This window comes from Manis pentadactyla, chromosome 2 (genome assembly GCF_030020395.1).
Source record: "Manis pentadactyla isolate mManPen7 chromosome 2, mManPen7.hap1, whole genome shotgun sequence".
Classification (NCBI taxonomy): domain Eukaryota; kingdom Metazoa; phylum Chordata; class Mammalia; order Pholidota; family Manidae; genus Manis; species Manis pentadactyla.
The window spans coordinates 79198430-79270518 of NC_080020.1; the positions used below are offsets into that span (position 1 = coordinate 79198430).

Genomic DNA, 72089 nt, shown 5'->3' on the forward strand with positions numbered 1-72089 from the left:
TCATGATTAAATAATAAGGTAAGATATTCGCAAAGCACAGAAGATTAAAGTAAATTGCCTTAAACAGAGAGGTTGTTTTTTTTTTACATATTACATACTTTCCAGATTTTCAACTCTTGCCTAGACAAGTTTAATGTCCACTAGGACCCAGGAGGTTCACAGATTGCATTCTCATTTGGTATGGCTATCATCCTGGGTTGTTTTCCAACCACCTAGTCAAGATTCATTATCTATTATAAACAGTTACTTTTACTTTGTTATTTGCTACATGCATTCAGCTCCAAGAAAATAACTATTTTATATACCTTTTAACCAATGAAGCCTAATAAAGTGCTCTGCACATAGCAACAATATAGACACACAGTTTATTGTATGGCTGCATTAGACAAATGAAGTAGATTTTACTTCCTATTTCAAAATTCAGAGAAAGAGGAGTACTAAAAGGCCTAAGACCAAACACTGGCCATTACCCTGAGTATAAAGAATATTCTATTATTCGACTTAAAAAAAATTAAAATTTCAAATTAAGTACCAATGCGAAGAACATGACCAAGTAAGTAACAAATGCATTCAGAAACATACACATCTACAAAGAATACTTGAAAATGTGCCTCCAAAGGCACATAATTCCAACTTTTATTAACAAAGACTTTATGAAAACAAGTCCAAAGCTATCCCATCATGGGAAGAGTCCTCCACCATTTGGTTATTTTAAAGTAAGTTCACAAAAATGAAAAAAAATGTTCAGTATTCATACACTGTGAGCTACTTATATTACAAAATACATACTATATAAAGGAAACATAAGTTTGATATGCAGTTGTCTTTATCTTTTACCATTTCAATCACAGATTACATGTTGCCATTTTATTTGACATCTGCAAATTTTATGTTATTTATGAAGTAGCTACTTCCAGAAGACTGATATTCTCCTCCATATTGTGTCTTTGTCTAGTATTACTGGTGTAACTCAGTAGGACTATATGACCAAAATGACTAAAATTCTGAGTCTCTCCTAGCCTGAGATCTCAGGTCCTGAGTTACAACCTAGCTTGGTCTTCAAGTTAATATGCTCCATAGTATTTTTCTTAAAATAGGGCTATTCAGTGTAGTTTCTTTTTCTGGAGATATACAGTGTTTCTTGATACAAAAACATATATAATCAACATAAGAATTTTTTAAATCATTAATTACATTTTATAAACTTAAATGCAGAACTAAAATATGCCCTTTTTGTGACACAATATACTTTTATTTTGCTGTTTGAAGAGGAAAGTTCTGTAACAGTTTCAAATGCACAGAATTGAACTTACCTTAATAACCTGTTATAAAGAATAACTACCATATAAAGAATTTAAATATGCAAAAGTATTTAGTTCATTACAATTTATATTTAATACATTAGTGTCAATGAAAATATGCAGACTTGCCAAGAAATTTCTAAGGTTTAAAGGAGAGGTAAAAAAAAAAACCTATTTCAGGCATCTTTTATTGCTACATAATGACTACTTCAAGGGTCATCTGGCCTGTTGTCAGTCACTCTTAGAAGTGGTAAATACAGTGGTATACTTCAGAAGGATAGGAGGAAAAATAATGCAGTGCAATACAAAAATATTACCTATTTATTAATTATTAAAGATTTATAAAACACATACCAAATCACATGTTCTTGCTATAAAAACAATATACTTACAGAAGCACAAATCCTGAAGCACCCACAATTATTTTAAGAATAACCATTTAATCAAGAAAAAGATATATATATATATAATAATTTGAGAAGAAAAAAGGCAAAATTCTTATTTTAATCCACACAATGAGTTGATATAATCATGGAGGTAGGTCTCCACTCCAATTATACAAATAAGTTATCTGCCTTGTTCAAAGAATTATGTAGGTCTAAGATCTGGAAACTATACCACTGAAATACATTTCTTAACAGACTTAGAAATCAATAATCTAACTGGCATATACACAAAACAGCTATTTCCCTTGTAAGGTTACATCTGAAAAGGGCCTTCATTTAAATTGTTCTTGACATAAAGAGGTATACCTAAGTGCAGATACTTTGGCATAGCATTTAAATAATATACAATAAATGCTACAAATTTCTTAAAGACAGAAGAAATCTTTGTCTTTTTAGTACTTGTATTAAGTGTAAAGCTTCAAAAACTGTAGATCTCTTAAATTTTTAGAGATTTAAATATTGTGCTAATGATTTAAAAAGATCATTCCTGCCTAAAAAGCAAAGCTTACATGTTTCAAGCATCAAACATATTTACTCTTAGTGTTTGTGGCATTTCACTTTTAGTGCTGGAGTTAGTTTTAACAAGTCAGTTTGTCAACATACAGTATGACACACATCCTTTCACTAAAAAAGATTTTCTATAATGAAAAATACTAATTCTATTTCAAATGGTAAACTCATGGAGTTGGAGGTCCCACCATGGATCACAGGAATCAGAGCACTATCAAGATCATTTAGATAATGCTGAGGAAGAAGTTGGCCTTCAGATCCCGCCTGAAATTCAACCTGGAAAAAAAAATCTTGGTAAGTCAACCCTAGAAAGTAACCAGTCTTGTTTTTAGCTCAGCACATGAATATACAATAAACTATTTAAAAATATAATTCACTTTAAGCATGTTAAGAAAATACTTGATATTTTATTCATAAAATGTTTTATATTCTATTTATTTTACTCATCTACTACATAAATTACACTTGTATCTCCCACAGATATAAAAACAAAAAAAACTGTCACTACTTAATACTTTAGGTTTCTCAGCAAACACACAAACACATTGGAGGACCAAGGTTTTGAATAATTACCAACATGACTTAAATAAAGTCATGACTTCAATATTATTGTTGCAATAATACTGAATATTTGAATTTAATGTCACTGGTGAAAATTACATTTTAATACATCTGACTAAAAAATTAACAGTACTTACTCAACAATTATCAGATGCTTCTCTGAAAAAGGAATTTTTAACAGTGAGATGAAAATATCAGTTCTTTCCAGTAAGAACTATGAGTAGAACACATCCTGGCGGAAGCAAACCTTCAGCATATGAACAAGTTCATGTTTAGAGTAAACATTCTAAATCTGTTACATTGGATGTTGGAAATAAATATCCATTCGTCACCTATCAAACTGACGAAGTTCAAAAGTTTGATCACATACTGCTTTGGTAAAGATGTGGGGGAAAGAACTCACAAACTGTGATAGAAATATAAATTGGTATAACCTCTATTTGAGATTGTATGGTAATATCTATTAAGCATATACTTATATCTGGCAATTCTACTTCTAGGAATGTTTCTTACATACTCATGCAAAAGCAAAATATTGTGGATAACCTAAATGTCAATCCATTTGCCAAACACAGATAAGAACTAGTTAAATAACTTATGATACATTTCTATAATCAATTACTAATGTAGCATATATACAACTAACACTTATGCAACTGTTAAAAATATATAGTAATACAAAATATTTCTAAGATATATGAAGTTAAAGAAGTAAGGTTTAAAAAACATAAAGGGGAGTATCAAAAGGACACAGATACTTATTTGCTTGTACATGCAAAAAAAATCACAAATTGTGATTGCCTGACCAGGAAGGAAGGATGAGGGGGGAGTATGCAGGTAGAGGTATGGAGATAAAGGTAAAGGTTTGGGAGTCAAGGGTAGGAAAAATAGGAAGATCTTTCCAGGGCTAGTACCTTACACAACTCTACTGGGAACCACTTACATTGTAGCCTGGAGTTAGTACCTCCAGGGACTACCAATCACACAGACTACAATATAAATGCTCCTCTCTGGAAATGTTCAGTGAAGTGGTCCTGTTATAGATGCACTTGTGAAATAACAGAAAATATGTATCGGTCTCTTCCCCTGGTTTCTGGCACAGAACTCCTGAAACCCTTGAAATTTCCTAAGTAGTAAGAGTGCTAAGAATATCTCTTGTTCTATTTGTCTCTGACCTGACCCAGGGCTCCTAAAACCCTTGTAAATTCCTACATGATAAGAGCACTAGGAACATCTTTTGTTCTACTGAGATGACTCTGGGTCAGCTCCTGGTTGGAGGCTAGTCACAAGGCCAGCCATGATTAGAAGCTTCAAATTTTCAGCCCTGCTCATTGTCCAGAGAGGGGAGAGGGGCTAGAAATGGTGTTAACAATTGGCCATGCCTATATGAGGAAGTCTCCATAAAATCCAATAGTAAAGGGTTCAGAGAATTTTCAGGATGGTAAATACATCCACATTGGGAGGCTGATTAACTCCAATTCCACAGGGGCAGAAGCTCCTGCATTCTGGAGTCCCTCAGACCTTGACTGATGTATCACTTCATCTGGTTGTCCATCTGTATATCCTTAATAAACTGATGGACATAAGTAAGTGTTTAGCTAAGTTCTGAGAATCACTCTAGCAAATTATTCTAACCCATGGAGGGGGTAAATGGAAGTGCAGGAGATACCTAGGCATGCTATTGGCATCTGAAATGGGAAGCAATCTTGTAGGACTGAGCCCTTAACCTGTGGGATCTAATGTTATTTCTGGATAGACAGTGTCAGAATTGAGTTGAATTTTTGGATGCCCTGCTGTTGTCTAAGAACTACTTGTTATGGGGGAAAACCTCCACACTTATGGAGACCAGAAAGTCAGAACTGAAGTGTTTTGTATGAGTAGTACAGGAGACTCATAAGAAGAAAACAGGAAGAACAGGGATTTTCCCTACATAGGAAGGAAAAAAATGAAGCTTTTCCTTTTTTAACACTTTTAGAATTATGTAATTATAATCATGTGAATATAGAATCTAGTCAGAATAATACATTAAAAAACCTGCTTATCAAGCAGGATTGTTGTGGATCAGGAGTCAGCAAACTATGGCCTGTGGACCAATCTGGCCCACCAGCTGTGTTTCATTGTAACACAGCTGAGCCATAAGTGTACATACTGTCTATCCATGGCTGCTTTTATGAAAGATATCATACAGCCCACAGTTTCTAAAACATTTACTGTCTGGCCTTTTACCATAAAAAGTTTGCTGACCTCTGTCATAGAAAGTAAAGGAGATAATGTACATGAAGTATGTAGCACACACTGATTTTCAACAAATTATAGTTCTCTTCATTCCTCCCAAAATAAAAGGTTAAAGAAAAAACTTAAAATTATTTTAATATATGGTACATTCATTAAAAAAATACAGCACAATAACATGCCTCACCATATCCATGTCAATGGAAACCCTGAGGCCAATTTTATTCATCCCATTACTCTTTAGAGTTTGCAGGTGAGGGCACAGTGCAGCACTACAAGCTATGGCTATTTCTTTTGCAAACTGATAACGAGTTGCTGAAATAGATAAATCCTGGTCCTTTAGAAAGTAGAACACCTGAAATGTAATTAGGAAACAAGTCATGATTAAGATAAGAAGTAGTTTTAAAAATGCAACAATACTAATTTCAACTAAACTTTCTAATCAAATTGCAATGTTAGTGCCAAGAAAATCACTAGTTAAGAGCAATGAGAATGACTTATTTTTGCCCAAAGTTAACCTGTAGCACAAAAGCCTTGTTACAGAAAAAAAAAGCCTCAGGTTACAGAAGGATACTCCTGAGTCCACCTTGTATGATAACCATTGTATATAGATATCTTAATGAAGTTAAGATGAAACACAGAAACAGTGTTCTTTAATTTTTACATCCTCTATAGTTTCTATTGTGTTCAATTCATATAATCACAAATAGATAAGACATGAATAACTGACTGCCTGAACCAGAAAGCAGAGGAGAGGGATATGGAGGTAGTTAAGGGGTTGGCAGTCTATAGTTTCATAACCTCTTATTTTTAAAAAGTTAGAACATACAAAAATAACTTTCATATGTGAATGCTGATTACAAACTGATGTCTATACAATTATTTTTTATAAAATAAGAAAAAATGAAAATAATATGGTTGAATAACACATTACTGTACAAAGACGGCGATGCTGCCAAAACTTAACTGTGAGCTGTCAGGCAGCACCACTATACAGTAGCCTGATACAGTACTTTGGAAATCTAAATCAGGTGTATAAAGGCAATCTGGGGTGGAAATAATGTGTGTGTGTGTCAAGGTATAATGTAAAAAATGTAATAAGATACACTGTGAAATCTCCAAGTTAAAAGAACAGAAAGCATGTTCAGACAAAGCATGTAAAAGGAAGGAATCTTTTCTCAGTTACCTCAGTACACTTTACAATCTTCTCATCAGTTTCAAAATCTGCTTCCAGTTTCATTTTTTCACTTTGAATTCCTTGTAATGATGTTCCATCCACTGAACTAGTAACACTATGGAAAAAAAACATCACACGATAGAATTATTAGTAACAAAGTACTTTCTATGAAATGAATTATTAGATTTGAACAAATGGAATAAGGAAAAAAATTATGAAAGCTATAAATTTAAAATAGCAGTAAGAAATCTCAATTACATACAAAATAATTAAAACTGTAGTTCATATTAATTTACCAAGATCTCTTGATTGTGTAGCAAATTGTATGTACTTTTTCATATGCCTAATTCACACCTGAGGTTTAAAGTATCTTAAATAGTCTCCTAACAGAAAAGCTATCTCATGAATTTCAAAAACTCAGGAATCCTCTATCATTAGCCTTCTTTTTCCTTCTTTACTCCAGAACCCTTAGCTAATCTCAAAAAAAGTGAGAAAATGGATAATTGAATGTAAGGAATGGCAGTAACATTCTGTAAGGCCTCCAATGTACATATTATTTAATTCAGTATTTAGAGGGAATCAAAATAATACAGAATGAACATCCAAAGGGAATCCTTTACTTACTTGACAAAAAGAGGTACCATAAAACAAAAAAAATACCTTGCCTTTCTCAGCCCAGGCATCAAGTCCACACAATGCACATTTTATCATTGGCCCCCTACCACACTGAAAATCTTTAACAGTTTACTGCATCCTGGCCAAGAAAACTACAAGAGGTGAGTTAGATACACCTTTGAGGAAACAGACTACATTCATTAATTAGAGTATAAGCATTTAAATTAATGGTATAATTCAGTATTTATTCATAAAATATTTAATTTTGTTAACAAGATGTCTTCAATCCTTCCTCCTCCATCAAATCAATTACATTTTAGAAACAAAAAATTCCTACCCTTGGTTTCCTTTTTCTTCAGAATCCACCCAGCAGATATCCACATATTCTCTTAGGTCTACAGCATCAACCTTTCCACATGTAATTTTAAAGTCTTTTTGTTCTCGTAGAGCTAGCCGCAAGCCATCCATAGTCTCTGGAGTTATTTGTACCATTAAGCCATCTAAAAATGAGAGTTATGTTTCACATTTCTTATGCTAAGTATCAATTTATATGTCTAAGCCATAAAATCTGCTATCAAAACAGGTTCTGTGCAAAGTAAGTTTTAAATCATCTGCTGAATCACCTTAATGGCTGTTTGCCACTAGCAAATAAAAATATTTCACAAAGGATTTTTTTTCTAACTAATAAATAAAGGGAAAATTTCTGCTTCTAGCTATGATGTAATAACTGATACCAAACTGCCCTTTCTGATGCCAACCAACCAACCATAAAACTAGACAAAATGTATGAGGCAACTGTTTTCAGGTACTGGACAACAAGAAGTGCAATACTGTGATCCCTAAAGGAAAACTCAGAAGGTGAGCCCACAATCGCCTAGGCTCTCTGCTTGGGGGACTTGTAAAACTCATAATGGACCTATTGGGCTCACAAGTTAGAGTTAAGAGTTTGGAGAAGTCTGGAATCTTTAAGACACTCAAGAAGGGGGCACCAGAAAACTCTGTGTAAGGGTCTCTTTGAGTCCTTGTACTAGAACTGGGGACACAACACATTAATAGAATTGGACTTGATGAGGTCTAACAGAGAACAGTTGTCACAGGGTTGGGAACAGAACAGAGACAATAGAAGTCGAGCAATGTTGGGGATATTGATAGTCTGGGCCAACCAAAGTAGAGAGATCTTATTAGCACCTCATTAACTTGAACTGTAGCAAAGCCAAACAAAGCCCTTACAAAAATCTGTAGGCAAAACAGATTTGGAGAATGAACCCTGCAGTTTGTAAACACTTTTGGACTCCACAGACCTATCTATTAACAAAGTGAAAAAGAATACATAAGCTCATTAGTCATGAAAATGTCTGCTTATACATAAATAAGCTTTCTTCTGCAAAAGCTAATAGATCTAAAGTTTCTACAGCATATCAACAATGACAAGTACATAATCAAAAATTACCAGGCAGAAACAGGAAAATGTGAGCTCCAATATAACTGAAACCAATCATAAGATGGCCAAGACACTGGATTAAACAAACACTTAAAAAAATATTCTAAAATATATTCGAAAACCTAAAGAAAAAAACATTCAAAGAATAAAAAGAAAATATGGGTTAAATGAATAAACAGATAAAAAGAATCTTAACAAAGAAATAGAAAATGGAAAGACCAAAAGGAAATTCTAGAACCAACAGGTGTAATCTAACTGAAAATTGAAACCTCAAAATCAATTACATTTTAGTAACAAAAAATTCCTACCCTTGGTTTTCATTTTCTACTCAATCTTCCCAGCAGATATAAGAATGTAAAAAGTAACCTTTTTAGAACTGTGGAAATGAGCTAAAAGCTTGCAGCAATCTGGGCAGTACTTATTCAAGAAAAATGGCTGGTCTTGATAGGAACATTAATAGTAGATTAAAAAGAGCAAAAGAAAGAATCAACATGAAGAAAAGTTAATAAAAATTATCCAGTTTGAAAACCAGAAGAAAAAAAAAAAAAGGAGCATCAAAGACCATAGGATAGTATAAAACAGTCTATAAAAGATAAATAGCTATAGGTAGCTCCCAGGAGAAAACTGGCATGTCAAAAACAAAAAAGAGTGGTAAGAAATTCCCCAAATTTGATGAAAAATATTGATGCATAGCCAAGAAGCTCAATAAATGTCATCAGGATAAACACAAAGAAAACAATATTGAGGCACATTGCAGTAAAACTGGTAAAAATCAAAGATAAAGAGGGTATCTTGAAAACGGACTGAGGAAAAGGGTATGTTAAGTACAGGATAACAAAATTGTTACTGACTTTTCACTAGAAATAATGGAGACCAATGACAAATGAAATGATATCCTTAAAGAAAATAAAAATTTTCAAAGCAGAATGCTGTATCTAGCAAAATATCCTTCAAATAAGAAAACAAAATAAGGACAGGTTTGGATAAATGAAAGCCAGCCAACTTGTATTACAAAAAATGCTAATGACTCCTGGTGTCTGCTCCAACATGTAAAGAGCATGGAAATTGTCACTCCCATCCTCAAAACAAGAAAAAAACTAAACTGAAAATGAATAACTCTTAGATCTATCAGAGAATTGAGATCACAGGGCAAACTGCTCCCCTGAAAAGTGGAGCAAAATCAAAACCTACCATAAAAAAAATAACAAAAGAAAACATTAAAAAACTTGAAGATACATGGTAAGAAATAAGAAAAATTGAGTATCTCACATTCCATCATCAGAATGACAGATACATGTAAGATTGAATTATAAAGCTCACTTATACTTAAAAGGTGTTATTGACAAACATCAATCTAGACAAGAGCATTTACAAGCACTGCTTCCACTGGGAGTCCTCACCAATAAACAAGAAAAATAAATAAAAGGCATGATGACTATAAAGAAAGAAGCGAAATTACCATCCTTAGTGATAGTATACTTAGCTACATAGAAACTAAAAGAATCTATAGGTAAATTTTAAATAATAAGAGTTGGACCTGCTTAAAGATGACAATAAAGAAATCAATGGATTTCCATATGCCAGCAACAAACAGATAAAAAATTTAATTAAGAATGATAGCATTTGCTTCGGAAATAGAATCTGTAAGGTACAGGAATAAATCAAGAAAAGAACACAAGACCTATACAAAAACTATAAAATTTTACTGAAAGACATTAAACATTACCCAAGTAAATTTAAGGCAGCCCATATACAATAAAACCTGACAAGCTGATTCTAAAATTAATACAGAAAATCAAAGGGCTTACACTGGCCAGGGCATATCTAGAGGTATAAGGCATATGTGTGGCAGCAGAGATAGAAGAATTTCCTATAAAGCCACGTAACTGAGATTAATACAGAGGATAACATTAGTGAAATGCAAAGAACCTCTGAAAATACTCTCCAGAAAAAAGAACAAGGAAACTGATCAAAAATGTCACAAGCAACTTTTTCACAACTCCAGAGATTAACCAAAGGCTTGCAGCAATCTACGAGCATTTATTCAAGAAAAATGGCTGGATCCTGAGAAGTACAGCAAGGTTTGTGTCATTTTAACCTCCCTATTCTCATACTCTCCTCTCCAGCTCAGTGGAGAGCCTTAAGTACCAATAGACTGCTATTATGGTAAAAACCAGCAACCTGGTAGCCACGGGAGAGGGTAAAAGGGGGCTAAGAGCTTCTTCAAAGCCTCATTACCAAGAATTGTCAGTTTTTGACTTGTCAGGTGGTTCCCTAGAAGAGTCCACTTACAATGCTGTCTGTCTTTGAGATGACTCTAAGCTTTCCCTTGTTCAGTCTTTTCTCAGAGAGCACTTGTCAAAAACAATTAGCAGCCAGTGGTTAACACATCACAGCTGCCAATGCAGCAGTTAACAGCAGAAGCAAAGAACAGACCAACCAAACACTTAAAAGAAAAGCTGGAGATGAGACGTCTACAGGGCTTTGAAAAGCTCCAACATATTTCTGGGAATTTAGAAGGCCATACATAAGTGCAATACGTGTGTGAAGGAAAGACTTGAGAAGGCCCTAAACTGTCACCTCAGACTGACCTTTAGGCTCTGCACAAACAGGAAATGAAGGCTAACGCCAAGTTGTCATGCTTGAGGTAGACACAAATTTTGGTCATGTTCTAATTCTTACACTGTGTGATGATTTCACCTAAATTTGTGGTATTAAGCTTTGTAATTTATATGTTTTTTTTTAAGTATCAGATATATTTTTAAAAGGAAATGGAAAATACCTTTTATTAACACAATATTAAAGATGAAGCTCATACCTTCAACTATGCTGGATTTAGCAAGAAATCCTGAGGATGTTTTTAGAGCCCCATTAAATACCACAAAACTTGCACCAGTCACTGAATAAAAAAAGAAATAAAGTAAAATTGTTTATGTTGTAATCTGCCCTTTATGCTATATATTTGTTAAATGATAATGTGGAGTATAGCACATTTTTAAGTACTTGATAAATGCCATGCCTATACGACTTACCTTAGAAAGCTAATAAAAACAAACTAACCAAAATTAAGATAAAATACTCCATAAAGATTATTTAATGTTTGTATCCAATACTGATGGCCATTGTACTATTTTACATGGTTTTGTCTATGTCAGTGAGGGTGTGAAAATCAAATTTCACTACTGATGAAAGTATAAATCAGAACAATCTCTTCATAGAGAAGAACAATTTCATTATTACCTATTAAAATTACAAATACACTTATCCTTTGACACATCAATTCTATTTCTAGGAATTAATGGCACATACAAAAGTTATTCATAATACATTTTTATAAACAGCCAATGATTGGCAACAACTATGTTCATTAATAAGAAAGTTACATGATACACACATATAAAGTTGTAAGTTATGTGGAATGTGAGAGTTCACTCTATATTAACATAGAATAATCTCCAAGGTGTGTTAACAAAGAAAAAACAAGGTGCAGAATGGAACAAATGCTATGTGTTTAAAAAAGTGGAAGGAAGATGTGTGTGTGTATGTTTGGTTTAATATACACATAAGCAAAAATGCTTCTCTTAGGATATATAAAAAACTGTTAACACTGATTTGGTTGCCTGTTGGGAGGTGAAGAGAATAACTTAGGAGTCAAGGAGGGGAAGAGAGTAACTTAAGGTTCAGGAAGGAAAGGGGATTTACACTGTACATATTTATACCTTTTGAATTCTACAGCACATATATAGCTAGGCCACAAATAAATATTAAATAGTTGCTAAATTTTAATAACAAAAAATGTCAATGACATTAAGTAAAATAAGTACAATATAAAGATTATACAGCACAAAATCATCTATTTATCATATACTAATAAGAAAAAAATGTATTAAAATGTCAACAATAGCCATTATCTTGACACTTTTATACCTTTCCTTTTTAAAACATTTTTCAAACTTACTACAAATGAGTTTACATTATTTTTATAATTAGAGGAAATAATTTTATTAATAGCCAGCATGTCAGACTATTTTAATTGTCATTATATTATTTTATAATAATGTATCAATTTTATGGATTACTTGCTTCCACTTAACTTACCTCTACTGCAAGGATTTGGTAATCACAGCAGCACTGAGGCCATTCAGCCAGAACTGAGAGAAATGTCACTCATATATGCTACCTACTCCACCATTTTCATCATTTTTATACCTCTAGCTATTTACAGTTTTACAAATCATTCTTTATCTTTATCCACCCTGTGCTCCCCAAACTAAGAGAAGTTGTAGCAGAGAGCAGAAAATGGTGAAAAACACCCCATTCCAAGGAAAAATTACTGAAAATAAGCCTCCTATCATATGGGATACAGCAACCCTGAAGATATCAAAATAAATATAGTATACCAAGTCTAAACCTAATGTAGCCCAAGAGAAAAACACAAATTGGAAGCAATTTTTTAATCTATTTGTCTAACTAAGATTTTAATGCATGCTGTTTTATTATCATCAATTCAGCTAGTAAATAAGTAAAATATACATATTTCCCCTTTGAAAGGAATTCTATTTATCAAGATACTTTTACGGGTCAACATTAGGAAACAATACTTACCTTTTCTAGGATGGCCCCTAGCACTGTTGGCTTGTGTCCGATAAACACCATCACTCTGTATACAGACTAAATGAGAATCTGCTTCTGTACTAAAACTAGCTCCAATACTAATAACATGCTCATTAGAAGAATTTATTACTTTCATTACCTGGAAAAAAACATTTTTTAGAAACACTTTTAACATCATGCCTTTATTTGTTACAATAATTCAAACAGTTAAAATTTCTGACCAAATAAAACAGTGAGAAAAAATGAACAAATAGAATTAAACAAATCCCTTGTTAGCAAACAAATCTAAAATATCAAAAGTAGTATTTTTTGCCATTTTATATTAGATAGTTCAATTCAAAACAAATTTAACACAAGCAAACCTAATGTTCAGTAATTATCTTCAAAATTTAAATAAGGTAATTTAACTTACATCACTGTATTTTTTCCGAGGTATTTTTATGCAGCTTTTCCCCATTTCCATATGAATCAGGAGCTGATCAACGTTATGCAAGGTATACTGGTAATTTCGAAGGTCCTACATAAAATAATGAGATCTCCATAAACTTTAAAACACTACCCAGAAGCATTTACCCATTCATTAAATCCTTTTTAAAGAGTATAACTATCAAAATGCCATCCAGAAAGCAGTACCAACTTAGTAAATGAACTAATCCTTCCAACTAAAACTACTCCACAGTTTTAGTATCATTCTCAAGAAGAATTCTGTAGTATTTGGGGGTGATTTCTTTCTAGTTACTGATCTTCCAAGACAGAATAGGTCTTCGAACTGAACATGTACTAATAAAAGCAAGTCAGCTGAAATAATTTTTCTATGGTAAGAGGTAACCATAAAATTATAGAAATTAGAGGTGGAAGGGAACCTAAGATGATCTAATCCAACCCTTCCTATTACAAATGAGGAAACTTAGGCCACAATTTGCTCAAAGTCACCAAACTGATATTACTAACACTTTTACTAGAGCTTCAACTGTGTAGACCTAACATTAACTAAATGTGTAAGCACTGCAGCAGAATGAATCAAAAGGCAATGAGAATCAGGTACACAAAATTAGATGTGTTCTAAAAAGCAATTTATCAAATAAATCCCATTAATGCTAAATGAATTAGGATTTATTATAAATGAACTTTCATTATACCAACTATGCCAAGTTAAAACAAGAAAATATATTGTGTAAAAGATTTGCTAAATTTTTTAAGTAAAATTAACACAATAAAATAGTTCAATTACTCACAACAAGTAAGTTCATAATAGTGTGTCCTATTTCTCCAAAAAGAGGTTTTCGGCCTCTGACACTTATTAGAGGAGCAGGATATGCTATAGATAAGAAAGGAAAACTGGTTACTGCCCACAAAAATTCAAAGAATTCTTGAGTCTATTACCTTTATTTCTCCTTTTCTCAAACATTATGGACAATACCACCTAATCAGTTCTTTGGGGAAAGTGAGGGACATCATTAAAGCAGATTGTCTATCTACTAGATGCTACAATTATACTGGAACTTTACATACATTATGTTAATTAAACCCTATAACAACCAAATAAGGCAAGTATATCTATCCCTACTTTACAAATGGGAAAGAAGAGACAAAGAGATCAATAACACACACCATACTTCCAAGTTCCTGTCTAAAGAGTCACAGGCACCAATTTGGTAAATTTGGTACCAGTATTTACCAAAGTTAATAACTGGTAAAACAGATCTGAAACTAGCCTTGGCTGATTCCAAAGTATTTAATCTTTTCATTATACATGTTGTTTCCACAAAATTAAGATGTTTGGAAAATTATAATAATTGGCTAGACTATAAAGTTCTGAAAGTTTAAAGAGAAATGTGAAGAATTAATGATTTTAAGGCATTTATAGTTAATGTCCAATTGTGCTAATTTATAGATGAGAGTAATTTTTATAGTTCTTGGGTCAGCATGATAAAAGAAACATGTAGAGTCAAAGAAGCCAATGCAGAGAAGGGACATGGAGTGTGTCACCAACTATTTTTGTCTTTCCTTTAGGGCACTATAAATGTTGCACACCAAAATGGAAAAGACACCTTGCTGGCAATACAGCAGGGCTTCTGGAAGGAGAGGAGGATGAAAAGAGGTAGGTAAGACTATTTCTATGATTATGAAAAGCAGATACATTTTTAACCTTCCGTTCTCAGCTTAGGTCATAAGGAAACAAACCTCTCTAATACATACCATACAAATAGATTTCCTTAAAATTCTAACAAGACAAACCTGACATCTATTTTAAAAACAAGTCAGAGTGACACATCTTTCCTATTACAAACATATTTTTTACCTTTAAAAAGAATAACTAAGTTATTTGGAGGACAGAGGGTGTAGACTGGAAACAAACATGAAAGTGATAAATTATATGATCAAGGTAAATGCTAACTTTCTACTTCATTTTTATGAATGAGCGAGCATCTTCTGCAACTATAGAGGTAATTTCATTTAAAACTATTTTCAAAAGGTTAAAGCTTAAAATGTCAGAGTTACAAAGGAACCTCCTAAATCATCTAATCCAACATTTCATGATATTCTAAACAAAGGGTCTCAACAAAGCAGCATAGATAATCTCCACTGAAAATTATTAATTTCAGACAGTTATTTTCAGTCTTTTTAATGGGCCTCTAAATTCTACCATTAACTTTTCCATGCATACATTATCACTAAACAAAATGAACACATATACACAAATACACACACCACACTTCCAAGTTCTTGTCTAAAGAGTCACATGCACCAATAATGTCAAAGCATCAGTCTATCTAAAATCCAGCAGAACATAACTCAGAAAACATCTGAGGCAAGTTAACTTCTATATTACAGGTTTCCCCTGCTATACAAAAGTTTGCTTCACATACACTTCATTTTTACAAAAGACCTACATTAGTACCTGTTTTTGGCAACCGAAAGAAATCCAAACAGGACTTTTGCTTTTTTTAAGAAATGGTAATTGTTTCCTTTCTTTATGCCATTTCAGCTTATAGAAGTTTTTTGGTTCACTCAATATAAAACCTGAAAGTTATGTTTTGTCACTTTTTACACAATTTAATAATAACGCATATTTAAATCCTAAATGGTAAGGATTTCCCCCAAGTCACAGTTTGCTAAGTTTACCAGAGGGATTTAAATGTATATCTCCTTGACACTGCATCTGTCCAGTTTGAAACAGTAACGGTAACTTTTATAACTTCCCTACATTTAATCTTCCCCTACAAAAATACCTATTCACTTATCTTAAATCAAATGCCTATAATTTCATTAGATGTGATATACTTCACATACAATACATAAATTATTTCTTGAGAAAAGAGATAAAGGGTGAGGTTCAGAAGAGTTTCACACTAGAAATGATTTTGACTTAGAAATAACCATATAAATGAACCTAGACCATTATTTTAAAATCCCTTCTGTTTGGCTTTATGATGTACACAAACTGAGGGGGGAAATAACTTACTTTTACCTCTATCTTAATACAGAGGCAACATAACAAAACGAACTCCCTACAGTACATACTTTTAAGAAAACTTTTCAAGGTTTTCTATGTTTTGTTCTGAAATTTAAAAAAAAAGTTTTTAAGGTAAGCTAATAATTACGAACATCTAGAAACCTCATGACATACCAAGGTTGTCTAGACTAATTTGGTAGTAGAAGAGGGTTGTTTTTTAAGTTGAAAAGCACATGGAATTGAGGAGCAAAAGATGGTGGTGAGAGAAGTGAGGTAGAAACATCCTCCCAAAGCCACATATAACACAAAAATACAGCAAATACAAATAATCATGAAAGGGAGACCTAAAGACTGCAGAACAGACTGCCTAAATCTGGGGGAAGAGAAGACCTCACAAAAAAGGGTTAAGTAGCAAAGCTGTGAACCTCCAGGACCCAAGCCTTCTCCTCACCCCAGCTCACAGTAGGGAGGAAGATTAACACAGCAGGGAGGCAGTAGAACACCAGTACTGCTAAACACTCAGCCATGGAGATCTGCTCTGGGAGCACAAACCCACATTACATGTTGCTCTGGAGATTAGTGGGGTTGGAAAGCAAAGACAGGCAGAATACACCAAGAGACTGAGATACCAGCTGCTTGTGGAGAACAGGTACACACAACTGGCCTCTCTGGGACAAAAGAAAGGCAGGCCCTTTGTAAGACTTCCCAACAGTGAGAGAGGTGATAAAGGGGCAAGGATTATACAGAGCTTGTTGCTGAGGAGTAAGGAAAGGTGGACAAAATCATCTGGGCACACTCAGCCCAGCAGGTTGGGAACGTTCAGGAGCTTAAGATGCTCCATCCCCCTGGCTGGAACACAGCTCTAAGGCACGCCACCACTATAATATGCAGCCTGTCACTCCTTCTTTCTGCCAGGCAGTAGTCCACACATCTCCTGCCCCCACCATTGAGCCAGACCAGCTGGAGGGTGGCCCCACCTATGGCAGCTACAGGGGCATAACACAGAGGCTACTTACTCCCTGAGTGCTCAACCCACTGGCCCCACCAATGGAGGCAGGCACTATAGTTAGGAAGCAGGAAACAGCTCCTGTTACCCCCACCATCGCTCCAGGTGCTGGGAAGCTCCAGAGAACAGAGCTTCCAGGCACTAGAGGGTGCCACCCACACAAAGTTATTATTCCATATGAATCACTAGAAATATAAAATGGCAAAAAAATTTTGTACAAAAAAGCACCAGACACCAGAAATAGGTCTAAGTGAAACTAAAATCACAAATATTCTTGATAAAGATTTCAAAATAAAAATCATAAACATGCTCACAGAGCTACAGAAAAATATTCAAGATCTCAGGGAGGAGGTCAAGAAAGAGACAGAAACTTTGAAATATGCAGTACCTGCAATGAAATGTACAAAGGAGGGAATTAAAAGCAGATTAGATGAGGTAGAGGAGACAGTAAATTAAATAGAAATTAGAAAACAGGAAAACAAAGAAGCTGAGGCACAAAGAGAAAAAAAGATCTGTAGGAATGAAATAATAAGAGAACTGTGTAACCAATCCAAATGGAACAATATTTGCGGTATTGGGGTACTAGAAGAAGAAGAAGAGGCAAAGGGGAAGGAAGTCTCTTTGAGGAACTAAAGGCTGAAAATGTCCCCAATTTGGGGAAGGAAATAGTCCCTCAGGTCATGGAAGTGAAGAGATCTCCCAAAACAAGGGACCCTAGGAAGACAACACCAAGACATATAATAATTAAAATGGCAAAGATCAAGGATAAGGACAGACTATTAAAAGCAGCCAGAGAAAAAATATCACGTACAAAGGAAAGCCCACCAGGCTATCAACAGACTCCTCAGCAGAAACCTTACAAGCCAGAAGACAGTGGCATGATATATTTAACGTAATGAAACAGAAGGGCCTCCAACCAAGAATACTCTACCTGGCAAGATTATCATTTAAATTTGAAGCAGGGACTAAAACTTCCATATAAGCAAAAGTGGAGGGAATTTACCTCCTACAAACCATCTCTACAGTGTATTTTAAAGGGACTGCTCTAGATGAAAGTGTCCCTAAGGCTAAATAGCTGTCACCAGAGGAAATAAAACCACACTAAAGGAAGTAGATCAATTAATTACTAAGCAAATGCAAAATTAAATCAACTACCCACAAAGTAAGTCAAGGGATAGACAAAGAGTACAGAATATGACACCTAATATATAAAGAGTGGAGGAGGAAGAAAAAGAAGTGAGAAAATAAAAACAAACCTTTAGACTGTGTTGGAAGTAGCATAATAAGCGACTTAATTTAGACTGTTAGATAGTAAAGAAGCTACCCTTGAACATTTGGTAACCACAAATCTAAAGCATGCAATGGCAATAAGTACATATTTATCGATAATCACCCTAAATGTAAATGGACTGAATGCACCAATCAAAAGACAGTTATAGAATGGATAAAAAAACAAGGGTGATCTATATGCTGCCTACAAGAGACTCACTTCAAACCCAAAGACATACACAGACTAAAAGTAAAGGGATGGAAACAGATATTTCATGCAAATAATAGGGAGAAAAAAGCAGGAGTAGCAGTACGCATATCACACAAAATAGATTTCAAAACAAAGAAAGTGACAAGAGACAAAGAAGGACATTACATAATGATAAAGGGGGCAATCCAACAAGAGGATATAACCATTATAAATATATATGCACCCAATATAGGAACACCTATGTAAAACAAATACTACAGAATTAATGGGGGAAATAGAATCAATGCATTCATTTTAGGACACTTCAACAAACCACTCACTCCAAAAGACAGATAAAACAGACAGAAAATAAGCAAGGAGACAGAGACACTGAACAAGGCATTATAACAGATGGACCTAACAGACATCTATAGAACACTCCACCCAAAAGCAGCAGAATGCATTCTTCTCAAGTGTACATGGAACGTTTTCCAGAATAGATCACATACTAAGCCACAAAAAGAGCCTCAGTAAATACAAAAGGATTGAAATTGTACCAAACAGCTTCTCAGACCACAAAAGTATAAAACTAAGTTATGCAAAGAAAACAAGAAAGCCCACAAACACAAGGAGGCTTAACAACATGCTCCTAAGTAATCACTGGATCAATGACCAAATAAAAGCAGAGATCAAGCAATATATGGAGACAAATGAAAACAATAACTGAACATCCCAAAATCTGTGGGATGCAGTGAAGGCAGTTCTGAGAGAAAAGTATACTGCAATACAGCCTTACCTCAAGAAAGAACAATCCCAAATGAACAGTCTAAACTCACAATTAATGCAACTAGAAAAAGAACAAATGAGGCCCAAAGTCAGTAGAAGGAGGGACATTATAAACAACAGAGCAGAAATAAATAAAGTCGAGAAGAATAAAACAATAGACTCAATGAAACCAGGAGCTGGTTCTTCAAGAAGACAAACTAAACAGATACACCCCTAGCAAGACTTACCAAGAAAAAAAGAGTGTACACACATAAACAGAATCAGAAATGAGAAAGAAAAAATCAGTACAGACATGATGAAATACAAGGAATTATTAGAAAATTTTATGAAAGATTATATGCTAACAAATTGGAAAACCTAGAAGAAATGGACAACTTTCTAGAAAAATACAATCTTCCAAGACCCACCGAAGGAAAAACAGAAAATCTGAAAAGATGAATTACCAGCAATGAAATTGAATTGGTAATCAGAAAACTACCTAACCACAAAACACCTGGACCAGATGGCTTCACTGCTGAATTTTACCAAACATTTAGAGAAGACCCAATACCAATCCTCTTTAAGTTCTCCAAAAAGTAGAAGAGGAGGGAATACTTCCAAACTCATTCTATGAGGCCAGTATCACTCTAATACCAAAACCAGACAAATACACCACAAAAAAAGAAAATGACAGGCCAATATTCCTGTTTAACATAGATGCAAAAATACTCAACAAAATATTAGCAAACCGAATACAAAAATACATGAAAAAGATCATCCATCATGACCAAGTGGAATTATTCCAGGGATGCAAGGATGGTACAATACTTGCAAATCCACAATATATACCACATCAACAAAAAGGACAAAAACCACATGATCATCTCAACAGATGCTGAAAAAGCGTTTGACAAAATTCAATCTCCGTTCATGATACAAACTCTCAACAAAATGTATATAGAGGGCAAGTATCTCAACATAATAAGGGCCATATACAACAAACCCACAGCCAACATCATATTTAACAGCAAATACCTGAAATCTTTTCCTCTAAGATAAGGAACAAGACAACGATGCCCACTCTCACTTTTATTCAACATAGTACTGGAGATCCTAGCCACGGCAATCAGACAACACAAAGAAATAAAAGGCATCCAGATTGATAAGGAAGAAGTTAAACTGTCACTGTTTGCAGATGACATGATATTATACATAAAAAACCCTAAAGAATCCACTCCAAAACTACTAGAATAACTGAATTCAGCAAAGTTGCAGGATACAAAATTAACACACAGAAATCTGTGGCATTCCTATACACTAACAATGAACTAGCAGAAAGAGAAATCAGGAAAACAACTCCATTTACAATTGCATTCAAAAAGAATAAAATACCTAGGAATAAATCTAACAAAAGAAGTGAAAGACCTATACCCTGAAAACTCCCAAGATACTCGAGAGAAATTAAAGAAGACACCAATAAATGGAAATACACTCCATGCTCAGGTGTAGGAAGAATTAATACAGTCAAAATGGCCATCCTGCCTAAAGCAATCTACAGATTCAATGCAATCCCTATCAAAATACCAACAGCATTGTTCAACGAACTAGAACAAATAGTTTTAAAATTCATATGGAACCACAAAGACCCCGAATACCCAAAGCAATCCTGAGAAGGAAGAATAAAGCTGGGGGGATTATGCTCCCCAACTTCAAGCTCTACTACAAAGCCACAATAATCAAAACAACTTGGTACTGGCATGAGAACAGACCCATAGATCAGTGGAACAGAGTAGAGCCCAGATATAAACCCACATATATATGGCCAATTAATATACAATAAAGGAGCCATGGTTATACAGTGGGGAAATGACAGCCTCTTCAACAACTGGTGTTGGCAGAACTGGACAGCTACATGCAAGAAAATGACACTGGATTATTGTCTAACCTATATACAAAAGTAAACTGAAAATGGATCAAAGACCTGAATGTAAGTCATGAAACCATAAAACTCACAGAACACATAGGCAAAAATCTCTTGAATACAAACATGAACAACTTTTTCCTGAACACATTTCCTTGGGCAAAGGTAACAAAAGCAAAAATAACAAATGGGACTACATTAAACTAAAAAGCTTCTGTACAGCAACAGACATCAACAGAAGAAAAAAAGGCATCCTACAGTATGGGAGAATATATTCATAAATGACATAACCAATTAAGGGGTTAACATCTAAAATATATAAAGAGCTCACACATCTCAACACCCAAAAGACAACTAACCCAATTAAAAAATGGGCAGAGGATTTGAACAGACAGTTCTCTAAAGAAGAAATTCAGATGGCCAACGGGCACATGAAAAGATGCTCCACATCGCTAATCATCAGGGAAATGCAAAGTAAAACCACAATGAGATATTACCTCATACCAGTTAGGACAGCCAACATCTGACAAGAAACAAGAGATGCTGGCTAGGATGCAGAGAAATGGGAACCCTCCTATACTGCTAGTGGTAATGTAAATTGGTTCAACTATTGTGGAAAGCAATATGGATGTTCCTCACAAAACTAAAAATAGAAATACCATTTGACACAGGAATTCCACTCCTAGGAATTTACCCAAAGAAAACAAGATCCCAGATGCAAAAAGACATATGTACCCTTATGTTTATCACATCACTATTTACATAGCCAAGATATGGAAGCAACCTAAGTGTCCATCATCAATAGATGAATGGATAAAAGAAGATGTGGTACAAATACACAATGGGGTATTATTCGGCCATAAAAAGAAAACAAATCCTACCATTTGCAACAACATGGATGGAGCTAGAGGGTAATATGCTCAGTGAAATAAGGCAGAGAAAGACAAGTACCAAATGACTGTATTCATTTGTGGAGTATAACAATAAAGCAAAACTAAAGAAACAAAAGAGCAGCAGATTCACAGACTCCAAAAAGGGACTAGCAGTTACCAAAAGGAAGGGACTGGGGAGGACTGGAGTGGAGGGAAGGAGCGGGGATTAAGGGGCATTAGAATTAGCACACACAATCTAGGTAGGTCATGGAAAGGCAGTACAGCACGGAAAAGAGAAGTAATGACCCTGTAGCATCTTACAACGCTGATGGACAGTGATTGCATTGGGGTCTGGGGTATTTGGTAATATGAGTGAATGTTGAAACCACAATGTTGCTCATGTGAAACCTTCGTAAGATTGTATATTGATGATAACTTAATTTTTTTTAAAGTACATGCAATCAAAAGAAGTCCTATGAACCATTAAAAAAATTTTAGTAATATCCTTGAAATCCTTATTTTACATTCAGTATTATTTAAACCTATGTAATGTACCATTATTTTAAAACTTACCTTCATATTCTGCACCCAATCTCAACATTAAGCGCATAGGAAAAACCTTTGCCCAGGGAATCTCTAGTTTCTGGATAAGAATTCCACAAAGAAAAGGATTACTTGGTAATAGAAGATCATCAAGTTTTTGAAAAGTAGGTGTAATAAATAGAAATCCTCCGTGATCCTTGCTATTGAGAAAACTCTCAGTAAAAGTAATATTGTCCAAGTTTTCTATGTATTTTCCTGGAAATAAAATCATTAACAGAAAGATTTTCAGTTATTTTGAAGAGACATTTTGAGTTTGAACGTCCCAGTATAAACTTTCTTAAATAAAGACATTGTAGAATTTTTTTTTCTTATTTCCACTCTTGTAGAGGCTTTGAATACCTTGTATACACAAAGCTGAGTTATTCCTAGAAACTTGGAATTGAGAATAAAAATTTTAAGTGTTTCTAGCCATTGGCGTTTTTAAATTTTTCTCCTTACTGTATGGTCATGTAAAAAATTATGCACCCCCCAAATGTACTGACATTAAGAAAAGCATATAGATATATAAAAAAATCAAGAAGGCAAATTCATTTCCACTTTTTTCAATTAAAAAAAAATCTTTATAAAGACACCAATTACATAAAATGCTAGATTTAAGAAGACTGCAAATGATTAGATTATTTTAAGAAATTACCAATCTCTTCAGAAAATGATCTTCGATACAGTTAGCATAGCCAAACACATAAATGTCTTTAAATTAACTTATTCATTCCCTCATCTGAACAGTTCAAAATAAAATGCTATACCTTTTAGAGCATCCTTATATATGGTGACAAATAGTCTGAAGATGTCCTTAGGAATTCTATCTTCATTTGGCAAACATAACAACAGAATAATAATTTCTGCCTGTCCCAAGCCATGCAGTCCATTGGTTGAGAAGTACCAACATCTGTCTGAAGAATCTTAAGTGATAAAAGCATACAACTATGAATCTTCTATTAACCAAAAAATCTAAATATAATTGTCCTTTGCAAGAAGCACAATTTTAAAAATTGCTTATTTTCCCAACATTCTTCTCACAAAAAATTCAAACTGAACTGTTTTTCTTATTTTACATTAATAAGATTAAGGTAAAAAAAAAAAAGAAAGGATGAAAGATTATCTTATATAGTCAATTAATAAATAAAACAAAAATAAAAGATGCACTAATATGCTGAAATGTAGTGGTTAAGAAGTTAGTTTCAAAGAGATTGAAAAGCTATGAGATGCACCGTTGAGTATTAAGGATTATTTATTAAGGAATAATGCCCTCCTTTTAATTGGGTCATATGTCACTTAATTTAAAATTGTCTTGTTACTAAATCAGTGTTCTTGCTTACCCCAATTACCAAATCTAAAATATATTTCCTGTGTATCATGAGCATCAAAAACCAATTCATGATGAGACCATGATCTCAATCTAGACTGATTGATGGTCTCTAGGAAACATCAATGCTTTTATTTCAAGTCCAACTAAATACTGAATTGCAAATTTTACTTATATTCCTATTTAGATAAAAAACCAATATCCAATGCTATTTTTCAGTTGCCACTCAAAATTTAACGTGACAATGTTTATTAATTCAGAAATCCTACTTATTACCAACTAGGTAAGTAAAGAAAGATGAGTCATTACTTACAAAATACTAACTTGACATTTACAAGAAGATTAGCATTTAGGACAAATATAACAGGACGAAAACCTTCATCTTCAAGAAGCAAAATGATCTGCTCATGAGACGGGTGTTCTTCTACTATAGGCACTAAGTCATGAAAACAACATATCAATTAGAATAAATATAACTTTCTGTTAAATATACTTGCCATGAAAAAAGAATTTATAAATCCAACAATGGCTTGATCAAATTCAAAGACAAAAGCAAGCACATATCATAAGCTCAATCAACAACCTGAACAATTGTTATATATTCATTTTTACTCTTATAGTTATGCAAAGATATTAACACTGTAATACATATAAATCCTGAAACATATATAGTATATATGTAAATACGCTAATTAAACATGTTTATACAATTTTAGTACCTTTGATATTTTAAAACAAACACATAACATGGGTTCACTCTACCAGCCACTTCAATTATAAATTCTGAAATTTACAACCCTGTGACAGTAGTCTAGACCTAAGATATACAAAAAAAAAAAAAAGACCTTGACAAACAATAGGAAAATATGCCTGGCATGCAAAGAGCCAGGCTTAGGGTATTTCTGCTACTATAGCTAGGTTCATGAAATAGCTCCTACTAACAGAACAGATCCTAAGCTTCATTCCCCTATATTATTATGCACAGAACAAAGTCATTTCATGTTGTTGGATGCAGCATAATGCCTGGGGTGACAAGGATGTTTCCTAGGGAACTACTCTTGAGGTGGGAGTTAGCCACAGAATCTCCAACTTGGAAAGGACTTTAGAGATCATCTAGATTCTTCTCTTTTACAAAGAAAATTGAGGCTCAAAGACATTAAATAACATGCTTCAAGTCATACATGTATTAAGGAGCAGAGGATGAACTAAAATTCCTAGTTTTGTCATCCAGTCCACTACTCTTTTCTCTAGGTACTATGTTCCTTTAAAAAACACAACATGCAGTCAAAACTCAAATATAATTGAAATATTTTCAGAACTAAAAGTCTATGAGCTTTCCTATTGTACTGGACTATTGCCTCATTCTGAATTAGGGACCCAGATGTAATAAATAAATCATATTCAATTCAACTCAGAACTTCAGATCTTTTTAGAATTTTTTTATATAATAAGACTTTCTGTAAACTGAAGTTACCAGCCATATAGTACATATTTCAACCAAATTCCTAAGTTTAAAAAAAAACACATTTCATACATCACAGACAAAATTCATCAGTATATTCTTTTAGAAAAACCTTTTTTTTAAATTTAAATAACTGCTACCCTACCTGATCCCTCTTCTCCAGATGCAACCAGAAGAGGGGGCAAACCGTCTTCATCATTAGGTAGAAGACTAAGCTTATTGCCAACTTTCTTTTCGATACCACACAGTAACCTACAATCTGAAGTATTAGCAACAGATATATTGCTGTTAACTAAGGTATCAGTAGGACGAGACGGCTCTTCAATTTCTGCAAACACATCATCTTCTAGGGTAAAAGAACAAGGAGTAGGAAACCTCTCAGTTCCTGTGTTTATAGGCAGTTTTTCCACAGATGGAACGTGAAAAATAGGACTCTGAATTATCTCACTTCTTACAGAATCTCCTATCTCATTGTTTGTTTTTTCCACTGTAGTAGAATGAACATGATCCACTGTATTTACCATCTGTAAAACATGGAATAAAAAAAAAATCAGTATATACTCTTTGTGAACTGGAAATATTGATCTCTATAGCCAGAAACATCTTTGAGAATAAATAAAACCAAAATGGGATCAGAAACTTTTCAGAAGCCACATTTCCCAGTAAATTTTACTTCTCAGGTAGCATTTTACTTCTTTAAATTTAGGAGCATGAGATTTAGCTGTACACAGGTAGGTAATAATGACTTTAATTTTACAGACTGGAAAGTGGCAAGGAGGACCGCATCACACAGTTTGCAAGCTTATTTCAACCCAATGCTCTCCTCCTCATGAGAGTCAAAAAAGCCTTGGGGGAAAAGGGGGAAAGGTAGAAAGGGGAGTGGTTAGGAAGCAGAGTGGTAGTTATATTCCACAATAGTAACCACTTGGAATAAACTACATCTCAAGTCAGCTTCAATAAGGCCCCTTTCTTTTAATACTGGCCAACCTGTGTCAGTAGTAAATGAGAACCATTTATGAACCCAAGTGGTACTTATTAGACTGTTTAGAACTTCCATTTTGTTAAATATTGATTTAGGGTAAGTGCTAACTAAGAAACATACTTCTGGTAATCATGGCTATTTGTAAAATCTAGTTCATGAACTCTTCTTACTGATAAGTAGCATACATTTATATGATATGTGAACTTGAACAGAGCAGGATACATATTCATCTTGTCTATTGTCTGTACCCAGGATAAACCAGGTAATTGGTACAGAGTAGATGCTCAATAAGTATTTGCTTAATGAATAAAAATATTCCTACTTTATGTATTAATACTTGCTTCTATGAGTATTTTGCTACTTTAAAATGGGAGCTCTTAGTGGGCTGGGATTCTATATTATGTATCTTCTAACACTTAACATACTTTTGTAAAGGCAAACATAAATACCATCATCAGTTACTTTACTGAATGTTGAAAATCATGAAACAAATACTAGTTTCAGACTAATTAAATTACTAAATCTCAGTTCTATTACCCTACAATAAGTAGTTCTCAATCTGTGATCTAGGTATCCCTGGGGTCCCCAAGACCCCTTCAAGGAGTCAGTGAGATCCTAAGATCTTTGTCATATCATTTAACCAAAACAATATATCACAACAGAATGAATGTAGCAGATGTGAAAATCTGTCTTCTATAAAGTCAGATTTATAGAACTGAACAGTGAAAAAATTTGCAAATATGTAAAACAATGTTATTCCTCTGGCTGAACTTTTGTTTTGAAAATTGTTTCATAAAAATATTACTATATATGTTAACATTTTAATTAGTTATATTTAATAATTATTTTAATGATATTTAATAAACATAAAAATGATGTTTATTTTTAAATTGAGTTTTAAAAATTTTCTCCAATTTTTATACAGTACTATCAATAGGTATAATCTGCATAACCTAAAGCCCTTTGGAGTTCTCACTTTTAAGAGCATAAAGCAGTCCTGAGACCAAAAAGCCTGAGAATCATTGCCTTAAACTGACATTAGAAGGTAAAATTTTAAATAAATTCACTACATCATATATTTCTCATTTTAGGAAGCTCACAGCATTAAAAAAAAAAAGTATCCCAATAATCAATCACACAAGGCATTATCTATAAAATAAAATCTTATTAAATTAACAGGTCATTCTTTAGATTCCTTACCAATGACATATCAGGTAAGAGAGGACTAAAATCTTCAGAATGTCTTTTACTTGCTGATGTTAATTTTGTTGTATCTGCAACTTCACCATTGGGCAATATACCATCTGCAAACCATACTCTCTTATGTTCTTTGGAGCATAATCCTAGAATCCGTTTAAAAAGTAAAGCATTTTAATTTGGTAATAATGTAATGATTTAATAATAAACAGGCTGGGAAATGTTCTAAAAAACTTTTTGCCATCCACTGGCAAGCTCTTCATTTGCAGGGCTACAAAGGCCTTGAGAAATGGCCTTTTGGTGATTCATCTACCCCTTATTCTAATTCATAAAATGGTAAGGGTGGCCTTGGGAATCACATACTCAGAAAAAGAGTGTACAGGGGAGGTTATACCCTAAAGGCACTGTGGGCAGATTTAAAGCCTATATTATGAAGGCTAAATTTGTGGATGTGGAGTGGGGACTGAATAAAATGTAGTCACCAAATAACAGGGGGGGTGGGAACTGGAGTAAAACGGAGCATGGTAGATAAGCATAGAAGAAAGCACATACAAAGAACAGAAAGAAGCATAAGGAGTCCAAAAAAGGAAACAGGATCACTGTGCATCAGAAGTCATTTCTTAATTTTAATTTACTTAAGAAAAGCCTGACATTTTCTGCTTTTATAATGTGGATATTGAACTTTATTAGTATTTTCCTCCCAAATGTAGAAGAAATAGCTAGATCAGCATAAATATTTGTTCTCTTTTGTTATAAAGCATCCATAGAGGCAGGTTATGAAAACTGCTGCTTGATGGTTTTAAAACAATATAAAAAACAAAAATGATCAACATCTACCTTCTTGAATGTAAATACAGACAACACTAAAAAAACTGGAATCACAAATATGTGCAATAAGGGTGGACATACTAATAAGGTATTGTGTTCTTATATTTGCAACACTTTTATAATTTAATTATTTAGGATATCAATATAAGAGAATATGTAAATATTTTAAAGCAAATTTATTTATCTTGAGAGCTACATTACATGCTGAATCTCCTTATTTAAGTTATGATAAACAGAAAATGGTTATTAAAGAGTAAGAGAGAAATTGAAATCCAAAATAATAGGAGTATCTGAATTTGCCTTAACTGACACTTAAGAGTTATTTTCCAGCCTGTTACAGACTAATAGTCAATGTTTAAAAGTGTATACAGGCTTCACTCAAGATCCTAAACTGTAATACATTGTAAAAAAGAACAGAAAGCACAAAAATTTTTAAATAGATTTTTAATACTTTAAAAAAAATTGTACTAAAATATATATTTAAAAACAAATTTTTAAGGAAAAGGAGGTATGCCAGTTTTTTTACCTATTGTCTCTCAAACCCAAGCCCACCCTACATGGTGCTCTTTGATGCCAGGCTAGAAGTGTGCAAAGTGTAACTCCCAGACCTCCTTGCTGGTTGGCTCTGGTCATGTTCTGCCCATCACAGGCACTGGTGGGAGGCTGGAAAGTAGGAAGAGAAGGATTCTTTCCATTTCTGGTTATTGCCAGGATTCTTGCAGCAGCAGCACCACAGACACAGCCGCATGTCCCTTGATTTTCAGGGATTAAATAGACTATCAACTCTAGCACACTTGGTCAACTGAACACCAGACCTATGAGGCCCCTTGCTGTTCCCCAGAAATCACAGCATGCTCCAATCCCTGAATCCCAGATCTGAAAACTAAGCTCCTCCTGGTGCTCCTGCACTAAGTTCTAGTAATGTTTCCAGTCCCTTTTCAACACCCAACCCCGAGTGATGGTTACTTTCTGCAGTTACTAATCTCTGTCACTTGAGCATACCCTTTTTTGCTCTTGCATCCTTCTAACATACATGTATAACGAGTTCCTTACATTAAATTCCTTCTGCTATGTAGTCTGATTTCTCTTTCCTCACTAGACTCTGTCAACACTAGAAATTTTCTATTTTAAAAATTTATCTTAAGTCTAAAACACACAATTTCTTTTAGTTACCTTCAACACTTGGTTGTTTAAGTGCTGAGATTGGTAAACTTGTAGGTGAAGGTATACTGGATGTGTGAGTCTCCTGACGAGGCTGGATGGTGACACATTCATCAGAATGATCAGATTTAAGATTGGAACCAGTTGGACTCATCATCCTTTCAAATGCCTGAGCTATAAAGGGGGTAAAAATAGATAAAAATCTCAGACATTTTTTAATTCAAAGTAAATTATAATTATTCTAGTTTCCAAGTTGTAAAGAGAAAGAAATCAATGGCTAAGCAAGAAAAAGTGGCACTTGGCAAAGATAATGTTGTTACTTTAGCTGGCAGCACTCCATTTCAGTGTGAGTTACCAACTAGTTATTTTAGCATATATTTGGCATAGGTTTGATATCTACTAAAAAAAGTAACTGTTACTTAATATGAGTCCCTGGTTTTGCCCTATAGAGTCTATTTCCAACAGTTAAGAGTGATTCTTTTAAGACATAAATAGTATCACATCATTCCTCTGCTTAAAATCCTTTAATGGTGTCCCAACTGCAGTGAGAATACACATTACAGAGGCTTTCAAGACCCTAACAGTCTGCATTCCTAGCTCCTCTGCCTTTCCCAGTTAGCTGTCTGACCTCATCTCTCACTACAATTCCACTCACTCATTACGATCCAGCCAACCAGGCCTCCTTGTTCTTCAACAAGTCAAGCAAGCACTCTCCTAGCTTAAAGTCTTTGTTCTTATTCTCTGCCTAGAATGTTCTTCCCATAGATATTGACATAGCTTTATTCTCTCACTCGCATGTCATACTATCATAAAGCCTAACTCTGAGCATAATTAAAAATTATTATATCTTGCCACCAATATGTTACTATCTATCCCTCTTAAACTTTTATTTTTGTTTAGGATATTATCACTATCTGGTATTCTTTTTGCCTACTGTCCATCTCTCCCCACATTTATAAGCTCCATGAGACCATAAGCTCCATGAGAAGGGGAAAAGTATTTGTTCTCAGCTGGGGCTCCCAAATGCAGAATAGTGCCTGAATATTGCTAGATGATTTTTTTCCAAATATCCCTTCACTATTTCTCCAAACTGACTGCTGTAAATGTTGACACTGCTAAAATAATCTTCCTCAAGTGCCACTAAGTAACAGCACTCTCATGAAATAAATGTTTTCACTAACCAAATACAGTCCAGGCAACATATTTTGGCTTTCAAAGTAATTTCCAAAGTGCCACAAACCTACTTAATGGCAGTCACATGTGTGCTTCCTTGAAAAATAAGTCTCAACAAAACTTCCTTATTATCCACAATCAGTAATCAAACTATCTTTTCTTCTAATCCTTCATAGGATGACTGATAACCTTGAGCCATCTTTCTCCTCTTATTTAAAACATTATTTTAAATGATCACTTCAACCATTTTCAATCTTAAAATTTATATTAAATAACTTCTCTTTTTTGTGGTATATAAATTAACAATGTATAGAACCAATAAATGGAATTTTTCTGTTATGTTATATCATAACAGAAAAAAACAGATAACTAAATAAATCCATTCCAAACATTTTCTTTAATAAACCAAAGCTTGATCTCAATATCCTACTGAGTCTCTTTAATGGTTATATCTTCTCCTTTTCTGGATCCTTACAGTCAGAATATGTCTTAATGTTCACCTGAAAATCTGAGCTGTAAACTCAATGTTTCAGATCTTCACAGCTATTTTTTTTTTAAGTGGAGAGAGATAATTACATGGGAGCTTGTCTAATATTTCTGTATTCTAGCAGGTTGCTTGGCTAACACCACCAGCAGTCATCCTCTACACTACTGAAACAGCACAAGAAAAAACAAAACAACAATAAGCACTCAAACTGACCTTTTCATAATCAATGGTGATAATATAGAAATACAAAAAAAATTACACTCTATTATCTTCCAGAGCAGAGATCAACAGCAGGGAGTAAAGCAGCTTACCTCAGGCTAACAGACTCACATCAGAGCTTTTTGGAGAACTGCTGAAAAAATTTATCTTCACTCAAAAGAGAAAAACAAATTATTATCAGGTATTTATTCTCCTGACTAACAGGAAGCAGTACCTGAGCTAGTGCACAGGCCTGGTCTTAAAAAGTCCCAAGCAATATTTGCTGGGAATTAAATTGTCAACAAATCTTTGAAAATGCCAAGAAGCACTCAAAAGAGGAAACATATAGTTGAAGAAAAAAACGTAAAACACATACACACACAACTGTGAGAACTCTTTGCAAAAAGACCACCAAGATTATTGCCAATAATGGTAGCTAGCTAGGGAGCCAGAGATACAATGGGAAACACATACAAACAGAATTCTAAAATTGAGAGGGGATGAAAATATGAGATAAAAATGTGCAAATCGTGTGACAGTCCTCTGAATATATCTATAAAATCATAAATATTACTACTTTAGCTTTTATTCCCACTTTAGGTTACAACCAAATTTTTTAAAGGGTAGGAACTAAATAATCTTGCCTTGTGCTATTAATATTTAAGATTGAGTACTATTTATTGGTAGGTATTCTATAAATGTTTAGGTTAAGATGATGAGGATGACAATGATGACAACATAAACAAATAGGCAGATGAAATGCAGCATTTAGGGACTTGGTACCTGTTAAAAGTTAATGAACTGCCACTCCAGAAACTGAATGCTTCCTTTCCAGACTGGTAGTATTAATTGTGAGAGTGGAACAAAAAGAAGAGAAACCAAGCCTTGGGATGTCCCACCTAAGCCAGATAAGTCAACACTAGGTCCTCGCCTTAAGAAAATAAAGAAGTTTATCTTTGTCACAATCCAGTTGTTTTTAAGATATATTCAATTACTGGAAGGAAGTATGTCATGTTAATACTCACCTTTACTAATAGTCTCATAGCAGACTACACATATTCTTGCTTCCTTTTCTAAATACTGTAGTTTACACTTCCTATTACAGCAGACACCACAAAATACCTATAAGGAATTAAAATACCAAATTTGGTTTTGTCCCAAGCATGTTTGTATCTACTGAAGGCAGCAGGAGGGGCAGCCCAAAATCTAACGAAAAACCATTTTTCTGATTACCTAAGTAATTTTACTAATCATCATAATAGGTAATTATTGTTCTTTGTATTTTGTTTTACTTAAATGAAATGCTGTGATTTAAAATGGTATCTCTGACAAGGAGAATTCCTTTACATCAATTCTGTTAATTGGAAGGAAACAAAAACTTTCTTTAATGAATAAGTTGAATAAGTTTATTATTTAAAAAGCTTTCTATGGTCTCTATTTAAACTTTTAAAAGTAAAATATTATTTTTCTGAAAGAGAGTAGAGTTATTCTGAGACCAACATATTACTAAGAAATGCAGTGTTACTTCTATAGGCAATTCTTAGAGTTTACAGATGATTAAGGCAGTCAGAATGCAAATAAGATCAGCTTCAGTGTTCTGAACTTTGTGCAAGTCTGTATGCTTCTTCAGTGTTTCCCCAGGTATCAACCATAACACTAGCTACAGAGGGGCCTTGAAATTAAGTATTCAAGGACAACAGGGGATCTAACTAAATTTGGAACATCTGATGTATTAATGTTAGAGATAAAGACCCATATTCCTAGATTTTACAGAAGTTACTCATTTTCCAACATCTAATACCATGACAATGTGACATTTTACTCACTTTCAAGCAATCTATAGCAGAGTATATATTTCTATGTACATGAAAAATGATTATTTTAAACTAACTGAATCTTTTAACCATCATATTAATCAGTTTTTGTCACATTAAATTTCATTTATAATGTCTCTAAATAATAAAGACAAAGATTTTTATAACTTACTTTCCCACATGCTCGGCAGTGATGTCGTCGCTTTGTAAAAGTAAATTTGATTTGGCAGTTCATACAGTTTGGAGCTTCTGAATCAGGAACCCAAGTAGGTTGTTTCTGGCCCAATACCAGACCTTCCTTGCAAGTGTTTACAGGTAGAGATCCTTCATTAGAAGTTACAAAACTGGATCCACCTTCAAAGTTACTTTCTATATCAATGTAATTAGAGTTGAAGTTAACCTGAGAATCAGCTGTAGAATCTGTAGTACAAGTGGTTGGAACAATGGTATTTGCTATGCTGGGTTCATTTTCAGGCAAATTTGGAACATCTGGCTTATCTGGTTCCTTTGAACTCCTTGGTCTTGATGTAACACTAAACAATTGCTTAGGTCTGGCCCCTCCAACATGAGCAGACTGACTGTTAACATCAGAGACTGATAACTCATTTGTAATATCAGACCTACTACCAGATAAGCCTTGTTCAATTGGAATTGTACTTTTTTCCTCTAAAGAAAGGCCATCATTTTCTGTTGCATTTTCTTTATCAACAGTTTCACAAATCATATTAACGCCAGAACTTTCCCCAGTAGCTCCTGCTTCAGCACTGAAATATTTATTACTGGCATTTCTATCATCTAGGCCTTCTGTATCTATCTGATTCACCTGAGATTTTGAGTCACTTACGTTTTCTTCAAATGACTTTACATTACTGGTCTGAAGATACTGTTCAGTTAGAAAGGCATCAAGTTCAGCATCACTAACTAGTGCACCACTTTTCAGGCTCTCATCAATATTAAAGTAATCTAAGTCTTGCCCATTGCTATCATTGCTTGAAAAAGCAAGACCTTCGTAATGATCAGGAGACTCTGGCACATTAGCAACAAAAAGCTCCATTTGAGATTCTGCAGCTGTAGAAGAACCGGGGGTATCAGGGTAATCCAAAGATTCAACTCTGATTACCCTCTGGTCAGAATTTATCTTCCCATCTCCCATACTTTCAACTGATGGCTGATGAAGTATGTTTTTACATTTTTCCTGTTTCAAATCATCAGTCTCCTTCAATGGTTCTCCACCTAGAATAATACTCTTCTGTATTTCTTCACACACAGTCACTTCATCTTGTATATTATCTTTACGTTCATTCTGACATAAACAATCACCATGAGCTTTACTTTCAACTAATGATCCACACAAAGAGCCAGGTCCTGGAAGACAGGACAATGAAGAATATATCTCTTCACTTGAAACACAAAAAGTTGAAGAGAAATCTTTGGTTACATCTTTATTGTCTTTAAGATCTAAACTTCTTGAGTCTTCATTCACAGATTGTTTTATAAATATAGCAGCACTATCTTCCTGAAAGGAAAAGTCAGGTAATTTGAGATTTTCATCTTTTGAATTTGAATCATTTAAGCACAAACTTTCATTTTTTGGAAGTGTGCAAGGTAAAGCACTTGTGCTGCCTTCTTCTTTTAAATATTCTGTGGTAGCTATGACTGCCACATCTAATTCCTCTTTCACCAAACAGCCATCAGCTTTTACTAATTCACATGGCTGGTTCTTGTGTTGTAAGTTGTCTTTGGCATCAGATATTTGTGAACTTTGTTGAGTCAAAGTAGCTGACATGCTAAAATCAAGAACAGGTTCTAACTTATCAGAGACCTTTTTATCCTTTAGATTTTCTTTTCTGCTATAATTACACGAATCTGAAAGTGTTCTATCTACTTTTATGCACAATTCTTTAGTTCCACTGATTTCTTTATTTTGTGTGTCAGAATTGACATAATTCTGTTCCTCTCTGACAGTATTATTGCCATGGTCTGTTGAAGAAACACAAAGAGTTTTGGAAACTGAAGATAAATCCAGTCCAATCAAAGAATCAACACTAGACTTCAAATCATCTGGCAATTTTTTCATATCTTCTTCACTATTAGTCACATGAACTAAGTTACCCATGTCACTTATCAGGTCACAGACAGGTTTACTACATCGTCCCATGTATAAAGGCTGGATTTCATCTGAAGTGCCACCATCCACAGAAGAAAGAAGATCAAGTCCTGTTACATTTTTTTCATTTTGTACAGAAGTTAGTTCCTCAAGTGTTTTTTTGTTCAGGGAAAATTGAGTTGCTTCATAGCATGTTTCTGATGTAGCACAGCAATTAATGCATTGTTGATTCTTTGGTAGCAGTGAAGTTAGCTGAGAGGAAGCCAACTCTGAAGAAACTGAACAGTGGTTAGAATCATACGCATTTTGTGCACCCTGGAGATAACCTTGTTCATCTAATTAAGAGAGATAAAATGTTATTCAGGAAACCCAAATCAAAATTATTACAAAGAAGTTAAGTATTCTAAGACTTATAAACTAAACTTTTCTTTAGTCCAGAAATAGATTACTCTCCTGCAAAATGGTAACAACCTCCAAAATTATTTTTATTTGGATTTAAACTACTTGAGTTTTTACTTTTGAATGTATAGGTCATAACATGATAGAAATTCTACACAAAATTACTCAGTTGCACTATAAAAAAACAGACTAAGGAAGAGCTGAAAAACAGTGTAACTTTTTTGTTCTGTCCTCCACTTTCCTAGTCTTATTCTAAAATGAAGAAAATACCTTCTCTCAGTAGTGAAATACCAATTTACATAGAGCTTTCAAGTTGCCTTTAGCTGGCTCATATATTGGTTTTAAAGTATTTCTTTTAGCTAAATTTATAACTGGAGAAACATCTAGTTTCCTTCCATTTCTGACTATTGGTTCTATTTAGTATAACAATAAACTAATGTTATGATGAAATAAAATAGCTTTTTATAGAAGATAACCATGTGACCAAAACTGAAACTAAATTTTGCTGAGTACACCTAAGATAACTGAAGTACAGGCATTTTTAAATTCTGTTAGTGGCAAAAAAATGAAAAACTAACAAACCTGGATTCTGTTCAAAATCATCAAGAAGTTTGTCCAAGTCACTGACTGCTGCTTTAAAATAACTGTCCATCCTATTTATAGTCTAATTCAGAATTTAATTCTTGAATGCCTGGAAAATAAAAAGTATGACAGTTCACTTAATTCTGTAACATATATTATGCCATCTCCTGCATGTCAAGAAACACAGTCAGGGAATAGACACCCAAATAAAATTTAAGAGTACTGCTTTGAGGAATCTATGATTTAGTGTGGAAATTGCCACTGTATACACAAAAAAGATGTGAAACCAACTCTAATACAACATAACATGCATAAACTTAAAAATTTTTAAACTTTATCTAAATAACTCATGGTTCAAAGAATTCAAAACTGAAATCTAAAAATAATTATAAGTACCATATATCAAATAATATAAAATATACCACACAGAAATAAAAATACTATATATGAAAACATGTGTCAAGAAGAACCATGCGGCAGGGCCACAGAATGGTAAGGGAATAAAAAATTGTTATTATAGGCCACCAAGTTTTGGGGTAGTTCCATACCAAAGACTACACAAAATCAAATTCCAAATTAGTAGAGCTGAAAGAAGGAAAAATACATCATAATCATCACACGATTCCCGTGTTAAAGCCAATTGTATTCCTGTCTGATTGAAAAACACATGGGCTCTTTTCCAAGCCCGAAATGAAATGGTAAAATAATATACAATGAAAAGTACCTTATCACGTACTTATATAATATTTATTTTTTAAAATTAAGGCTTAGGAGCCTTTAATAATATTGTAGTTTAAACATATAATATGGTAAAACAACATATTATACGCTATATTCAAGTTAGTAAGAAAATATTTTTAAAGACACACCTGGAATTTGCTAGAAAGCGAGGATGCTTTGAAAATGTTAAGAGGACCTGGAAGCCAGTTTTATAGGAGTTTAAAAGGAGTCCCCACCAGTTAAAATGTGACAGTTTTTTCCTTCAAAAACTAAATAATATTATACTTAATTAAAAAAAAAAAAAAAACATATGGAGTTCAGCAAAAAGTAGTACTTCAACAGATGCTTGGAGCACTGGATCCTTGTACTAGAAAAAAATAAAGATTGAAAACTAATAAAGGCAGAAATGAAAGAAATAGAAAACAAACATTTGAAAGATGTACAAGAAAACTAAAGTTAGTTTTATGAATAAAGTAGATGAAACTATGTGGCAGGACCTCCACCAAATGAGCCTGAGACACTTTGAAGCAGACTATCGTTAAATGGGACAACTAACATCAAGCGAATGAAGACTGCAAAGGACTGAACACAAATCAAATAGATAAAAAGCCAAGAGATCATTATGATTCTAAAAACAAAAACACCACTAGTTAGAGGGTTGCTAGGACATTAACCAATTACTCTGTAAGTTGATACATTAAGGGAAAAGAGCCAATAATTTTTCCTATCCTTTTTTTACAAAATATACTTTAGGATAATAAAATGTCTGCTGAGGGAAAGTTTTTTTAGATAAGAATCCCAGTTAATAAATGCAGAAGGATATAAAAATTTTTTAAATCATCTCTTTGTAATTCCTAATGCAATAAATGGGCTAGACAATGACTATCAATGGATGTTAAAGCTGTTAGATGAAAGGTTGGAGGGGAACTTTATAACAGTGGGATCAGGCCAATACATCTGACTTGTGATCATTTTCACGTCAATAGATGTGGAAGAACCAAACATATGTGCTACATATGGAAGACACAGCATCATGTATAAAGTTAAAAAAAACTGAACTTGAATCCAGTCAAGCTTTTGGAACTAACTGCATGTTTACAAGGAAATTCAAGCATAAAGGGAAAAGCTAAACGTTATCAAAAGAAAAAAAAAAGTGATCAGCTAAATCCAGAAGGTAAAACACTACAGCAATGTTCCTCAAATCTCATATGTGAATGACCATTCTCTGTAAATTTCCAGTCTGTTGTAAACTATCACTTTTGTAAAACAGAATAGAACAATATAAATTTTGCAATAATATATACAAAAAGATACACATTATTAAATATATTTGAATGGTTGCCTGGAGTGAGGAATACAAGTAGGAAATGAGAGATAAAAGACAACAAAAATTTCAAGACAGGAAATCTACAGACCAATATTGCTCACAAACACAGACATAAAAATCTTCAACAAAATATTAGGAAACTGAAACCATCAATATACAAAAGAGTTATACACAACAAGTAAGTATTTATCCAGGTATGCAAGGAAGATTTATTTATCCAGGTATGCAAGGAAAGGATGTCCTCTTTCACCACTCCTATTCAACATAGTACTGAAACCCTCATTAGTGCAGTAAGAAAAAGATATACCATTTGGAAAGGAAAAATAAAACTGTCTCTATTTGCAGTGACATGATTTTCAATGTAGAAAATCCCCAAAAACTGACTCCCCAAAATGGAAAAGTAAGTATAGTAAGGATGAAGCATACAAGGTTAATATGCAACAGTCAAATGCATTCCTATATATGAGCAAAAACAACTGGAATTTGAAATTTTAAAAATACCATTTATAATGCCACCTAAAAAAATGAAATACTTAGGCATGAATCTAACAAAAAGTATATAGTATCTCTACGTGGAAAATCACAATTCTGATGAAAAAAATCAAAGATCTATATAAATGGAGATATAGTCCATGTTTATGGACAGTTAGACTCAATATTGTTAAAATGTCGATTCTTCCCACCCTGATCTCTAGATTCAATGCAATCACAATCAAAATCCCAGCAAGCTATTTTGCAGGACTTGGGAAACTGATTCTAAAGTGTATATTGAAAGGCAAAGGATCTAGAACAACCAACACAATACTGAAAAAGAACAAACTTGGAGGACTCACATTCTCTGATTTTAAGACTCACAGCAAGGCTATACGAATTAAGGCAATGTAATATTGGCAAAGAACAGACATATAGGTCAATGGAACTGAAAGAGAGGCCATAAATAGACACACACAAATACAGTCAACTAATCTTTAATAAATGAGCAAAGGCAATTCAAAGGAGAAAGAATAGTCTTTTCAACAAGTGGTACTGAGAAAACTGGACATCCCTATGCAAAAATACAAACCTAGATACAGAATTTATACCTTACATAAGAATCTATTTAAAATGGGTAATAGACCTAAGTGTAAATGCAATTATAAAACTACTTGAAGAAAACAAAATCTATATAACCTTGGTTTTGATGATGAGTTTTAAATAAACACCAAAGGAATAATCTATGAAAGAAAAAAAAAAGATAAATTGGGTCTTATTAAAATTAAAAACATCTGCTCTGAAAAAAGACATTGTTAAGAAAGAAGATGACAAGCCACAGGAGATAATATTTGCAAGACACAAATCTGATAAAGGACTTGTACCCAGAATCTACAAAGAAATCTTAAAATTCAATAATTAGAAAACAAACAATCCAATTAAAAATGGGCAAAAGTTCTGGACACCTCACCAAAGAAGATACACAGTTAGCAAATAAGTATATGATAAAATGCTCTCAACATAATTTGTCTTTAGGGAACCAGAGATTAAAACAATGAGATACCACTTCACACCTCTTACAAATGGCTACATTAAAAAACTGACAATACCGAATCTGCAGAGATGCCAAAACAGTAGGAACTCTCACTTATTGCTGATGGGAATACAAAATGGTACAGTCAGTTTGGAAGAGAGTTTCTCACTGTCTTATAAAACTAAATATAGTCTTACAATATGATACAGCAATCATACTTATAGGTATTTACCCACTGATTTAAAGATTTATGTTCACACAAGAACTTATATGTGAATATTTATAGCAGCTTTATTCATAATTGCCAAAAGCTGGAAGCATCCAAGATGTCCTTCAGTAAATGAATGGATAATTAAACTGTAGTACAGCCATACAATGGAATACTATCCCATGATATAAAGAGCTATCAAGCCACAAAATGACATGGATGAATATTAAATGAGTATTGCTAAGAGAAAGAAGCTAGTCTACAAATTCTACATATTGTACAATTCTAACTGTATGACATTCTGGAAAAGGTAGAACTACAGAGACAGTAAACACATCAGTGATCGCCAGGGATCTGTGGGTGGAGGAGGACTGAAGAGGTAAGGCCCGGTGAATTTTCACACTGGTGAAACTATTTTGTATGAAACTACAATGATGATCTAAGACACTAAGCATGTCAATACCCACAGAACTTTATAGCACAAAAAATAAACCTCAATGTATGTAAATTTTCAAAAATTATTTAAAAGGTTAGGGGGAATACAGAATGTGACAAAAGACTCTAATGTATTACAAATGTGTAAAATAACCTTACTGAAGGGGGTAAGGGAATGAAGTGCTACCTTTAGAAGTGAGTGGAGTCTGTAAGACTAAACCACAAAAGAACACAAGCATTATTCTCTGGTGATAAAGTTGTTTCCCATGGGGATATGGTTTAACAATTCTGAAACCATCATACATGTATACTGGAGTTGAAATGAAATAAATGGATGGCTAATGGTAGGAGCCAGGTTTCTCACTATTGGAGGGGAAAGTTACAGATAAATAAGGGGAGGAAGCTAAAATGATCCATGCATGTAATAATGGATCTGAGTCGGAGACATCTGTATAAACTAAGGTTAGCTTAATATGGACACAGATGGTTACACATCTATGCCAATTTTTTATTTGAAATATTTATAGATATTAGTATAAGCAATGTATCTCTTGCTGTCAGCTGAGAGGACTTTAGAAGCAAGACACCTCAGTGACAAAGCACTGAAATCTTGGCTTCTCCAACAAAAGGAACCAAGGCTCCTTGGAGAAATGGTTGATTCTGAGACTGGGGCAGAAAATATACATGAGGAGCACAAAGCATCTTGTAATGCCAGAAAGTAAGAAAGTGCAGGTGCAGATGAATGTGTGTGCGCATGCATGTGCACGCGCGCACACACACACACACACACACACACACACCACACACACACACCCGCAAAAAAAGTGAAGAAGTATGTCAAAGGAACATAGGAGTCAATCAAAAGAGCTCCCAAAGGCCAAAGTTGAAAATTTTGAAAATAAAATAATCCTGGATTATAATCCAAATCATAAAAAACAGAAACAACTGAGTTCATACTGAGATAAACGAACAATAAATAAATGGGGAGCAAGACAAATCTCCAATGCAGAGAAGTTCCAAATGATTTTTGCAGAAATTTTGCTCTCAAGGAAGTAGAACGTAACTCCCCACTGCTTAACTGTGTGCTGCATATAATGACTTTCTTCTAAATACTGTATGGGAATGGAGAAAAAATAAAATAACTTCACAATGGAGAAACCTGACAGACACTACCTCAAGCTAGAGGATCAAGGTTAACATCAGCATTGATAAGTCATGTTGATAGAATGCACCCTATATATGATAGGATTAGAATGGCACTTTAATCTGTGTTATCTTCCTCCCAAAACACATTATCTCAAACCAATCAGGAGAAAAACCTCAGACAAATTCTGACATTCTAAAAAATACCTGACTGGTAATTCTCAAAGCTGTCAAGAGTCAAAAACAAAGAATGTTTGAGAAATGGTCACAACCAAGAGGAGCCTAAAGAGACAAGACTACTCGGTGGTAACAGAGATGGTAATCCAGATGGGATACTGGGAAAGAAAAAGCATATTAAGGAAAAACTGAGTGTGATATAATGAGTTATAAGAAATACATATTTGGTCATTCAGATGGCCAAATATATACTTCCCAGGTATGACTGGTCTTCATCCACAGTTCCTGAAAACACTGCAGAGTTTTAAAGATGAAATGGGTGTTTTGTCATGTTACTGAGACTTTTGGACCCCCACCCAAGCATGGGGGCTGGAAGCTGAATCACCAAATGGCCAATAATTTAGTCAATCATGACTATACACTGAAGCCCTCACAAAAACCTCTGAGAAGAATTTCTCTCTCTCTGCTCTGCTCAGTTGGATGCTGCTTCTCAGTTGAGGAGAGCTTCTATGCTTGGGGAACCAGAATGCCTCCATGTGCCACTGAGACAGGCCCCAAGCTCCACAAGGATAGAAGCTCTTTCATTGGGACCTTGCCCTATGAATCTCTTCATCTGGCTGTTAACTTGTATCGTTTAAGGTATCCTTTATTACACTGGTAAGTGTAAGTGTTTTCCTGAGTTCTGTGAGCTAGTCTAGCAAATTAATTGAACCTAAGGAGGTGGTCATTGAAACCTTCAAATCTGTAGCCGATAGGTCAGAAGCACAGGTAACTGCCTGGGGCTTACGACCGGTGTCTGGAGTGGGAGGTTGTAAATCCAGGGAGAGGAAATCCTGGGACAAAATACCTCTAAAAACCGAAATCAGTCAAAGGAAGAAATAAAGTTTAAAACCCGTTTATTGCTTACAGACTGCAGTCCAGGGCCGTCTCACTCCTCTGCTCCTAAAGAAGCAAACAAGCAAGCAAGCCAGCCCCTCCCTTTAAATTCTCAGGTTCAGACACACCCTCAGTTGCCCAGGTAATTTTACCCAATGACATGGAGATGAACTTCTCTCCACCCCTGAGGATATGCAAATGCACTAAAGCCAGGCAAGATACTCTGGAAATGTTACAATTTTACCCATGGAGGTAAAGGGCAGTCTTGTAGGACCTAGCCCTTAAACTGGGGAATCTGGTGCTATCTCTGGGCAAATAGAATCAGAATTGAGTTCCTGGACACCCTGCTCGTGTTCAAGAATTGCTTGGTGTTACTATGTATGGGAAGACCCCATCCCTTGTACTTAAGACACACTGGAATCTGGTCTGGGAACCCAAATGGAGTTATACCATTACTACTGTGCAAATATTGTTATTGTTATGTATATATGTAGGAAAAGATACCATCTCATTTGGTGTCAGAAAAGTGGGATTAGTACTGAGGAAATGTAAATGAGGTATGGTCTTTAGTTCTAAAAGAAAGAGATTATTTTAAAAAATGAAAAAGGATTGGAAAATGAAGTTGAGAAAATATCCTAGAAAGTGGAAAAAAGAAAGGGATGGAAAACAGGAGAAAAGAGAAAATGGGAGAATCAATTTAATGAGGTCCCAATATTCAAAAAACAAGAAATCTAGAAAGTGTAGGAAGAACAAAAACAGAAGTTGTCAAATAAAATGCCTAAGAACTGAAAGATATGGTCTCCAGGTGGCAAGGGTCCATTTATGGCCTGTGGGTAAAATTGTAGTATTTTCAGAATATCTCGCCTGGCTTTAGTATATCTGCATATCAATAGACATTCAGAGGTGGAAAGAAGTATGGCTTTAGTGCATTTGCATCTTTCCTCAGGGGTGAAGAAGTACATCTCCATATCAATGGGTGATTACCTGGGCAACAGAGGGCTTATCTGTACCTGAGAGGTAAGGGGGAGGGCCGGTGTGGTTGCTGCTTGAGCAGAGAAGATGGCCTGGGACTGCAGTTTGTGAGCAATAAACAGGTTTTAAACTTTATTTCTCCCTTTGACTGATTTTGGTTTTTAGAGGTATTTTGCCCCGGGAATTCCTCTCCCTGGACTTACAATTGGCGTAGTCGGCAGAATTCCTGTGAACCGGAAATCTTGTCATAATGGGTGTGACCTTTGGGAGGGCCGCCCCTAGAAATGATGGGGAGAAGTGGTGCTCATGCCGAGGGACATCTGTCTACACTCGTGTGGTCATGGAGGCACCACCATCACTGCTGGCCACGCCGACCCCGGCCCGTGGCCCAAGCCTAAGGCTACTGCTTCTGCCACTGCTGCTGCTCTTGCTGCCGGCCGGAGCCTGGCCACAACTATGGAAAGGAGCAGAGGTCCGGGTCACCTTGATAGAGAAGCAACTGGCTGCTGTGTACCACACCTTGCTGACTACGGAGCCCATCACCGGAACAGCTCCGACCAAGGTAATAACCTCCTATCCCATCGCAGGGTGGGTGCAAGACTGGACCCAAAGGCCACGGAGTGGTGTGGCACAGACACCTCAAAAGACAATGTGGGCCATTGGTGTGGCTTGTCTTTCACCTTTGAAGAAGTCAACTGAGCCCGGAAGGAGTGCCCTGCACATTGTGCAGATCAGCAAACCACCAAGAGGGGCCTAGAGCATCTCTCTGCAGCCTATGGTCGGTCGCCTGTTACTGAGAGTGATCGAGGTACCCACTTTATTGGATATGTGTTGTATGGATGGGTGCAGCAATTAGGAGTAAAATGGTCATGGCCCTGGACATTTCAACACATGGATCGGCGATGGCTGGCTCTTCTGGCACCTTGGGGAAAAGGCCTGGAAGCTGGCCTTCTGTGTATTCCTGTAATAACAGCAAATTGGCCCCAGACAATCACGGTTATTTGCTTCTACAGTCTTTGTGATCTGGATGCACCCCCTGGCTGCAGCTGCCATGTGATGGCTGGAATGGACGAGCTTTGGACTTAATCTGCATGGGACTTTGAACCTAGCTGAATCCTCTGGCTTGAGAATTGATTGTGTTGCTGTTGTCAAGAAAATAATGTTTAAAGAAAGGCTTGACTTTGTCTAATGTTTGGTAAAAGTTTTGTGAGCAATCTAGCATGACTGTTAGGAATGAGTAAACAAGTATAGAAATATATTTTGTGCTTAGTGAGAGATTGTGCTGTAAAGTACATTTACTTAATCTGCATAGGCTGAATCCTCTGGCTTGAGGATTATCAAGATTTTATTGCTGTTGCTATTGCAATGTTACTAGATTGGTCGGAAGAGAGAGATCGAGTAAATTGTAAGGCGAGATTTCTGGAGGGGTGGATTGTGGGTAAAATTGTAGTATTTCCAGAATATCTCGCCTGGCTTTAGTATATTTTGCATATCAATCGGCATTCAGAGGTGGAAAGAAGTATGGCTTTAGTGCATTTGCACCTTTCCTCAGGGATGGAGAAGTGCATCTCCATAGCAATGGGTGATTACCTGGGCAAAAGAGGTCTTATTTGTACCTGAGAGGTGAGGGAGGGGGGGCCGGTGTGGTTGCTGCTTGAGCAGAGAAGAAAAGACGACCTGGGACTGCAGTTTGTGAGCAATAAACAGGTTATAAACTTTATTTCTCCCTTTGACTGATTTTGGTTTTTAGAGGTATTTTGCCCCAGGAATTCCTCTCCCCGGACTTACACAGCCCAATACAATGAATGAAAAACCCTTAAACCAAACCACATCATTATGAAATTTCAGAATACCAGGGTAGTTTAAGAGAAGATCACACCATTTCAAATTGTAATCTGCATTCTCCACCTCTCCTTTCCCCTTCACTGTTGACCTTCCCATCCCACACTGCTCTCCTTTTTCTCCTTTCAAATGTACTTAGTTATGCTGCAATTTCTAACATTTTGTATGATATATTACATTTGTTGTTTACCATCTGGAACAATTCCTACCTCTGTGAATTTAAATGTACAAACATAGAAGGCTTGTATTTTTATTCACCCATATATTCAATGTATCTTGACCAGTGTCTGCCACATAAAAGATGCTTACTACATACTTAGTGAAGAAATATAAGTTTCCAGAGAGAAATCCAACACCAAATATAAGATATACTCCCTATCCTAAACAAGTTTATGTGTACATATGATGGCCTATTTTAGGTGATATTTTTACTTGGTCATTTATGTACTCTCATATTTACAACAAAATGCTTATAATATTTACAAAAATGGTTCTTAAAAATGTTTTCATGATAAACAACAAAATTGGCAGCAACATGGGAGATTAACCAGAAAAACTAAAAAAACCAATAATGAGATTCCTAAAATGATTAAGGTGAGAGATGATGACAGCCTGAATTTAGACAGTGCAGAGTAGATGAAAGCATAGATGCAAAAGTGGATAAAGAATGGGGAAGTTTTGGAGAGTGAAAACAAGGGAGAAAGGTAGAATTACTGCCAGGTTTCCATCACGGGTGACTGGGTAGACAGGTACCACTGACTATAACAGGCAACATGAGAAGGAAGACTGAGGGAAAACATGAGCTCACATCTGGACTGTTCTTTGAAGTACACTGAGGACATCCTGGGGGAGATGTCCGATAGGCAGCTGAATATAAGGATCTGAAATGCAGGAGGGAAGTCTGAGATAGATAAAAAGATTTGGGAATTGGCAGCAAATAGCTGTTACTGGATGAGATCACCTAGGAAGAAAATTTCTTAAGACAGGAGCCTGACATCAAAGAACTAAAGATCACAATTGGTGTTCCTAAAGCCACTCCAGATAAAACTTTGCCCAGAGTCATATGTATGTACTTCCATAGAAAAATATCCAATATACAATGTTAAATGACAAAAAAAAAAAAAGATTGCAAAACTTCATGCATAAAACAAACCCATTTTGACAAACAAGTCATTAAAATAGTGTTAGCAAAGGCATAGGAAAAATACAGAGGAGCAAACACCAAACTACTAATAATAGTATTTATCTGAGATTATGAGAGCCCTTCATATCTCCATTATGTGTCTCTATAGTATACTACTTTTTTTTACAAGTATATACTATTTTGCAAACAGGAAAACAAAGATAATTTTGTTCCTTTCCTAAAAAAAAATATAGCTTATGTATCCATATAACAAATATAATAAAAATCTGTTAGAAAACACTTGGACACCAGACTATAAACTGTCAAATATGAACTAGTAAGATTAAGAAAAAATGTTCAGTGCACTATTTGCACTATCAAAGTAATGCAAACTAAAACACCATTTGTTTGCCTACTAACAGAATTTTTTTTTTAATAGTAGAAGTACTCAATGTTGGTAAGGGTGTGATAAAGAGTGCATCTCAGAGCTGCTTATAGTAAGTAAACTGGCACACACTCAGGGAAAAAACGTGACAAATATGTATCAACACACTAAAAAGGATTCCCAACCTCTAACAATTACCTTTGGAAATTGAAGAAAATAATTCCAAACAACTGAAAAAAAGCAAGGATACTTCACCAAATCACTAACTGAAACAATCTAAACACCAACATTAGAACACAACAAATTATGCAGACATAAAAAGTAATGTTTATGTCTATCAACACTTGAAAAAAAGTATATACTCTATGACCTAGCAATCTACTTTTAGGAATACACTAGCACTTGTGCATGAGAACACATCACAAAGAACTTTCAATGCTGCAATATTTATAACAGTGTAAAACTGCAGAAGAACCTAACAGCTCATCAATACAAAAATGGTTAAATCAGTTTTCTCAAACTGTGTGGCCTGAGGGCACCTGAAAGACCTTAAGAGCTTTCTAGGCGGTCTTTTAAGTCCTTCCTTTTCCAAATACCTATCTATGTAAGGCTGGATTTTCTTAATATGCTTCAGCCTAAACCAAATAGCACACCAGATTGGAGGGAAAAGCAAATATAAGAATCCAGCTGTCTTATAAAGCCAGACATTAAGTGACCTGCAAAAAAGTAAAACAATGCCACCCTTCTCACTAAATTTTTTAAACTATAGTTATTTTCAAAAAATATTTACAGTATATAATGGGTTTATTATTTTTAATGGAAAAAAGAATTTAAAAATTCTAAGTTTAATTGAAATATACTGCATTTGAAAAAACTCTTAATCTTCAATAATTTTTAAGTGTGTAAAGAGATCCTGAGACCTACTGGTTTAAATAAATTGTGATAACACCATATTATGTAACATTATGATTGGAGATGATAATCTAGTGGGATTTTAGCATTATCTGAAATATAACTTTCAAAAGCTTTTTTGTTCATGTATTACTTGTGTTACCAAAAATAAGTTGTTTATGAAGTTTTTTAAAAACATGGGGAAATGCCTAACATACAATTTTAATCAAGAAATGCAGGCATTCCAACCATATATAAAAATCTCATTATCTTAAGGAAATGCCATAGAAACAAAGACTCAAAGGTAAAAAGAATAGTAACTGCGGTGGATTACTTTTAAATGGTAGTTGATTATTTTTCCTTATTATTTATTATATTAAAACATTTTTTGATACTAAGCATGCAGTTTAATATCCAGGGGAGGAAAAAAAAGAAACTGGGTTAAAAAAAATCATAGAGTTCTACTGGATCAAACCATTAAACTTTTGCCAATTCAAAAGACAAGCTTAAAATAATAAATCAAGGAACCTAATGTGACAAATTGCCTATTTGGTTAAATAAAAAATATTAACTTACCAAATTTATGGACTGACTTCCATACTAGTCAAACTAACAACACTTAGTCTGCCATATAACAATCTGCAATCACGGTAGTACAAGTAAGTTAACAGATAAAAAGTTAGGTCATCTGAGAATTTTCCAAAGGTACCAAAAAAAAGGTAGTGTTAAGGAATACTACTACCACATCCTTCTGGTCTAAAACAATGAGAAAAGGCATCGGTGCAAGAAAGGGCTTTGAGGGAGCACTCGGCAGCGGTGACAAATTCGTCTGCGGGGACCGAGTCCTTGCAGCGCTGAGGCTACCCCTGCGCGGTAACGACAGTCGCCTCCCGAAAGCGAAGCTTCCCCAGGCGGGACAGGCGACCCTAGGGGCGCCTCTGCCCCCACTCGCTGCGGCCAGGGGGGGCGCTCCCCTGGCCGCGCCGAGCCCTGGGGGCGCGGGTGGGTGGGAGCCTGCAAACGGCCGCCGACACTACCCTCCCTGCCAGGTCCGACCGTCCAGGCTCCACAGAGGGTAAGCGAGGTTTGAGGGCCGTGATTCCCCTGCAGGCTCATGAGTCTCGGAAAGGGGACAAGAAGGGGGCCCTGGCTCGGCCCTTGAGGCAGAGGAGGACCAGACCCGCGCCCAGATCGGCGGGTCCAGCGGCCAACCCGCCTTCTCCCTGAGTGCAGCAGGGGTGAGGAGAGGCCAAGATGCCTAGTACTAGGGGCTCTTACCTCCCCACACCCCTGCAGAGTGCTCAAGGGACTCGACGCGCTGCGGCGCTGAGGACTGACGAGCGACACCGGCTGGGAGTCCCAGGAGTGCGGGACCTCCGCTCAAGGTTTGTTTTCCCCACCGACCGGGGAGGAGCAGAAAGCGCAGGCGCAGGAGGCTTTCCTGGGGCTCACACGCCCTGTCCCTCCGCGTCCGCAGCCTTCGCCAGTCCCGGGCGCCTGCGCGCTGCTCCGCGGGGTTTGAGCCCCGGGCGCTGGGCTTCTTACCGGAAGTGTCTGAGCAGGTTCTGAGGTGCCAGGAGCTCGAAGATCGGCCTTGGCTTCCCACTAGACACCCGGGACCCGGAATCCAGAGGCGATCCGCGTCAGTGTCAGGCTTCCTTTGCCCTTCTTTGACCTAGACGTAGCTTACTCCGCCCGCCAGCCTCCTGCATCCACCGAGCAGCCACCGTGCCTCGGCGTGACACAGCCGCCTGCCCCGGACACTTCCGCCTGCTCCGGACACTTCCGCTCGCTGAGCAGCTAACCCGGCCTGCTGCCCGCGCTGCTGTACTCTCGGAGAACCTCATTTTTTACTTCAGACTGGTTTCGCAACTCACCTGTCACCCCTATTGGTTTTGCAACTCGTCCCTCACTCCCGGCCGCAACGAAAATGCTCCCAACCCACCACAGAGCTTCAGGTCCTCCCTGCTGACTGGCCATTCCCAATGGCTCTGCCTTTCTCCCTAGTTGCTTTAGTTTTGCTTTTCTAAGAGTGAAGACAAGAACAGCTGCCTCCCTTATTCAAAAACAAATCTAACTGATCTGGAGAAATAAATGCCACTCGTGATGCTTATTTGTGCTTGTTGAGTTTTACTCTTTTTACCACAAATTTCCTATAAATGAGGGAAGAAGTGACATCTGTAAGATCAGGCTTTCATTACAAACGGGGAAATGTATACATCAGTTGCCAGAAAGTTTTAGCAGCTCAAGATTCATACTGGTCTTTCAAAAATTTAAAGAGTTCTATCTGAGGAATATTTCAATCAGATGTAAAATATAGTGGAAGATTTGAGAAACAGGGTTCAAATCCGAACTTGACAACATACAGCTATAGTTTGTGATTCTCCAAAGATATTTAATCTTCATTATCTTTCTCTGATCTTGGTTTTCCTAAACTCTAACAAGAAATTGTGTGGTGTTAGTTTAACAGTGAAACTTCTATTGATTGCTTAAAATAATTTATTGAGCATCAGCTATGTGACACTGTTAGATGCTTTGCGTACAGTATCTTATTTAATCCTAAATAAGATTAATTTTACAGAGTACAGTATGCATTTCCTCTAGTTTAGGTGTTGTTCACAGATAATTAAAATAGGGTCACTGCCCTTATGGAACTTCAGTCTATATCACACACTCATCTATATACAAGTGCATGTTTGGGTTTTAAGTATTTGTGTAGTGCAGTGTGAGGACAAAGAATAGGAATAGAGAACACCAAGACCTTAACGAGATAAATGGAAAAAATATATATACATGAATGGTCAATTCACAAAATAGGAAATTTAAATGTCTACTACATACTTTATTAATGTTCCAGCTCATTAACAATGAAGGCAAAAAAGAGATAATTTCCCTGGATCTAATTAGTTTGCTTAAAATGTGAATAAAGTCCATTGGTGAGGGTAGAGTGAAATGACCACTCATAGCCTGTTTGGGATTAAAATTAAGACAAAGATTTTGGAAAGTCATTTATCAAATCAAATGTACACATAACTTAATTCCATAATTTCCCTTCTGGAAATTAAAAGGAAATATTCCAGAATACAAAGATATATATGGAATAACAATAAAGTAAACAAGGTATCAAAAACTCAAGCCATACCAATGCAATTGTACTTTGTATCACCTATTTATGTATGTTTCCTCTATGCAGTACATTATTCTAGGAGATGTAAGAATTATAAAGATAGATAATTGATTGTTTTTGCCCTGAAGAAGTTCACAGTCCACTGTATCACTTTTTTTATTTACTAAGAAATAATTGAGAAGTTACAGCAGACCTTTGTGTAGCTTCTTGGTCAATTAAATTTCCTGTGATTTCCTTTGCTGATTGAAATGAAAAAAAAAATCTGCACATCAAATGTAGTGTCAAAATATTAATGAAAAAGAGTCCTTACAAAGTTTGAGCAATAATTGCTGAAAATTTCCATGTGTCATCTGACTTCTAAAGATCCCAATCTATAACTAAATTGTTTCTGGACTTGAGAAAATCATCCCAATTGAAACATATTTGGCCAGTTTATTCCTTAGACTAACTAGTCATTGCTTGCATCATGAACAGTTTTTATTATTTTGAAAAGTAACCAGAATCATGATGATGTTAAGAGGCTTAAATTCCACAGTAACATGAACTTCCAAAGCCGTTCCCTTTTCATAAGTAATCTGGGTGGAGAAAATAAGAAGCAAACGAAAATAACTATTACTATGATTCATTTGTTTCACGACTGGTCTTACACTAACTGGTTTTTTAGAACAAGGGATTCATTGTTGCAAAACGCAGAATATGACCAGGAACTGTTAGTTAACCATTAGTATTTAAATACTATATAACCATGTTAAAAACATCATGTTAGGACTCCATAGCATCTTACTGCACTGATAGATAGTAATTGCAATGGGGTGGGGGGTGGGGAGTGACAACTTGATAATATGGGTGAATGTTGAAACCACAATGTTGTTGAAACCAAATTCATAAGATTGTATATCAATAACACTCATGTTACATGGTAAATGGCTAAAACATCTTTTTAAAAAAATTATTTACTGGTCCAGGGCCAATTAGGTCAGCTATTAGAGCAATGTCACTAATGAAGAAATTATTACAGTTTTAGTGACCATGAAAACTAGTTTTAAAAAATGCATTGAAAAAGTTTGGAAGGAAATCCACTAAAATATGAACTGTGGTTATCTTTGGGAGGTGAAATTATGAGTGATTTCTTCCCCTCCTATTTTTCTGTATTTTCCAAGCTTTTTGTTTGTTTGTTTTTGTTTTGTACAATGAGAACATATTACTTTAACAATACAAGAAGAAAAGCAGGACATTTCCTTTTAAAAAGTATTGCTGAATTCATAATTGAATTAACTAATTGCCTTACATTTATTATGAAATCTCTGCAAATAATTTATTACATGACTGTGAGTCCTGAAAGAGAAATAACCCAAAGGATGGATGAGCACTTGTATCTGGATATTGTTTTAGAGGTGGCAACAAGGTACAGTCATTCCCAAGGCTTAAGTATGATACAGCTTCAACACTATGACACAGATTCTCTTAGGAAGGAAGTCAGAATGCTTTGCCAAATATTTCCACTTCTGCTGTTTTCTAGGCATGATGTCAATGTACCTCCTGGCCTCCTCACAGCTGAATAGGCCATGTGACTGATTGAGCAAATGAACTGTAAGAAGTGACATGTGTCTTTCTAGAATGGAATTTTTACTCACCAGTATGAGATACTCCAAAGCCTACTTTCCCTCTGGTACTACCAGTAGGCAAGGCTTGGTAACCGTGGCTGCTCCATCCGTCTGAGTCCTTGAGAGATTCCAGTGAACAGAATATTTCTAGAATAAGAAATAAACCTAGTTGTTATATGCCACTGAGATCTTCGGGGTGATGTGTTACTGCAGCACAGCTTAGCCTGTCATGGCAGATAAATTTTATTTTATGCCTGGAGTTTTGGGGTGGCTGTTCTGAATGATACACTGAGAAAAGACCTCAGTGAGGCTATCTGTGGCAGCATTGTTCCCTAATGTATTTTTCCTTCACAAGAAAATTACTCTATACTCATTATAATTTGCCAAGCAAATACATTTTGTATGTATGCTGTAAATGCATACTTAACTCTACTACTTCTCAAAGTATAATGAAATTTTTAAAAAACTTTTAAGTTTTTTATTATGGAAAAATGTCAATCACAGATGAAAGTGAAAAGAATTCTGTGCAATAAACTCAGCTTCAACATTAACAACTCCTGGTCACAAATCTTATTTTACCTATAAATTCACCCACTCTACTCCTCATCCCACAACTAGATTCTTCTGAGACTACCTTATTTATTTCATCTTTTCATCTCTAAATTTTTCTATACATATATTTAAAAGATAACACTTTGCCAAGTAGAATGATAATGCAGTGAACTCCCTTTTACCCAATATTATCATCTAGCTTCAATATAGACAAATTTGTTTCATTTATACCTTAACTCACCCATATTATTTTGAAGCAAATCCCCTATGTCATATCATTTCATCCATAAATAAGTCAAGATATATTTATAAAATGAAACAACTCTTTATAAAAACATAACAATACCATTACACACCTGAAGATTTAACAATAATTCTTAAATAATACCAAATATTTAGACACTGTTATTCATATTAGCAATTGTTTCACAAATGTTATAATTTGTAAATAGTTTGTGTGAATCAAAATCCAAATATCAACATATTGAGATTGGTTGATGTCTAATAATATTTCTTCTTTTTTGTTCCTTGCAATTTATTTTTTGAAAAAGCCACATCTTTTGGTCTGTAGAATTTTCAGTATCTGAATCTTTCTGTACTTCCCTCCCCCATAGTATTTTTTTTTATTTATTATTTTTACTTTGGTATCAATAATCTACAATTACATGAGGAACATTATGTTTGCTAGACAACCCCAACACCAAGTCCCTCCACATACCCCATTAGAGTCTCTGTCCATCAGTGTAGTAAGATGCTTTAGAGTCACTACTTGTCTTCCCTGTGTTGTACAGCCCTCCCTGTGCCCCCCTTTCATTATATATGCTAACAATAATGCCCCCTTTCTCCCCTCCCACCTCCCCACTTATTCCCTCCCTTCCCACCCATCCTCCCCAGTCCCTTTCCCTTTGGCAACTGTTAGCCCATTCTTGGGTTCTGTGAGCCTGCTACTGTTTGGTTCCTTCAGTCTGTTCTTATACTCCACAGATGAGTGAAATAATTTGATACTTCTCTTTCTCTGCCTGGCTTATTTCACTGAGCATTATACCCTCTAGCTCCATCCATGTTGTTGCAAATGGTAGGATTTTTTTGTAAACCGATTAAAGCATTTTCACCATTATTCATACCAATGTTTAATGCTATAACAAACACATGTCATATCCATTTCTATAATCATAATACTAGAAATATTATTAAAATGGTCAAAGGAATCATAATTAAACTTAGGTCAGACTAGACTAGGATTTACTTATAATTATATTAGTGTTCTTCTCTCTATCAAGTCATAAAACAGATCAATGAGGTTTTCAAAATTATTAGTTGTTTTTATATATCTAAGGGTAATAACCACTGACTTTGTCTACAAAAAAATTATAAGATATAGGTGTATCATATTAGTACACAGTTATACTAATTTTATAATTAGAAGATGGCATAAGGAAACTCACCAAAGCTCAAATGTAGAATTAACAATATCAGGCAATTTGCAGAAGGAAGAAATAACTTTTAGTGAACTCTAATTGTTTCCCCTGCCAGTTAACATGTAAACTGGACCCCGAAAGAGAACTGAAATACATATCAGATAAGTGAAATTAATTATCCTACTTGTTAGTCTCTTGAACAGTATTTTATGAGAACCAGCTCAAAACAAAGGTTAACATCCCTTCTGAGTTATGTAAGTTTAACATTGTTCATGATTAGGAGAAAAAGTGAACTGGGGTTATGATCGCCTTTCCTTATGTACATTCAAAAAAGAGATCACACTTCCAAACACTGGGAGAAAGAGTTTTAGTTTTCTTCAGCTGGGAAGAAGACAAGGAAGCCACCCCTGGGTGGCAAAGTCCAAGCCCTGCATGTATGTGGTGACCCTCTCTGAACTTGGCAACAAGAGGCACAGTCTGAAGTTGGTGAGACGATCCCCTGTGAGATGTGTCTCTGAGCCTGCCTTGTCTTCAGCACACACAAGGCAGGCTCCAGGGCTCCGCAGCTACATCCTGCAGTCAACAGAGCAATGGCAAATGTGGAAACCACGAAGAGCAAAGGACAACCCAACCTCCTTTTGACATCACAGGATTTTGACATTACAGGACCCAGATGGTTGCAGGCTGCCTCTGAGAAAGAGAAGAGAATCCCAAAAATGATTGGTCCAATTTTACCTCCAACCTCAGAACAGATGGCATTTGATTTAAAAAAATAAGGGACTGTGATATTTCTTGTGTCCTAGGACTGTAGAATAAAATTCATGTCCATTATCTGTAGTTTCCTAATAGTGGTCTCTCAATGAAAAGCATATAAATAGAATGTCAATCCTGCCCACTATTATGAGAGATGATGATCTTTTTATCAGGTTTTTTGGTAACAGATTTGTAGTCAGTTCAAAATGAGTCTTCTTATATAAAATGTTGTTAAGTTACTCCTTTAAGTTGAAAAAAGAAGTAGTGATGGCCAGAAGAATCTTTTCTGCACACCTTACAATTTGCCTTAATATTAGAAAAAAAATCACAATTGAATTATATGGAATATGACACTTTAACAACTCAAATTTAAATATATACATGTATTTATACATATATAATATAAGTGTACATGTACATAAACAGGTTAAAAACATATATGTATAGTTAAATAGGTTAAAATATGTATCAGTTAAACAGGTTAAAAGAATATGAAAACTGCACTAAATAGGAAAAGGGAATCATCATTTGCCTCATTTTTCCTCTTGATATAAGGCTTGATATAAGGTCTGTCCTGACCAGTGATAAACAAGAAGACTGGATAACATGGAACCACATTTCCTCTTGCAGCATTTTCTCCCTATTACAGTAATTTCCTTGCCCATTTCCTTCTTAACATCAAGTACACCTACACAAGATCCCTGGTCTTGAATTAACACTGCTGTTTTAACTAGATAGATTTTTTCAGTGGCTCCTAATCTGTTTTCATTTCAATGATGGCTTGTCAATTCTATTATAATCTGGGCTTTGCTTGCTGCCCTTCTGTAGAATAGTTAGGTTTAGGTTTGGCTATGCATATTAGTAGCCTCCAAGATATCAGAGGCTTAAACTAGATACTGTTTTCCTTTTGTTTTAACATCCAGATACAGGGGGTCTAGGGTTGTGATGGACTCTGTTCTATAAGGCCAATACAGACTTTGGATTCTCCTAGTTTTTTACTCTATCTGTTCCATGTGTGGCCTCTATTCCCAAGGTTACCTCATGGTGCAAGACAGCCCTTCAGCTCCAGTGATCCTCTCCATATTACAATCAGCAAGAAGAGGAAAAACACATAGTGAGCCAAAGGGTTTATGTAAGATGTTCCTTGAGGATGAGTGTCTAAAGCTACTACCAGATACTCTTGCTTATATACATTTTTAAAAGAATATATTCTCCTGGCCACATATAATTACAAAGGAGACTGGGAAATTGTCTTTATTTTGGGAAACCCTGTTCCCAGCTGGAAATTCTAATGAAAGAATGAGTAGTAGGAGGAAATAGCTTCTGCCACACTCTATTTGAACCATGGTGCCATTGGGAGCACACTTGTTGCAAGAATATGGTAATATTTCACTAAACATCATGGATCCGAGCAGGGTCTGCATGATTATTGCAGCTTCTGAATAAAAAGTGATTTTTCAGTCACACTGGAACAAACTATTAATGATTACATTGTCAGTGTATACACTTCCCCGGCAAAGTCAAATATAAATCTAAAAATCCTCCTTCTGCTCCTCACTCTCTTTCTTCTCATCATATTTTTAGGAGAAGTGTCTGCTCTCTCTAACTCACTTCCTTACTTACCTCTTTTATTTATCCTCAACCTTATTCAGAACGGATTTGCCCTAGTTACTTCACTATTCTTGCTACCCCAACGAAACTAAATTAATGAGATGTTTTTCTATCATTTTCTTAGGTTTCTCAGCATTGGGCAAAACTCACACTTCCTTCTTGAAACTCTCTCTTCCATTGGATTCCATGGCACAGCACACTTCCGGAAACTTCTTGTAAGTTTCTCCTCTGTCAGAACACAAAATGATGGCTCTCTTCTAAGAGCTCAGTTCTAAGTCCTTCTCTTCACCACTACACATAGATGAATTCATCTACTGCAGGCTTTAATTATTACCATGTGCTGGGGATCCCCAAAACTACATCTATAATTTGATCTTTATTCTGTTTTGCAGTAACCTCTTTTTCTTTCAGTGTCTGAGCAACAAGTGACTTGTCTTTGATTAGCCAGAGCTGCTTGCTTATTATCCACCTGAATGCACAGAATTTTTTAAATATGTGAGTTTGTTAGTAAACCATAGGTTGTATAGCCTTATTAAAAGAAAAAATATTATTATAGCTTATCATAATGTGTAGTCTTTCATTTGTTAAAACTGTCAACTAGTATAAATACTTAGGTAAATGATATTTCTCAGACACTTTTCCTACATATTATTGAGGATTTCAGAAAAAACTAAAGATATCTCTTTTATTAAGAATTTTAAAATACAGTCGAATATATGAATTATATATACAAATATATACATGTATTTGCAGCATATATATAATTATATGTGCATAAGTGGCAACTTTAAACCCCCTTCTAGTGATAAATATAAGTTGATATAATGAGTCTTTCTGTGCCTTAAGTTAGTCATTTATAAAATAAAGATAACAATACCTACCTCACAAGATTGTTGTAAAAATTGAAAGACCAATGTACTGGAAGTGTCTCCAAAGCTTTAAGAAGAATTCAATGTACCATAGATACCTTAATAAAATTGATTTATTTTTGAGCTACATTTCTTGGAGTTTTCTTCTCCCTGGGACATTACTGAAGTTTATCTACTTTTGTTTTGAAATTTTTTTCAGCTGAAAATTACTATTGTGGGTGTTCTGGTGTGGAGCACTAAGATAGCAAGTGAGTAGCTAGCTATTCATGTGTTAGAGGAAATCCAAATCTACTTACTTGTTAAGGAAAATAAAATCTCTGAGTTTGCCTACTGATACCTATTTGTATGACCTACTTACATGCATCCATGAGGGTCTTCAGTTCTCCATGCCAATCAAAACCTGCCTGCTTTCCAAAGCTTGTGACTTTGCCTTCATCAGCTACATGGAACACCAGCATCCCTGAGTGGTCCTCAGAGTTTATATTTGAGTTTTCTGTTTTTGAACTCATATCAAAAGCTCATTTGAGAGAAGTAGTTCCTGAGGCGTCATCTATGGTAATGCTTTTTCCTTAGATTAAATTAGATTCTGAGAAGCATTCCTGAACTACATTACTTAGCCCCTTATAAAATCACAATTGAGTTTTAAGGTTATACTCCCAGCTTTCATCAAAGTTATTATAACAAAAAAAATTATATAAAATTTGATCTTGTTTTGTTATTATGCAAAGGTCATTTTATTGCTCAATGACATTGTCTCATTGCCCAGTGGCCTTTTTGAGTCTGTTGTCAGAAATTGGTATCAGAATTTAAAGCCTGGAAGAATGATGTATGTCTTGAAGAATAGGTATGCTTCTTCCTTTCTGAAAGTTATAAAATCTATCTTGGTTTGGTACTGCTTGCCAGGAAGTTAAAAGGGAAATCAAATGATCAACCACACTAAGTACAAACCCATTAAAATCACTCTTTACCTTCTTTTATGGTTGATTCTCTGTATAGTTTATTGTATATAAACATATAGATGATAAATACATATATAAATAAATATATAGAGAGAGAGATCTTTAGAATAAGCCACATATGATCTTTTAAGGAAAGAATTTTCTTCTAATGTGTTATGTATTATTATTTTTTTAATGTTAAAGGAAATTTATCATTGCAGAGTCATAAATACATAAGAAATATTGGAATTAGGATTAAAAGTTTAAGAAATTTAATATTTATTATCTTCAGAATTTGAATACTGCAATAACATTTTAATGTATTCTGAATTTTAATCTTTTTTGAAAATGATCAATGAATAGATTTAAATTGTGATTTGATTTGCATCACTAATTTACACATGATGAATTCTATTGAATAAATTAGACTTGCATATTAAAGACTTACCAATACAATCTCCAAAGATCTCTTCAATTGTAATTTTTTTCTTCAATTGTAATTTTATCTTCCCATGCTATTTTATAATTTTTGTAGTAAATGCAAGGCAAAAAAGTTCAAATAGTCATAAAATTTTGGTAGCCTTACAAAGCTAAAAGTATTTTAGAAAGGGTTATCTCATTATTTTTAAAAGTTAATTAGACTTCATATTTTAAAGCAGTCTTAGATGTACAGAAAAATTGAACAAAAAGTGTAGACAGTTCCTACATAGTCCCTCTTACCCTACCCACAGTACTATTTCATTTTTAATAGAACAGTTTAAAAATATTTTAAGCCAAGATTATTTTCTCTCACCCTTAAATATTCCTTCCAGAATCATGTACATGCAGTGCTGGCTGGATAAATTAGATAAATACAACTGTGGGTTTCATCAACATTGTCATATTAATTTTTTCTGGGGAGTTGTCTTTAAATCACCTACATCTTTTGTTACTTTTTTTTCACTAAATCTGGTGTTGTTTACATGAGACAGTAGAGTATAAAGCAGTGATTCTGCTGTAATTTGAAAAGATGATTTCATATTTACAATAGGTTATTGGCAGCTGTGACCCCCTGTGACCTTTGTTATTCTGTTCACAGATGCTACATGGTCAAATGGATCACAAGTGTAAGTGAAACAGTATAAGTATAGCATTGCTTAAACTGAGCATGGCTGAAATATACTTCAGTTTATTGATGAAAAATATAAAAATTATACTTTATTATTATTAGAATAATATTTAAACATCTCTTTTAAGGTGCCTCTAATTTATCTGTTCTGATTTTCTTTCTACACATTTTGTTTCTTTGTGCCAATTGTAGTGCCTGGTTCTTTTTCTTCAATTGTTGGTCAAAGGCAATTTGGAGAACACTTGCCATTATAATAGCTTCTCTGTATTCTTATTTAGAAGTTCCAAGTGTTTTCATTTTCCCAACTGTTTTTTTTTACCATCTTAACCATTTTTAAATGTACAGTTCAGTGGTATTAAAAACATTCAAATTGTTGTCCAACCATCCCACCACCCTACCCCAGTCCCTGGCAACCAAGAATATACTTTCCATTTTTATCATTTTGCCTATCTAATACCTCATTTAAATGGAATCATACAGTATTTGTATTTTTGTGACTGGCTTATTTTACTTAGCATAATGTCCTCAAGTTTCATTCACATTGTAGCATTTGTCAGTATTTCTTTCTTTTTAAGGCTGAATAATTTTCCATTGTATGTATGTACCACATTTTGCTTATCCATTCATTCATCAATGGATACTAGGTTGCTTCCATATTTTAGCTATTGTGAATAATGCTGCTGTGAACATGGGTGTACTCCAAGTGTTTTTGAAAGAATGTTTACCAGTTGTCAAAGGTAAACCCAGAATAATTCTTGCTTAAATTCGGAGGCTGATGAGCAGATGAAGTCTGCTGTCTGGCCTCCAGTCTCTCCCAGGGTTAAGGTGATTTTACAATCCTTGCCTGTTTGTTCATGTATAACGTGTGGCATTAACAATATGATGGATGTGAGCATGGTCAGAGTTTCAGGATTTGAGAGGAATTACTTTGGAGTGACTGGATTCAGATATTCCTGTGGAAAATCCCTTATTATTGGTATCTGCAGGGATTTTCTCCTGAGCTAATCAATTCCCCAAAAATTAACATACCAGTTTCTTGGGGTTGAGGAAGGGTTGGGAGATAGGGAGTGGGGTAAATCTTGGCTTCCAGCTTCCTCAAAATCAACGGAGGGGAGAAAGATGGAGTTTCACCCTAAAATGTACAGATTTTCACTTAATATTTTAGTTGGTTGCTGTACTGAGCCTCCTGCATTATGTAAAAGATATAAGTAGATAGATATAGATAGATAATGATAGATAGATAGATAGATAGATAGATAGATAGATAGATAGATAGATAGATAGATAAATGGAAGTTTTAAAAAAGATTGTGAAAATAAAAAGTTCTCAAATTCAGTATCAAAAACCAAACTCTTGCTATCCTCCCCAAACCTCTTCTCACGGTTTGCTCATCCTGATAAATGATGGTTTTACTCTCCCGATTATTCAGAATAAACTTGGGCATTATCCTTCACTCCTCTTTTTTTTTTTCTTCACACTTAATTTATCAATCAGTAAGTCCTTTTGGCTCCACCCTGAAAATATATCCACTTCTCCCCATCTGTGCAAGCCACCATGATCTCTAGTCTATTGCACTTTGTTCCACTGACATTTATTTTTGATCTGTTGCCTACAAAGAATTTATTTTATCTGCTTGGATAAACCCTACTTGCCTTTTCTTTTTCCTGTGAGCTTTCTGCTCTGAACCTGACCACAGGTACTCTGACTTGTGCTACCTGTGAGCCCCCTTCTGGTCTAATATCAGTTTTTGCTCTCACTACCTTAGCCCTGCCCTATACCAAATCCAGGGAAGGAGAGCACTAGTGGTGAGGAAAGGAAAAAAGCACAACAATCTGCCTCGCAATTCTGTCCCAGGCCATGAAAACAATTAATTCCTCAGAAAATAACGATCACTGTGCTGGCCATTTCTCTATTTGTCCTCAGATTTATTCCTTACTCTTTCCTTGTTCTGCTCTGCTTTGTAGGAACCTGACCCCAGCAAACTGCATTTCCAGGCTCTTTGACAACTGGTTTCTAGTTAGGATGGACCACTGTCTCCTGTCTCTCTCTCTTTTGTGTACTATCTCAGGCTCTGTATCCACAGTGGTTCCATTTCTACCATGGTTCTCTCTCTCTCCAACCTTCCTAAGCTCTGGTTCCATCACCTCCTCCCCTTTCCCTCTGGTTGTGGGAGCAATAGCAGTTCCCTGCCATTGGCAAACTCAAGTGTTGCCTCACTGACTTGACTGCCTTCTCAGTTTTCCCATTACTTTTATGATGGCTTCCCCACGTTAAATTTTCTTCTATTAAAATACCTTGGTTCTGTTTTCCTACCTGGACCCTAAGTGATTCTGTCACCTTTCAAATTGCCACCCTATTATAAACTATACTTCAATAATAAAAAAAAAAACTTAAAAAAAAGAAATTCCTACCATATGCTGCTAATACTTACTCTAGTTTTATGCTTATAAGCAAAATTTCCCCCTTAATACATTGCTAGTATTTATTTGCTTCATATCTACTCTGAAGTTTTGAAATAAAATTGCCCATCTTGTATAAAAGTGAAATATTTTAAAATCATAGTCTATCTGTTAATTTCTCAAGACCAGAGTTAGCAGCTTCTGTTTTGGCAAATCCCTATCAGGTGTGGGATACTGATCTAGACAACTTGAAAGCTAGACAATATTTTCTCAAATCTTCACAAATATCTGCGAGATGATTACTACTCCCTATTTACCACAGCAGAAAACTGAGGCTCTGAGAAGTAAAGCAACTTGAGCAACATAACATTGCTTGTAGGTGGTGAGGCTTGGCTCCACACATATCTGTCTGACATGTGGGCTTTCCACTAGCCCATTCTACTTTTCTAGCACACTTCATGCTTATCTTCACATTAAGCAGTGTCTGTTTGTCCTCATGATTTTAATAGCACAAACAAGATGTATTATATCCTTACATAATAACTTTAGGGCCACTTGAAAGATATATGAATTTAGGAAATATTAAGTACACAGATAGGGAATTGGTTGTGTCTTCATTAGGTCAACAATTGTACGTGGCTTCCAACGTCATTCCAAGTACTACTTGTACATTTGAGCCATGGAAACAAAATACAGTTAATGGGCTAATTCTATTATGTAAAACCAATCATATGTTCCAATATCCATTGAGCTCCACAGTGAAGCTAATCTAGAATAGATACTTCCACTTATTCTATAAAAAATGGAGAAATGAAACCAAAGCAGTTGTTTTACCTAATTACTGAACTTGTGTTTTGAATGGAGGAAACTACTTGCTAAGAGAAGCTGAAACTTTTAGCAAAGAAACAGGAGCTATAATGAAGACAGTTCTCAAACACTGCAAGATTTAAATCCAAAAAGCATTCTAGTATCTTATTTGCTTATGAACATGAGGGTGTGTGCACACAGGTTGTATATTATTTTTCAAGTACCCTGTCCAAAGAAACTAGAAAGTATCAACCAAAGAAGTGCTGAGACCAAGATTTCAAGAGGGAATTAACAACAAAGGAGGAAAGAATAGATTTCACTTGAAACAGAAAGTGAAACATGATTTGGCCTTTCCCTTTTTGCTGTCACATCCTTAACCCCTGGTAATTGCCTTCAATAATTACAAATCCTCAGAAGGAATCTGGCCTAATTTCACAGATACCATGGTATATCCACATGTAGCTTTGTATTTTGGGGAGTTTTCTGTGACAGGTTGACTTTCCATACTGGTTTCTCACTGCTGCCTGGCATCCACTGTTGCCAATTCCTTTCAGTATTGGCTGTTACGGGTTATGAAATGACAAATGAATCATAATATATAGTTGAGTAAAACACAAGAACCCTATTCCACTCTCCTGAAAAAAAATCTCACAATCTACAATTTCATATATTTTTAAGACAAAAAGAAAAGATTTCTTAGATGGTCTACTGTCCTAAAAATGCCTATGCCCTAATCTCTTATATTAATTAGCACAGATGATCAGAAATTGATTCTATGTCATTGTTTATCCCAATGTAAAGTCAAGGTATATGGAGTTTAGTTCTGATTAACTCATCAAAAACATTATAGAAATAAAAATCCTACATTTGATAGTCATTCCAACAACTGATAATAAAGTTTTACTTTCCAAGAAAATCTGATTTCTACCACCTAATGGGGACATTCTGTTCACCATTTGAGGCCATGCCTTTAAAATTTCAAATGCTTTTAAGTGGAACGTATGATAAAATTGTTTTCTAGACTTCGACTGACTGTAAAATATATTCATTACAAAGCAGGTGGGCTTATTTCATATCTTATTTTTAGAAACTCCTAGGGAAGACTTTTCCATAACTTTTCATGATTGAGTTCTGCCTCTAAGAGAATAGCTAATCCTGTTTTATTCACCGCAAGACCCTTTTTGCTAAGACTTAACTTTCTTTTCAAAAACACCATAGTGCTAATGCATTTAGCATTTCAGGTGGGAGTAAACAATGCATCCTCTAAAGGTCTAGCACTTTGTCAGCAGTCAGTAGGTCTGGGTTTAAGACCTGTCTCGACCACCAACTAGTCCATGTCACCTTGGAAAACTGTGTTAGTTTCTTTGAACCTAAGTTTGAACATCCATGCAAAGGGATAACAATTACAGCTACTTGTCATTTACAGGATCCATGTGAAATAATGAAATGTATATAAGCGTACTTGGGAATCTGCCCATTCTCTAAATCTTGAGAACTTCATGCATGGCTAACATGGTGCCAGCGAAACAGGAAGCACTCACCTATGTTCTCAGTCCCAAATTTCTAAGGTTTTCTATATTCCAACAGTCTGGCCAAAGAGTCAAAAGAGGAAGAGCAAGAAAATAAAAAGATTTCCTTTTATTTAACTCTCAGATACTTACCTCTGCAAAGGGAAATCTTCCAAAGAGTGTTTCCTGAACAATAATCTTTTTTTAAATTCGAACATTGAAAGAGACTCCAAATGCTTTTGATTCAAAATTAAGAAGTGAAAGATTAGAAAGAATTAGTTAAGAAGTCCTGTTGTTAGTTAGCCTAGTTGCTCCAACACAGAATAGTAGTTTCTAGTAGGCAATGTACATATTATCATCAACAAGATCTGGCACACTCAGAATTCTGTCTTAAAGGTTGTATCAAATGGAATAATATGAAATGCTGATAATATAATATTTTGTCTTACTGAGTGAAAATATTCTAATTACCCACTTGTTATTTTTTTTTCTTAATCACAACTTGGAGGATTTTAAAAGTAAAAGTAATATTGGAAGACAAGTTATCCAGAGAACTTAAGAATAGTGAAAACTAACAACTAAGAAATTTTACAGAAGTTCCTCAAAGCATTTAATCTTGAGGCAAATTGTTTTCTTTTTGGATAGCAAAGAACAGACACAATCGCCCCCTGCAACACCTTTCATGGAGAGTAAGAAAGTAAAGAAAGGGAGAGAGGATTCATGCTCACACCCTCTGAGATGCAGTACCAGGGACCAGATTTACTCTTCCATCCGAAAAAAAAATGAAAAAATCCAGCAAAAATACATGACAAGACAGTTTTCAAGACAATGGACATCAAGTGATGAAAGCCTATGATCCCCGAGAGATGGGAAATGACCAAGTGAGCCCTACGTTTTCCCAGCTACAGCCTTGGAGTTTCAGGCCGCAGTGTAGAGATGGAGCACCAGTCAGAGCCTGCTGTACTTCCCAAGTTGAGGAGACAGAGCTGAGTCCAGGGAGCACAAGGCAGCCAGAGTATCAGAGAGACAAGAGCTGCACATAAAGAGAACCCCACAGATTGGTGGAGGGTCTTCCTCAAAGATTCAACTGAGTACTGATCAGAGCATATAAGGATGACTGGCAGGTACTCAGGATTAGAAAAATTATTCAGCCATAAAATAAAACAAATCCTACCATTTGCAACAACATGGATGGAGCTACAGGGTATTATGCTCAGTGAAATAAGCCAGGTAGAGAAAGACAAGTACCAAATGATTTCCCTCATTTGTGGAGTATAAGAAGAAAGCAAAACTGAAGGAACAAAACAGCAGCAGACAGACTCCAAGAAGGGACTAGCGATTACCAAAGGGAGGGGTGGGGGAGGGTGGATGGGAGGAGTGAGAAGGGGACCAAGGGGCATTATGACTAGCACACACAGTACAGGTAGGTCACGGGGAAGGCAGTACAGCACAGAGAAGACAAGTAGAGACTCTGTAGCATCTTACTGCACTGATGGGCAGGGACTGCAGGGGGGTTGGGGAGACTTGATAATATGGGTGAATGTTGAAACCACAAGGTTGTTCATGTGATGCCTACATACAATTGTACATCAATGATATTTTAATTTTTTAAAAAAGGAAGTAGTGCATTGGGGAAAAAGATTAAGATGATATGTTTTATGTTATTATAGGTACTTTACCACAATTTTTAAAAATCTGAACTCTCAGGTAAGTTATGTAGGACTATCTTGAGGTTGTCCACAAATTTATACTTGCACTGTCAGATAATTCATTTTGTGTAGACTTCAGAATAAAGCATCTTGTGCTATTTGCTTAATTTAAGACTGTTTAAGCTTTCAGGTATTCAAGAAAGACAAGCTATTAAATACCTGTCAGAATGTGAGTGAATCAGATTGTTCTCCACACTTTATAGCCAAAACATATACAGATAAATTACATGCTAAGGCCATCAACAGACCCTGATTTCATATTCGGGCTGATTACAGCAGTCTCCTTGTTCTAGCTGACTGATTTGGTAAAAATATGTGCTATAACTTGACAATATTAACACTGTCAAACAGCTCATCATAAGATTTTGTTTGGAAAAAAGCAAACAGTCTGCACCTGTAAGTATATGGAAAGCCCTTCTCCTAGATGAACAGTAGATATATGTTTAGGATAGGGAAAAGGGGGAAACCATTCTATAGAGATTTTTGATTGAGAAGAAAAAGCATGAAAATGAATATTGACAGGAAAATAACAGTTGATAAGGTGGAGAAAAATAAGATTTTAATAAAGCTTACAGTTAGATCAAGTAGGACAAATGTCTACAGGCCCAGCTGAATCTATATATATACACACACATAAATATGTATATATATGTAGTACATAAATATAGCACAATATATTTATATGTGTGTATATAGTATATATTTTATTATAGATTTATTTATAAGATATATTATATATAAGTGTATTAATATATATTTCATAGATCTACAAATAAAAATGTGGAATGATAAAATTCAAATCGGTTATATATGGGGTTTCAGACTCCTCTGTTCCTAATCTGATCAGTTCAAATTCTATTTCCCACTGAAAGATATTTATTTATTATAGGGAGAAAATATAGTCTCATAGAAAATAACTATTGATAAGCTAGTCCAATAGGTGTGACTAGCTAAGGAAGAAATTTAATTACCAGGCAGAAATGATTGGGAGCAAAAACAAAACTTACTAATACATATTATTCTGTCATGTTAGAGAAAAAATATGATGTATGCCTTGAAGCCTAAATAAAGACAGCTGTCAATGTATATAATTTAATATCAGACTAAAATTTAAATTGGTAATAAATCTTGCAGAATTGAATCAAGAAAATACAACATGATATTCCCCTCCCTCACTCCTAAAGTAGCTTTTTTTTTTTTTTTCCAGATGATAGCAAAAAATATTTTAATATAGGTATGTCAAAAAAATAATTCCTTCTCTGAAATTCAAATTTAACTTGTGTTTTTTTTTTTTTTTAATAATTATTTTTTATTGAAGGGTAGTTGACACACAGTATTACATTACATGAGTTTCAAGTGTACAACACAGTGGTAGAACATTTATATACATAATTCTAGGTTCCAGCTATCACCCTACCAGGCTGTTACAATATCTTGACTATATTCCTTATGCTATACATTACATCCCGGTTACTAATTTATTTTACCATTGGAAGTCTGTACTTTTTTTTGTGTGTGTGTGAGGGCATCTCTCATATTTATTGATCAAATGGTTGTTAACGACAATAAAATTCTGTATAGGGGAGTCAATGCTCAGTGCACAATCATTAATCCACCCCAAGCCTAATTTTTGTCAGTCTCCAATCTTCTGAGGCATAACAAACAAGTTTTTACATGTAGAACAAATTCTTACATAATGAATAAGTTACATAGTGAACAGTACAAGGGCAGTCATCACAGAAACTTTCGGTTTTGCTCATGCATTATGAACTCTAAACAGTCAGTTCAAATATGAATACTCATTTGGTTTTTATACTTGATTTATATGTGGATACCACATTTCTCTCTTTATTATTATTATTTTTAATAAAATGCTGAAGTGGTAGGTAGATACAAGATAAAGGTAGAAAACATAGTTTAGTGTTGTAAGAGAGCACATGTAGATGATCAGGTGTGTGCCTGTAGACTATGTGTTAATCCAAGCTAGACCAGGGCAATAAAACATCCACGTATGCAGAAGATTTCTCTCAGAACGGGGGGGTGAGGTTCTAAGCCTCACCTCTGTTGATCCCCAATTTCTCACCTGATGGCCCCCCTGCGACTGTGCCTGTCTTAGGTTGTTCCTCCCTTGAGGAATCTTACCCGTCTCTGGCTAACCAGTCATCTTCCGGGTCCATACAGGGAAATATGAAGTTGGTAAGTGAGAGAGAAGCCTTATTGTTTGAAAAAGTTAGCTTTTTACTTCTTTGCATATTTATGCCCTGTGGCTTCTATGCCCAGCATTTGTCTTGACGTATCTTTACCACTTGGAAGAATTATGATACTCGGTAAATTTGATATGAGGCACGAATTCTATTTAAGGGTTGTAATTAGGAAGGAAGAAGAAAAGCTATAGAAGTAGCAGGCGGAAGAAAACATGGGAAGATTGATTATTTCTTTGATATATCTTCTTGTAGAGTAACTTCAGCATGTATAGGTTTTAAGCTACTACTTAAATTGCACACACACATTAACATAATAGGAGTATAGTTACATAAAAAAGCATATCTGTAATTACCAGCCATCTGCAGTGAAACCAAGAAAACCAGTTAGGCACCTTAGGCATTTGTGAAAACTTATCTATGATATGGTGGATATTGTCCAACTGAACTTGAACAGTCTGAGAGAAATCAGACAAATTAAAACAACCCATTCCTGGGGACTGTTCACATGCCATATGTTCTTTTAACAGTAAATAGTTTGTAGTTGTAAGACTTTGGAGCGCTACAATTTGCACTTCTCCAAATTCTTCGTTGAGTTCCAACAGCATAGATCCAGTCCAATTTTGTTGTTTTACTGTATGCACAGGCCAGCTTAGATATCTCCTTCCTCATTCCCATGGCAAGTCCAGGAACTGGTGGGATGAGTGCATCTACAGCTGTAGCAGTGCGTGGATCTTTGTTGGGGTTTTTTGATGATCATCTTCTGGCATGAGTATTCCAGAGAGTGGAGATGTTGGAAGTTCTTTTTCATATTTTATCTTAGTTCATTTTCGGGGTAGCCCAATTAGGCTTTGATCCTCTGTATAAACACAAACAGACCCTTTGCCTACACTTTTATATGCCCTTTATACCCTTGTGTAGAACTCGTTGGAGGTTACCACACAGGAACTGCCCTTTTTTTTTTTTTTTTTTTTTTTTTTTTGCTATCACTAATCTACACTTACATGACGAATATTATGTTTACTAGGCTCTCCCCTATACCAGGTCTCCCCTATAAACCCCTTTACTGTCACTGTCCATCAGCATAGCACAATGTTGTAGAATCACTACTTGCCTTCTCTGTGTTGTACAGCCCTCCCTTTTCTCCTACCCCCCCATGCATGCTAATCTTAATACCCCCCTACTTCTCCCCCCCTTATCCCTCCCTACCCACCCATCCTCCCCAGTCCCTTTCCCTTTGGTACCTGTTAGTCCATTCTTGAGTTCTGTGATTCTGCTGCTGTTTTGTTCCTTCAGTTTTTCCTTTGTTCTTATATTCCACAGATAAGTGAAATCATTTGGTATTTCTCTTTCTCCGCTTGGCTTGTTTCACTGAGCATAATACCCTCCAGCTCCATCCATGTTGCTGCAAATGATTGGATTTGCCCTTTTCTTATGGCTGAGTAGTATTCCATTGTGTATATGTACCACGTCTTCTTTATCCATTCATCTATTGATGGACATTTAGGTTGCTTCCAATTCTTGGCTATTGTAAATAGTGCTGCAATAAACATAGGGGTGCATCTGTCTTTCTCAAACTTGATTGCTGCGTTCTTAGGGTAAATTCCTAGGAGTGGAATTCCTGGGTCAAATGGTAAGTCTGTTTTGAGCATTTTGATGTACCTCCATACTGCTTTCCACAATGGTTGAACTAACTTACATTCCCACCAGCAGTGTAGGAGGGTTCCCCTTTCTCCACAGCCTCGCCAACATTTGTTGTTGTTTGTCTTTTGGATGGCAGCCATCCTTACTGGTGTGAGGTGATACCTCATTGTAGTTTTAATTTGCATTTCTCTGATAATTAGCGATGTGGAGCATCTTTTCATGTGTCTGTTGGCCATCTGTATTTCTTTTTTGGAGAACTGTCTGTTCAGTTCCTCTGCCCATTTTTTAATTGGGTTATTTGCTTTTTGTTTGTTGAGGTGTGAGAGCTCCTTATATATTCTGGACGTCAAGCCTTTATCGGATGTGTCATTTTCAAATATATTCTCCCATACTGTATGGATCCTTCTTGTTCTATTGATGGTGTCTTTTGCTGTACAGAAGCTTTTCAGCTTAATATAGTCCCACTTGTTCATTTTTGCTGTTGTTTTCCTTGCCCGGGGAGATATGTTCAAGAAGAGGTCACTCATGTTTATGTCTAAGAGGTTTTTGCCTATGTTTTCTTCCAAGAGTTTAATGGTTTCATGGCTTACATTCAGGTCTTTGATCCATTTTGAGTTTACTTTTGTATATGGGGTTAGACAATGGTCCAGTTTCATTCTCCTACATGTAGCTGTCCAGTTTTGCCAGCACCACCTGTTGAAGAGACTGTCATTTCGCCATTGTATGTCCATGGCTCCTTTATCAAATATTAATTGACCATATATGTCTGGGTTAATGTCTGGATTCTCTAGTCTGTTCCATTGGTCTGTGGCTCTGCTCTTGTGCCAGTACCAAATTGTCTTGATTACTATGGCTTTATAGTAGAGCTTGAAGTTGGGGAGTGAGATCCCCCCTACTTTATTCTTCTTTCTCAGGATTGCTTTGGCTATTCGGGGTCTTTGGTGTTTCCATATGAATTTTTGAATTATTTGTTCCAGTTCATTGAAGAATGTTGCTGGTAGTTTCATAGGGATTGCATCAAATCTGTATATTGCTTTGGGCAGGATGGCCATTTTGACGATATTAATTCTTCCTAGCCATGAGCATGGGATGAGTTTCCATCTGTTAGCGTCCCCTTTAATTTCTCTTAAGAGTGACTTGTAGTTTTCAGAGTATAAATCTTTCACTTCTTTGGTTAGGTTTATTCCTAGGTATTTTATTTTTTTTGATGCAATTGTGAATGGAGTTGTTTTCCTGATTTCTCTTTCTGTTGGTTCATTGTTAGTATATAGGAAAGCCACAGATTTCTGTGTGTTGATTTTGTATCCTGCAACTTTGCTGTATTCCGATATCAGTTCTAGTAGTTTTGGGCTGGAGTCTTTAGGGTTTTTTATGTACAGTATCATGTCATCTGCAAATAGTGACAGTTTAACTTCTTCTTTACCAATCTGGATTCCTTGTATTTCTTTATTTTGTCTGATTGCCGTGGCTAGGACCTCCGGTACTATGTTAAATAACAGTGGAGAGAGTGGGCATCCCTGTCTAGTTCCCGATCTCAGAGGAAATGCTTTCAGCTTCTCGTT

General features: G+C 35.3%; 1 protein-coding gene across 4 annotated transcripts; it reads right to left on the reverse strand.

The window, feature by feature from the left end:
• Positions 1-346: 346 nt before the first annotated feature.
• On the reverse strand, positions 347-50407 carry ZFYVE16 (zinc finger FYVE-type containing 16). Of its 4 annotated transcripts, none has more exons than XM_057493934.1 (18): positions 49825-50407; positions 36677-36785; positions 33761-35973; positions 32800-32896; positions 29929-30090; positions 27931-28073; positions 25894-26272; positions 24600-24722; positions 23727-23882; positions 22951-23175; positions 14133-14215; positions 13310-13414; positions 12889-13036; positions 11102-11182; positions 7180-7342; positions 6237-6342; positions 5238-5405; positions 347-2533 (listed from the first exon to the last, which is right to left on the reverse strand). In XM_057493934.1, exons 2-18 carry the CDS (start codon positions 36744-36746, stop codon positions 2372-2374), a joined length of 4584 nt encoding a protein of 1527 aa, XP_057349917.1. In that variant the 5' UTR covers positions 36747-36785; positions 49825-50407; the 3' UTR covers positions 347-2371. The 4 variants fall into 4 exon arrangements, with proteins under 4 accessions (XP_057349917.1, XP_036770065.2, XP_036770068.2 ...); XM_036914170.2 differs by having other exon boundaries at positions 33761-36030; XM_036914173.2 differs by lacking the exon at positions 49825-50407 and adding an exon at positions 49558-49687.
• Between the last annotated feature and the right edge of the window lie 21682 nt (positions 50408-72089).

What these genes read in the sequence shown, in the direction of transcription:
- ZFYVE16 (XM_036914170.2), bottom strand. Translation starts at nt 36,746, where the DNA reads ATGGACAGTTATTTTAAAGCAGCAGTCAGTGACTTGGACAAACTTCTT. An exon ending in ATCTGGAGAAGAGGGATCAG is followed by an intron (nt 24,723 to 25,893) that starts GTAGGGTAGCAG and finishes TTCATGACTTAG; the next exon opens with TGCCTATAGTAGAAGAACAC. An exon ending in AGATTGTAAAGTGTACTGAG is followed by an intron (nt 5,406 to 6,236) that starts GTAACTGAGAAA and finishes ATTACATTTCAG; the next exon opens with GTGTTCTACTTTCTAAAGGA.